This window comes from Coregonus lavaretus, assembly GCF_964263955.1.
Source record: "Coregonus lavaretus genome assembly, contig: SUPER_35_unloc_2, whole genome shotgun sequence".
In the NCBI taxonomy this organism is placed as follows: Eukaryota; Metazoa; Chordata; class Actinopteri; order Salmoniformes; family Salmonidae; genus Coregonus; species Coregonus lavaretus.
Genome location: NW_028167180.1, coordinates 4,194,512 through 4,264,924, shown reverse-complemented (window position 1 = coordinate 4,264,924; position 70,413 = coordinate 4,194,512). Strand labels below are relative to the sequence as shown.

The following is a 70,413-nucleotide window of genomic DNA, read 5'->3' as shown; positions in this document are numbered from 1 at the left end:
TACAATAAGTATGAACACAGAGAGGGAATGGAAAGTAAAAGGAGAGAGGGAGAGAGAGAGATGAAAGAGAGAGGGAGAAAAGTGTAGAAAAAAGTGGGTTGAGAGAATTAATTCTGTAATTTAATATCTGTGACCAATCTCTTCATATCATAAACACATTGAATTTAATGAATATTGGGACTCTGTACCGCTTTGAAATCATCCATGAGCTCCTTCCCTCTTATCATGTCTTCTTTCTGACAACATTTAGGACCATCAGATCCACAAAGTCCTCTGCTTCCACCTAGAGAACAAAGGAGTGATTACAACTGTCACAGGGATGACTAAAAGCTAATAAGAATACTGGATCTTTTCTGGTCTATGTTCGTTTGTATGTTTGTATGTCAACACCATTTAACCAAGAGTTGAAGACATTTCAACTTGATCAAATATTTGTATGGAGAATAAATAGTTAAAATAGAGTTTGCGGCGTATGCCAATGCCAAGATTTATCAGATGTGTTGTTTTTTCTAGATGTTTTAAATTAATTTTACACTATCAATGTTTGACAACACGAAGCTAAATCCTCGGTCTCTTAGAAACCGTAGACCTGTTGTATTTTTACGGGGGGAGTTGTTTGAATGTTAAATAACGAGGCAGAGGCATTGATGCGAGTAACCAGTCTTGTTCAGTATATTGCAATACATCCGGGTATCTCAAGTACACCGGTAAAACACTGGAGTTGCAGTAATGAACATTTACCAACAGATGGCATCAATGTGCCATCTTCCACCCATAACATCTTCCCTTTTATAAAATAGGACAGGAGCTGTCAATTCACTAACAAAACAAACCTAGTAGTAATTTCCAACATGAACAGTTAAGTATTTTTTATTTTTTTTATTTTTTTATTAACCACTTAACACATTTTGATAGTCTCTTCACTTTTATCTCTGTCTGTCAACAATCCCTAATGGGAAACCTACAAATTAAGTATTTTTGGTGGCTGGGACAGACGCCCGCAGCGTGAAAAGACAGGGGGCTTGTCTGCGTGGACTGCGGGCTCCCGCACAGGTGTGTCACCTGACTGTCTAAGGGGAGTATTGATGGGCGAGGGAGTGGCCGACCTGTGATCCCCTGGCTCTGCGCCCAGTGCCTCAGGCCCCATGTGACTTGCTGGGGTTCCGTCTTTTGTCATGCGACCCCTATGACCATCCGAGTTCTGAGTAGATGCTGGCTCAGCAATCCGAAGGTCAACCCTGTTACGACGGTACAGTGATCCATTCACTTCGACCAAGTAGGAGCGTGGTGCCACTTTCTGTACACCGGATCCGAGTCTCCAGAGGCCCGTCCGGTCCCCTGGTAGTGGCTTCATTCGCACCGTTTCACCCACCCTGAGCTCAGGTAAGTCTTTTGCTGATTTGTCGTAGATTAACTTGGAGACCTGTCTTCTGTGACGTAGCTTCACCAGCACGTCTGTCACCACACATGGCTCCAGGAGAGTGCTTGCTACTGGCAGAGCTGCTTTTAAACGCCGTGCCATGAGGCGCTGGGCCGGGCTGCTATCCATGCCTTCTGTCGGGGTATTGCGCCATTGCAGGATTGCTTTCCAGGCATCTTTGCCCTCTCGCAGAGCTTTTTTGCAGAGGTTCTTTGCAATTTTGACTGCCGACTCAGCCTTCCCATTAGCTTTTGGGTGTCGTGGTGATGAAGTGACGTGCTCGAATTCCCATTCTGCAGCAAATTTTCAGAACTCACATCCGGAGAATTGGGGTCCATTATCTGAAATTACCCTATCTGGCTGGCCATAGCGGGCAAACTGAGCCTTGCAGCGTTTGATCGTTGTCTCTGCTGAGAGGTCGGGGAGGAGGTCAATCTCCCAGAAGTCTGAGTAATGATCAACTACCAGCAGAAAGTTTTTGCCACTGTGCTGGAAGAGATCTAGACTTACTATCTGCCAGGGGCGCATTGGTAGCTCGTGGGACATCATCGTCTCTCTCTGTTGCTCAATGGCATATTCATTGCAGATTGTGCATTTACTGACATAGTCTTTGATTTCACTCTGCATTCCTGGCCAATACAGTGTGTCACGTGCTTGTCTGTAACAGGCCTCACCTCCTATGTGACTTGAGTGCACGCGCGCCAACATCTCAGGGCGCAGAGACCGGGGAATAACGACTCTCTGACCCTTGAATATTACTCCGTTTTGAACACTGAGCTCTTCTTTGACTGGCCAATATTCTCTGGTGGCTAAAGCAGTTTCTTCCTTGCAGTCGGGCCAGCCCATCAGAATCACAGACCTCAATGCCTGGAGTTGCTCGTCCCTGTCTGTGTGCTGTCTGATTTGTATAAGGCGCTGGTCCGTAACATTGAGGTAGTCAGCCTGGTTGATGTGTTCAACATCCACTTGCTCTGTTTGTAAGCTGCACACTGCGTGTTGTTCATGCATGGAGCGTGTGTGAGTGCCTGATGCAGTAGCCCTGCTAAGCGTGTCACTCACATACATCTCTGGCCCTGGCTTATACACCACCTTGAGGTTGTAGTTTTGTAGGGCCAGTAGCATGCTCTGCAGTCGTTTCGGGGCATTCGGGAGAGGCTTGCTGAATATAGCAATAAGGGGCTTGTGATCTGTCTCTGCGGTAATATTGCCACGCCCGTACAGGTAGTGGTGGAAGCGTTGGCATGCAAATACAATGCTGAGGCACTCCTTCTTTATCTGGGCATAGTTCTGCTCTGTTTGAGTGAGTGCCCTAGAGGCGAATGCCACAGGCTGGCCCTCTTGCATGAGGCAACAGCCCAGTCCATACTGGCTTGAGTCACTCTGAATCATGACAGGTTTTGACACATCGTAGTATCACAGTACAGGTGTCTGGGTGACCAGTTGTTTTATTTCCCTCACCGCTGTGTCATGTTTTGGGAGCCAATGCCAGATGGTGTCCTTGTCCATGAGCCTCCTTAGTGGTTCACACACTTCAGAGAGCCGCGGTAGGAACTTGGCCAGGTAGGTGACGAATCCGACGAAGCGCTGCACTGCCTTCACGTCAGATGGGTGGGGCATATCCAAGACAGCCTTCACTTTTTCTGGATCCGCCTTCAATCCGGTGGAGGACAAGATGTGCCCATGAAAGCGAACCTCTGGCACTTTAAACTGAAGCTTTTTTATGCTTAGCCTTAGCTTGACCTGTCTGCATCTGACCATCAGGGCCAGCAGCTTGGCGTCATGGTCACATTCTGCCTCCTCATCACTGTCCCCACAGCCCACTACGAGGATGTCATCTGCTATGGGTTCCACGCCGCTGAGTCCCATCAACAGCTCTTGCTGTTTCCGCTGATACACCTCTGGAGCCACGGAGACACCAAACGGGAGCTTCAACCACCTCTTCCTGCCCCAGGGTGTCCAAAAGGTGGTCATGTAGCTGCTGGGCTCGTCAAGCTTGCACTGCAGGAAGGCATCACTGGCGTCCACGAGCGTGAAGACTCTGGCCTTTGGGAGCTTGTAAAGAACATCCTCCAACGTGGGCATAATGTAATGTGAACGTCTCAGAGCCCGGTTGAGGTGTTTAGGATCTATGCATATCCGTAGCTTGTCTGGTTTCTTGACGATAACCATATTACTTATCCAGTCTGTAGGCTCGGTGACGGATATGATGTGGCCATCTGCTTCGTATTTGTCAAGCTGAGCCTTTGTAGCTGCTTTCATGGCCACTGGTACATTGCGAGGTGCACACTGGACAGGCTGGATTGCTGCATCTAACTCAAAGTGGACTTCGCCGGGAACTGACTCGACCGGTGCGTTGAAGACATCATGGTACTTGCTTAGGAGAGTCTCCTTGCTCAGGGGCCCAGCCTGGACTTTGTCTATAATGTTAAGATCAGCTGGGATGGTGAAGTTAATAAGCCCAAGGCGCTCGCATGTAGAACCTGACAGTAATGGCTGTTGACTAGCCTCAACTATTTCAAACTCAAGAGTATGTTTCTGGCCACGTAAAACACACTCTGTCACAAACAGGCCTAAAGAGGTCATGAACTGGCCTGAATACAGTTTCAGCTTGGTGCTACTCTGTGTGAGTTTGTCTCTGGGCGCGAGCCTCCTTTTATCTTTAAGGCTCATAACGTTACATGTGGCCCCTGAATCTAGCTGGCATTGCTGTGGTTTATTATTAAGTAGCAGAGTGACAAACCATTTTTTTTCCTTTTGCCCTTACTGCCCCTATGCACTCGCTAGCATATACATCCTCTGTGCTGTTGTTCCCTTCATCTGTGTTTATTTCAATGGAGTGCACTTTACCCTCCTTTCTCTTGCTTTTCATGCAGGCCCTTGCGAAGTGATTAGCTGTACCACAGGATTTGCATATTTTTCCATAGGCTGGGCAGTGTTCTTTTCCTCGTCCATGAGAAATGCCACAATATTGGCATGCATTGGGGTTGTCTACTGCAGAGTTGGCTGTAGTATTAGCATTAGCTGTGGCAAAAGGGAATTTCTTTATTGGCTGCCTGAATGTAGCATTGACATTGTCCATATGTTGCCTTTCTAGCTCCATGGACCTTATCTGTATATCCGTAAGCTCTGCTGCACGGCATGTCTCCACTGCCAAGACTAGTGTCAGGTCACGTTCTCTCAGCAAACGTCTGCGGGTGCCCTCATCAGTTATGCCAAGCACTATCTTGTCTCTGATCAGTTCATCTCTTAAAGCACCATAGTCACATGTAGCTGCCTTTTCCCTTAGCTTAGTGACAAAGCTGTCAATGGACTCCCCGTCCTCCTGTTTGCAACAACCGAAAACATAACGCTCGTAGATAACGTTCTTTGCTGGCTTAAAGTAAAGTTCGAGAGCATCAAGAATAGCTGTAGCGTTACCTTGCTGAGCTGCTGTTAGGTTCAGGTTGTGTTTGTATACGTGTTGGCATTCTGCTCCCATTATAGTCCTCAAAGTGGCAGCCACTACCTCATCGTCCTTTTCCCGAAGTCCCGTTGCTAGTGCATAGTCCTCCCATTCACCTCTAAACGTATCCCAGTTTGTGCTCCAATCTCCGCTGAGCTTCATAACGGCGGGAGGGGAAATGTTCGCTGCCATGTCTAAACGGTGCTAACAACACTGAAGCTAACTAGCAAACTCAATCTAGCTAAGGACAATTCCGGAGAAGTTTTACTCAACTAAGCTTTTTAAAACCAGAACAGGTGACTCTAATTTGCGGAAAGCATGGTTAGTTATCCGACTCTGACACCATGTTTGAATGTTAAATAACGAGGCAGAGGCCTTGATGCGAGTAACCAGTCTTGTTCAGTATATTGCAATACATCCGGGTATCTCAAGTACACCGGTAAAACACTGGAGTTGCAGTAATGAACATTTACCAACAGATGGCATCAATGTGCCATCTTCCACCCATAACAGGAGTGTTCAGCTGCAGGGTGTGGTAGGACCGTGAGATGATGGAAGCAGATGTGTCGTTTGAAGCTGAAAGCACGTCGAGGACAGTTAGCGAGAAAGATGAGTGGACAACAGTGAAGTCCAAGAATGAAACAAAATGGGTTACAATTGTTGTGGGAAATGAGTCTGATGAATAGTTCCTTGTTGGAGGATGTTTTTTGGATGAAGATGTTTATTTGGGAAACCCTTTTGAAGTCATGAGGATGGTGAAGAAGGCTTTGGGAAAAGTGGATGCAGTCAAAGTAACCAGGAGTGGTATGGTGTTGATATCATAGTAACCAGGAGTGGTATGGTGTTGATATCATAGTAACCAGGAGTGGTATGGTGTTGATATCGTGTCTATCTAAACAGCAAAAGGAGTGTGCATTGTGGCTCGAGAAATGATTGACACATGAGGTGAAAAGCTTTGATTTTCAGAGCATGTCACTGGTAAAATGTGCTATTTCCGGCGTCCCGTTGGACATTGATAAACAATATCTTGGGCTAAAAAATCCAGGAGTAGTTAATGCACGTCGCTTGGCCCGTATGAAGAATGGGGGAAATGAGCAAAGTTTATCTGTACTATTGATGTTTGAGAATTTACTACCCTATGTAAAGTTGTGATGTATAAGATACGCCGTAAGAGCGTTTGATGAGTATTTACCACCCTATGTGAAGTTTGGATATATATAAGATACGCCTTAAGAGCGTTCGTGCAAAACCATTTGCAATGCAAGAAGTGTATAAAGTGTGGCCATGTTTCAAATGTTTACAGATGGAAGGAATATGTTATTGAAGAGTCTGAATGTAAAATGTTGAAACTGTGGTGGGGATCAAATTTCCGAATTCCCTGAGTGGCCTGTTAGGGTGAAAGAGGTTGAGCTATCAAGCACATCTCCTATGTGGAGGCGGTGAAGAACGTTGAAGGGGAAAGAGGCCACAGTTCTGAAGAAGATATGGCGGTGGATCCACCACAACCAGTTGCACATGTTATACATCAACCAAGTGATCTGGACAGGGACGGCTTGTTCAATAGGGCGATATGGGCGACGCACTGCCAAACGGGAAAAGGAAGGGATTTTTTTTCTAATCAATTATATCACGGCAACAGCAGTTATCAGTGTTCACGTCTGATCTGCCAGCCACTAAATGTCAAATCAGGCTAAAGTCGTGCTTCAAATGGCCCCGCCCGTTTTTTGGGCGATTTCAGTCAGGTTGAAAATCGCCCAGAAGTCTCTCATAGCCTGTCATGTAAAATCTATTTTTTTCACATTTCAAAGCTTTCAATACATTCTCTATGGGTGTCTGTGTGCATGCACTTACGCGCTTTCGTCATACGTGACGTAACGTTGAACGTAACTAAGACAATGGCGGCTAGCAGCGTCTATGTTGCGACCTGCAGTGTGGCGTTATTTTATGTTTTTAATTTGTAGACTTAGTTTACAAACATTCTGCAAACATTCTGCTTTGGACTGATCTTCGGTTTTGGACTGATCTTGTTGATCGTGTACATACCCGCTACGAACGGACTAAATAATGAAAACGCTGCTGGCAGCGGAATCCAATACAGCTGGGAGACAGGCTTCACCCTGGTCAGAGCGGACCGCGATCCTGGTAAGAGAGCGACTGTACCCCGACATTGAACTGCTTTCTGTGTCATTGCGATTTGCGACCTTACTATCTGCCCCGTGAGTTCCCCCAATTGTTTGTTACCGTTGTGTACTGTTGATAATGTTGGTGTAATCATAAGGAGAGGAAGTACAATACCAACGACGCTAAACGGAGAGGAATATGTTTAAGCAAAAAGGCAGTTTATTAAACACAGAGATAGCTGGTATCTGCTCAAGCTACATGCATGGACCCATTCAATTGCCTCTTATGGAGAACAGTTGAGAAGGGATCAAAAACAGAGTTTTTAGCATTACTTTATACAATGCAACATAAAGAAAAGGGGTCCTTCTTCTAGTCCCTTGATTGGTTCCCGAGGCGTAGGAGGCGGGTCTGCTCTGTCCATAGCAGAAGCCCCATTGGTGCACGGCAGGGCTGCCCTTGGCACCCGACCAGTAGAGGGGAGTTGAGAATGAGTGTGCGTCCACATTGAGATTTCTGTTTGTGTCCAGAGAACTCCTGAGGAGTATCTGTTGTTTATGGCCGGAGGTGGGGGTGTTGTCTATTATCACATTCCTAGGCCATTTGGTGATAAGATAAGGTTTTCTCTGTCCTTTTGTTCTCTGACCTTTTGCTCTCTGACCTGGCACAGCATTTATTGAAAACAGGCTCCAAATGGGTCTTACAGAACATTTTTAGTCAGACCAATCTATAACAAATTATTTTTACTATGACAATAATCACAAGTTTACTGGAGAACTGAGACCAAGTAGAGACTTTGGACAGGGTGGATATGGTATAATAAAGGCAGTTTATTCAGAGGTAAAGATATCTGGAATCGCGTGCACGGACTCGTTCGTCAAACTCTTAGGGAGAAGAGAGCCCCGAAAACATTGTGTGCAGACATTTTATACAATAAATGATGTAGGTTGAATTGAATCTAGTAGTTCTGATCTTCTGATTGGTCCTGATGAGTTGGGCGAGGTCCCCTCCACTGTTGCATTGGCTCTGAGTCGGGTTCTCTGTCTTCAAATGTTCAGCCTAAAGAGAGGGGATTTTTGTGTGTGTGTGTGTGTGTGTGTTTAACAGTGATGATGTGTGTGTGTGTGTGTGTGTTATCAGTGATGATGTGTGTGTGTGTGTGTGTGTGTGTGTGTCCTCAGAGCAAGAACTCGTGAGTTGGAAGAACTGAACACAAAATGGGTCATGCACAAGATTTTAGTCAGACCAAGCTATAACATTATATATTTACTACGACAGTACATTCAACCAAAAGCTAATATAACAAAGGCATCAGAGATTATTTATAATCTGTCACAGAAACTGGAATCCATCTCCCCGGATCAGTCAATAAATGCTTCTGGTATTGACTTATATGCTGCCCCTGTCTTCATGTTGTTGCTGGACATATCTTTTTTAAAATGTGTGTAGGTCACCTAAATCATCAGAAAAATTGCCCCTCCTGAGAATTTTTTCAGGAGCCGCCACTGGATCTGGATACACTTATTGTGAAGAAGGTGCATTTTGTAGTATTTATAGCCACAGTTATTCATTGTACTGCACAAGTGTCCAAGAAGCTGGACAGCATTATCTGCATCCGATACGTTTTTGGGCCTTCAAGACTTAACAGCAGAAGCACTGCAAGGATCCTTATTATCTACCTGTACAGTAGGTGGCGGAATGCAGATACAATTGTTGCGAATGCCATAATACCAAAGAAGAAGAGGAAAGTCAATTCGACAACTCTTTTACGTGGCTTCACCCGAGGCTTCATGACAGCAGGGGAAATGGTAGGTTCATATTTTTATTAAATAAGTCAGGTGTAAGATTCTTTAGGAGTGCATTGTTATTTATCCCAACGAAACGTGAACATAATAATGCCCGATTTTTAACTTCTCTTTCTAATAAATGGCAGGTAAAAATATCAAATACCCAACTAGGCCCTCTACCGCAGAGTGCGCACAAGGAAGTCTACGAAAGGTGTTGTCTTTTACACAGCGATCTGACGCTGACATGTAATCTATTAAGGTGATATATTGATCCTAAAATAATACATGCTGATGTTGAAAGAAACAATAGGCAATCGTGCGTATAAAGTGTATTTCTTTCAAACTTTGATAGGTGGTCATGTCGTTGAGTGCCCTGTAGGCCTAATTGACTTGCGGTACATTTTTACTGTGTCCGTGTCCGAATACCCATACTTGCGTTTAATTAGTAGGCATTTTAGGTATGCGAAAATAGCGCGTTTTTTATATTATGTGAAATTTCGAAAATAATGTAACATTTCGAAAATTGAGTGCTTTAAATGCTAGGATTTTATACTCATTTTGGCTTTGGTAGAATTCGCTCCACACTTAAGATAATCGTCTTTACAGACTCAGGTGTTTGACAGATGGTTATCAGCTGAGGGGATGCAGTGTACTTAGTGCATTAATTTTTACTAAACAGTACGTTCTAAATAGTACGTATTACGATTAGTACACTATGTAGTTTTAGTAAGTAGTGGACAATGCACATTTCAGACATGGCCTATGACTTCCAGGTAAAAATGACAAATACCCAACTAGGCCCACTACGGCGGAGTGCGCACAAGGAAGTTTACGAAAGGTGTTGTCTTTTACACAGCGATCTGACGCTGAGATGTAATCTATTAAGCCGATATATTGATATATTTATCCTAAAATAATACATGCTTATGTCGAAAGAAACAATAGACAATCGTGTCTATACAGTGTATTTATTTCAAACGTTGATAGGTGGTCATGTCAATGAGTGCCCTGTTGGCCTAATTGACTTGCGGTACATTTTTACAGTGGTTGTGTCCGAATACCCATACTTATGTTTAATTAGTAGGCATTTTAGGTATGCATTTCGAAAATGGAGTGTTTTTAGTAAGTAGTGGGCAATACAGATTTCAGACATGGCCTATGACTTCCCGTCGCAGGTGCACCCAGTCAACACAGACAACATGGACGCGTAAAAACGCAGCCACTTTCGGTTTAAGTTGGAACCATTGAGCTAGATAGAGGGCTCACTCTTGTATCTATTCTATTTAGCATCTCTGACAGCATGGGCAGCGCCGATGAGGCTATCTCCATTTTAAAGGAGTACATTTTCTTCTTCAGCCAGTGATGTTGGAAGTCCCACCCAGTTGACTACATTAATATGATGGCATCCCTCAATGGTGCTGCCCATTCTAATGTGGCCTTTTGGCCGCTAGAGGCCTCTATCATTCTCTATGGTTGGGGCGTTTGGGCTAGAAGGGATACCATTAGTCAGAAATGACCAGGTTTGACTTTTCGTAGCAGGTTGGTTAGGATAAATTATGCAGAAAGTTAGGATAATTAAGGTTAGAAAAAGGGTTAGGGTTAACTTAAATGCAAAAGGAAATCAACTTTTGACGTCAATTAGACATAAACTGTATCCCGTCTAGCATTGACCAGGTTAGGTCAAATTGGCGTCCAGCCTAGGCCTGCGTCATTTCTACAATGCGGTGCGTTTTCTGTCTCCAGGAAATATCAATTCTTATTTAGTTTAACATGTGGATTCCAAAAGGCTTTAAATATAAGGTCCGGAGTCCTTAAAAACACCAAAATATGGATCTTGAAAGGGAATTGTATGTATTTTGAACACTTTTCTTCAGTGGATGATGGTGTTTTATTATTCTATTTAAGATGTTCTGTGTCCATGATATCACTTTCCACCCTGTTAGTTTGTTGTAAATCTCCATCTAAGAAAACAACCCTTTCCTACAATGACCCCACATTCAGGTATTGTCATCATTTCTTTGGTGGGAAAACAATGTTCTAAAGCTACATGAAAATTAACCACATTTCAAAATGTTAAAATATGTTTGATAGAGAAGTTAAAATCATGTTCAAGGGTCCAGCATTATTCTAGCTCAAACTTGTTCACTCACAAAACTATGGCTAATTTAGCCAACAAATGTTCACCCAGTTAGTTTCCACCCTGTTAGGATTATGCACCTAACAAGTTGGAAAATGCAGCAAAAAAATTAAGTGCCTGAGTTTGACCAATATATTTTTCTGAAAGTCAGACATGTCCTTTTTCTAATAGAATACTACACTCAATTATAATTTTTTTCTTCAATAGTTATGAGGTCCAAAATGCACCACATTGTAGGAATGACACGGCTAATACAATTTCCTAAAAGATGACTGACATGATAAAAGACAACGAAATAACCTAATTACATATGGACTATAATATTTATATCAAGTGGGCTAAACTTGCATATTTATTTCAACTTTGGCTACCAATATATATATACCAACAATATATATATTTTTTTAATGCAATGAAACGTGCAATTGTGCATGTTTTCTTCACCATGGCAAAACATTCAGGAGAACTTCAGTGCCCGTATAAATTGGAACGCTGTGAAGGAATATGTATGAAAATGTATGCACTCACTAACTGTAAGTCGCTCTGGATAAGAGCGTCTGCTAAATGACTACAATTTTAATGTAAAATGGATATACAGGTATCTGCCTAAATAAAGTATCTTAACAGGGAGTTGGGCCCCCACCAGCTGCCAGAACAGCTTCAATGTACCTTGACATAGATTCTACAACTGTCTGGAACTCTATTGGAGTTCTTCCACAAGAAATTCCATAATTTGGTGTTTTGTTGATTGTAGTCAAACGCTGCCTCAGGCTCCAGAGTCTCCTATAAGTGTTCCATTGGTTTGAGATCTGGCGACAGACACACACCCTTTAAAGGCCCTGTGCTCCGTTGAGACCCCTCTTTCAAAGTCACTGAGATCTCTTCTAGCCATGGTAGCCAAAATAATGGGCACCTGGGCATTTTAATACATGACCCTAAGCATGATGGGATGTTTTAATCACTTAATTAACTCAGGAACCACACCTGTGTGGAAGCACCTGCTTTCAATATACTTTGTTCCATCATTTACTCAAGTGTTTCCTTTATGTTGGCAGTTACCTGTATGTCAAAAGCAGTTGATGTATCTTGATTTTAAAATATCTGTTGTACATTTAGCAAAGTAACAACTTCTGTGTTTTTTAAAGAAATTACTGATTTCATATTTTGTTTTCACGCATTAAGAGATGTGATGGTGACCAGCACACAATGCTGGCCTCAGATGATGATGATGGTAGGTATGGAAACACATAATAAACTGACCCAAGCTATATTATTTAATTTAAATCTCAATTTAAGAGGATATTTAGTAAGATATACATTGTTGTCCCTTAACTGCTGGGATGAATAATACACATTTGTTTGTCATTTTACTGTCAATAAAGTTTGTTTCTCTCTCATTATTCCTTCACCAGTGCTGCCCCCTCCTGGTGACATCCAGGTCCTGTTGCTGACGTCAGACTCAGTGTCTCTGAGCTGGGGTTCTCCTCAGGGGCTGACAGGACCACAGACATTCAGAGTGACCTGGGGGTGTGACGGTGAAACAAGCTCAACAAGAGTGAAAGGTGGGCATCATCTTGAAATAAGCAGTCTCAAACCTGGTAAAAAGTACCAGTTCAACGTGGCTACAGAGGGAGAAGATGGAAGCCAAAGCAGATGTGTCTCAGCATCCCTATCCACAGGTACAGTAGGCTAATTTGTGTGTTTTATTCAGACTACATCATTCATTCATTCCTAGAGACATTTTTGGATTCTCTGTCAAAAACAGCTCATCCTCTATTCTAAACAAATCTTGATTTTTGTTCCAGTGGTCCCACCCAGAGATTTAAAGATAGACCATTTGGAAGAGACCTCCTTCACTCTCCACTGGTCCAAGGCTGAAGGGGTGGAGAATGTCCCACAGCACTTCTTCATATCCAACTGCATCCCAGGAAGAGACCCCCTCGCAGCCATTACTGACGACTGCCACAAAACCTTCTCAAACCTGCAACCTGGCACCGAGTACACTGTTAGTGTTTCAACTGTGCTGACCAATGGGGAACAGAGTGAACCTGTCTCTACAACCATCTGCACTAGTAAGAGATCTTCCCCCAATTACAGCTCATCATCTCTTTACCAGAAACTACAGTGATTTTGTTGCATTACAAATAGCATTTTTGTTTTGTTGTTAGTGTTCTGTTGTGTTTTTCCCCATATCAAAAGCCCTGGATTTATTGTACTTTTCCACCCATAAGGCTATAAACATTTTATTAAATGTTTAAGTGATACCATTTCTTTTAAATGAGGTGAGCTCAAATTTAACAAATGGTTACATGACCTTCCAACATCTTAATATCAGAACCATGGACAGTGTCGTGACTTGACTTTAACATTAATCTGAGGACTGTTATTTATCTAATCAACTATGATTAATTGTTACCCGATTAAATTAATAATGTAACAATTAACTCATAGGGATCTGGGGCACCACGAGAGCGGTTCTTTAAAGAGTCACCATCTCCCAAATTAAACTCTAAAAGGTCTTTACCTATCACATCTATAAACAGTCAACGTATTAATCATAACCTCGTATCATATCATCATTCTGAACGTTGTAACCTCCTTTCATCTGCAAAAACCTGAGCCTTATGATTCAGTACTACAGAAATGTGTTTATTTATTTAGTAGCTAATTAAATGGGAACACAGGATAAACACACCCACTGTACTGGTTATTGACTGGAAACTTAATACGATGAAAACAGGTCCCTAGCGGAATGACAACAACATTGATGCTTGTTAAAGAAGAGAGGGAGAGAAACACTTAACACTGCCACATTTGGAAACTACTCTCCTCTACTGTAACCATATACTTTGCACACGAACCGCCGCCCTCTTTGAAATGCCTGGTTCGCCATGTATCTCTCTCGGTGGACAGGGCCGCATTGGAAAGGTAGTTGGGCCTTTTCGCGGCACGCTTTTAAGGCTCTGATTCTCCGAAGGGGTTCCAACAAGTCTTCTGTTTTTCTCCTCTGTAGTTGTCCGGTATCCGGTGACTTGTCATGTAGTCCTGAACAGAACTACAGAATTGATTTTCCTTCCATACGCTCTTGAAGTTGCTTCTTTGAAGATAGGCTAGCCAGCCGTATCGATGGTTCCCCAGTGGGGTGATGAGAGTAGCGTAATACGGTGGTTTGAGCAGGGTAGCAGATGGTCCCCTGTGATTTTACCCAGGCACAGCTACATATTATTCTGAACAAAAATATAAATGCAACAATTTAAACAATTTTACTGAGTTAAAGTTCTTATAAGGAAATCTGTCAATTGAAATAAATTCATTAGGCCCTAATCTATGGATTTCACTAGACTGGGCAGGGGCGCAGCCATGGAGGGGCCTGAGAGGCCATAGGCCCACCCACTTGGGAGCCAGGCCCAGCCAATCAGAATGAGTTTTTCCCCACAAAGGGCTTTATGACAGACAGAAATACTCCTCAGTTTCATCAGCTGTCCGGGTGGCTGGTCTCAGACGATCCCGCTGGTGAAGAAGCCGGATGTGGAGGTCCTGGGCTGGCATGGTTACACACGGTCTGTGGTTGTGAGGCCGGTTGGAAGTACTGCCAAATTCTCTAAAACAATGTTGGAGGCGGCTTATGGTAGAAATATGAACATTCAATTGAATGTTTCTTACTGGCTGTAAAATGGTTGATTGCCATAATTTCTTCGAGTCATTGCTGAATTATTTAATTATTTAAACATTAAACCTTGTAAACAATTCATGGTAATTCATGGTAACCTCGTAAACAATTAATTTAAACCAGGCGTTTATTTGAAACAGGCGTTTATAGACTGAAATGTGTTTTATTGTTCGGCTATTAAGAAGAACAGGAGGCAATTTGAGACTCAGCATTTCATAGAAGTTTTATGGTATGTTAATTCACGGTCAATTACCGTGAGACCGGCAGTCTATTGCTTGACAATAACCAGCTGACAAAATGTCATGACCTCCACAACCCTAGCTAGAACATCTTAAAATACTACGGCAATCTTAGTGCAACACTGAGCCTAATCAAGAGATTTTTGCCTTTTGGGGAGGCTGAAAGAAGCAACATTCAGCCAATATCTGAGAGGAAGTTATGTATCTCTTTATCAAAAGCTTGAGGACTTTTTTTTTTTTTACAACTTTTACATTTTTCTGATTTATAAAATTGAGAAATGTTAAGTGGGACATTTGTTGAATATTTTATTACATTTGAGTGTACAAACATTTTGAACAGCCTCAATTCATTGGGTCAGACTCTACAAGGTGTCGAAAGCGTTCCACAGGGATGCTGGCCCATGTTGACTCCAATTCTTCCCACAGTTGTGTCAAGTTGGCTGGATGTCCATTGGGTGGTAGACCATTCTTGATACACACGTGAAACTGTTGAGTGTGAAAAAAACAGCACCGTCATAGTTCTTGACCAAAATTTATGCTCCTGGCACATACCATACTCAGTTCAAAGGCACTTAAATATTTTGTCTTGCCCATTCACCCTCCGAATGGCACATGTATAAAATCCATGTCTCAGTTGTCTCAAGGCTTAAAAATCCTTCTTTAACCTGTCTCCTCCCCTTCATCTACACTGATTGAAGTGGATTTAACAAGTGACATCAATAAGGGATCATAGCTTTCATCTGGATTTACCTGTTCAGTCTTTCATGGAAAGTGCAGGTATCCTTAATGTTTTGTAAACTCAATGTATATCTGGAGTTAAACTGTAGCCCTGACAATAATGTATTTATCTTCCCTTAGTACTTCCTGCTCCAGACCAGCTGACTGTTGACTCAGTGGACACCACATCAGCTGCTGTTAGCTGGAGCCAGCCACCAGGATTGGACCAAACCCAACATCATTACCAGATCTCCTACCACTGTCCAGGGACAGAACCACACATCATTACCACATCTTCACACAGCATCACTCTCTCTGACCTGAAACCTGGTACTCAGTACTCTGTCACTGTCTGCACTATGCTGGAAGATGGAAAGCAAAGTCAACTGGTGTTAACAACCCTCACCACAGGTAATGAAGTACCCTACTAAAGTATTATTTCTGGTTATCAAAATGACTATTTGTGAATTCCCCAGATCTCGAAATGCAGTTTGGTAGTGAAATCAATAAAAATTGTTTATACAGTCCATTCTGAAAGTATTCCGACCCCTTAACTTTTTCCACATTTTGTTACATTACAGCCTTAATAAAACATTTATAAAATACATTTTGTTTGTCATCAATCTACACACAGTACCCCATAATGACAAATCAAAAACTGGTTATTAGAATTTGTTGCAAATTTATTACAAATTAAAAAAGTATTCAGACCTTTACCATTGCTATGAGACTTGATTGTGTCGAGGCACAGTTCTGGCAAAGGGTACCAAAACATGTCTGCTGCATTGAAGGTCCCCAAGAACACAGTGGCTTCCATCATTCTTAAATGGAAGAAGTTTGGAACCACCAAGACTCTTCCTAGAGCTGGCCGCCTGGCCAAAACTGAGCAATCAGGGGAGAAGGGCCTTAGTCAGGTAGTTGACAGAGCTCCAGAGTTCCTCTGTGGAGATGGGAGAACCTTCCAGAAAGACCACCATCTCTGCAGCACTCCACCAATCAGGCATTTATGGTAGGGTGGCCAGACGGAAGCCACTCCTCAGTAAAAGGCACATGAAAGGAAGATTATATGATCTGATGAAACCAAGATTTAACTATTTGACCTGAAATCGAATCATCACGTCTGGAGGAAACCTGGCACCATCCCTACGGTGAAGCATGGTGGTGGCAGCATCATGCTGTGGGGATGGTTTTCAGCGGCAGGGACTGGGAGACTAGTCAGGATCAAGGGAGAGATTAATGGAGCAAAGTACAGAAAGATCCTTGATGAAAACCTGCTCAGGACCTCAGACTGGAGAATAGCAGGAGTGGCTTCGGGAAAAGTCTCTGAATGTCCTTGAGTGGCCCAGCCTGAGCCCGGACTTAAACCCTATCGAACATCTCTGGAGAGGCCTAAAAATAGCTGTGCAGTGACGATCCCCATCCAACCTGACAGAGCTTGAGAGTATCTAAAATGAATGGGAGAAACTCTCCAAATACAGGTGTGCCAAGCTTGTAGCATCATACCCAAGAAGACTCGAGGCTGTAATCGCTGCCAAAGGTGCTTCAACAAAGTACTGAGTAAAGGGTCTGAATACTTATGTAAATGTGATATTTCGTTTTTTTTATTTTATAAATTTGCAAAAAATTGTAAAAACCTGGTTTTGCTTTGTCATTATGGGGAATTGTGTGTAGATTGACAAGGGGAAAAAACACAATTTAATTCATTTTAGAATAAGGCTGTAACGTAACAGAATATGGAAAAAGTCAAGGGGTCTGAATACTTTGCGAATGCACTAATATCTGAGTTCATGCTTTCTTCCATTCCTGTGAGTCAAGGAGTTGATCTGCCTCTGGTTGCTTTAACTTTATAAGTAGTACAGTGTTAAACACTTGTTATTGTGGAGATGATTTACAGTGCCTTGCAACAGTATTCATCCCCCTTGGCGTTTTTCCTATTTTGTTGCATTACAACCTGTAATTTAAATTGATTTGGATTTCATGTAATGGACATGCACAAAATAGTCCAAATTGGTGAAGTGGAATGAAAAAAATGACTTGTTTAAAAACATTATTTAAAACAATAACGGGAAAGTCGTGCGTGCATATGTATTCACCACCTTTTGCTATGAAGCCCCTAAATAAGATCTGGTGCAACCAATTACCTTCAGAAGTCACATAATTAGTTGGATTGCACACAGGTGGATTTTATTTAAGTGTCACGTGATCTGTCACATGATCTATATATATATATATATATATATTAACAACAGCCCTGACAATTTATTTTCCCTCAGTACCTCCAGCTCCGGACCAGCTAACTGTTGACACCACGTCAGGTACTGTTAGCTGGAACCAGCCACCAGGATTGGACCAAACCCAACATCATTACCAGATCTCCTACCACTGTCCAGGGACAAAACCCAACTACACTACCACATCTTCACACAGCCTCACTCTCTCTGACCTGCAATGTGGGACTCAGTACTCTGTCACTGTCTGCACTGTGCTGGAAACTGGAAAGAAAAGTCAACTGGTGTCAACAACCCTCACCAAAGGTAACGAAGTACCCAACTTAATTATTATATCTAGTGTCAAAGTTGATTAAACATTAACTAGTTATCAAAATGACTCTAAACTAATCATAATGGATGTGTCAGCATTGGATGTAAAGGTACAGTATCTTCCCTGATGAGAAATATATGATGGTGAATTCCCCAGATCTCATAATGCAGTTTGGTGCCTAAATCATTAACAGTTTTTATAGTATCTGAATTCTTGCTCGCTTCCCATTAGTGTGTGTCAATATATCAAGTAGTTGATCTGCCTCTGGTTGCTTTAACTTTATCAGTACTACAGTGTAAAACACTTCTTATTGTGGAGAGTATTTATAATCACAGCATTCTTTATATTGAAAGAAATTGGTGTGGCGGCGACAATGTAGCAGCACCGTTAATAAATGAATACAGCAGAAACCTCTAATTTTTGTTACTTTACAAATCTAACCTGTTGTGTGACTTCTATTGTTTTTTTATCGTATTTCTTCCCATATCAAAAGGAATTGCACGCCGGCCATTTCTACTTTTCCTCCTGTAATATATTTCTGGAGTTAAACTATAGCACTGACAATAATCTATTTCCCCTTAGTACCCCCTGCTCCAGACAAGCTGACTGTTGACTCAGTGGACACCACATCAGCTACTGTTAGCTGGAGCCAGCCACCAGGATTGGACCAAACCCAACATCGTTACCAGATCTTCTACCACTGTCAAGGGACACAACCCCACTACACCACCACATCTTCACACAGCATCACTCTCTCTGACCTGCAATATGGTACTCAGTACTCTGTCACTGTCTGCACTGTGCTGGAAAATGGAAAGAAAAGTCAACTGGTGTCAACAACCCTCACCACAGGTAAGGAAGTACCCAACTTAAGTATTATATCTAGTGTCAAAGTTTATTTTTATCTAGTTATCAAAATGACTGAACTAATCATAATGGATTTGTCAGCATCGTATGTAAAGGTACAGTATATTTTCTACTTTGACTAATATTCTACTTTTCCTCCTGTTCAAGATGATAGAAATCCTCATCATTTGAGCGTAATTATTTCTCTATAGCCTTTACTTTCTCACTCTGAACGCAAATGGGATGGGTGCGGCTTCTTGACAATGATCGCAAAGGCTCCAATGCACAGCGCCCCTGGAGCAATTAGGATTAAGTGCCTTGCTAAAGGGCACTGCAACATATTTTTCACCTTGTCCGCTCCGGCATTCAAACCAGCAACCTTTCGGTTACAGGCCCAACACTGTAACCTAAAGGCTACCTGTCTCTACCTTACCCCTACCTACAGTGTCCTCTGTTAATATTGAGGCTACCTGCCTCTACCTTACCCCTACCTACAGTGTCCTCTGTTAATATTGAGGCTACCTGCCTCTACCTTACCCCTACCTACAGTGTCCTCTGTTAATATTGAGGCTACCTGCCTCTACCTTACCCCTATCTACAGTGTCCTCCGTTAATATTGAGGCTACCTGCCTCTACCTTACCCCTGCCTACAGTGGCCTCTGTTAATATTGAGGTTACCTGCCTCTACCTTACCCCTATCTACAGTGTCCTCCGTTAATATTGAGGCTACCTGGCTCTACCTTACCCCCATCTACAGTGTCCTCCGTTAATATTGAGTCTACCTGCCTCTACCTTACCCCTATCTACAGTGTCCTCCGTTAATATTGAGGCTACCTGCCTCTACCTTACCCCTACCTACAGCGCCCTCCGTTAATATTGAGGCTACCTGGCTCTACCTTACCCCTACCTACAGTGTCCTCCGTTAATATTGAGGCTACCTGCCTCTACCATACCCCTATCTACAGTGTCCTCTGTTAATATTGAGTCTACCTGCCTCTACCTTACCCCTATCTACAGTGTCCTCCGTTAATATTGAGGCTACCTGCCTCTACCTTACCCCTACCTACAGTGTCCTCCGTTAATATTGAGGCTACCTGCCTCTACCTTACCCCTACCTACAGTGTCCTCCGTTAATATGGAGGCTAGCTGTCTCTACCTTACCCCTATCTACAGTGTCCTCCGTTAATATTGAGGCTACCTGCCTCTACCTTACCCCTACCTACAGTGTCCTCCGTTAATATTGAGGCCCTTCTGCCTTTACCTTACCCCTATCTACAGTGTCCTCCGTTAATATTGAGGACACCTGCCTCTACCTTACCCCCTATCTACAGTGTCCTCCGTTAATATTGAGACTACCTGCCTCTACCTTACCCCTATCTACAGTGTCCTCTGTTAATATTGAGGCCACCTGCCTCTACCTTACCCCTATCTACAGTGCCCTCTGTTAATATTGAGTCTACCTGCCTCTACCTTACCCCTATCTACAGTGTCCTCTGTTAATATTGAGGCTACCTGCCTCTACCTTACCCCTATCTACAGTGTCCTCCGTTAATATTGAGACTACCTGCCTCTACCTTACCCCTATCTACAGTGTCCTCTGTTAATATTGAGGCCACCTGCCTCTACCTTACCCCTATCTACAGTGTCCTCGGTAGTTATTGGGACAGTGCAGCATTTCCTCTTATGGCTCTATATTCCAAAAGTTTGGATTTGAAATCATGACTGAGATTAAAGTGCAGACAGTCAGCTTTAATTTGATGGTATTTTCATCCATATCGGGTGAACCATAATGTGAAATAACAATGTGTGATAAAGTAGTTAAAAGTTTAGTATTCTCAGAATATCAGGCGCGGGCTGAAAATCGACATCTTCACATTGCATTTTTTTTTAGGGGGCAGGAGAATTAACGAGGATACATTAAGCGCTTTAATCAGAATTGTTACATTGCAAACAGTAACAATTATTTTTCATGCCACGAAAGGTAGCGGATCCGGCCAAATAGGTTCTGTAACGCATCAGTCCAAAATGGAGAGGTGCAGGACCCTGTTCCCGCAGGATCTGGCTCAAATAAAGCACTGATGATACAAGTAAAACACATTAACACATTACCAAAGATTTTACTTTAATAATTTGTGACTCAGTACATTTTCAGTGGTGGGAGAGACCCTTTGGAGTTGCTGCAGTGTGTGTTCTACTGGCTGTGATCATAGGCCTGTGGGTTTCCTGTAAGTGTTTTTTTTTTTTTTTAACTAAAACATTTGTAGTCAATGTTGTGACAGTTACACATTTTGATTGACTTTTCCCTTTTACAGATGCCACTGCAAAGCGAGACCAGCTAAATACCAGGACCACAGAGAGAGACCAGTTACAGAATATTCTAAATACCAGGACCACAGAGAGAGACCAGTTACAGAATATTCTAAATACCAGGACCACAGAGAGAGACCAGTTAAAAACCAGGCTTAGGTTCTATGGTGAGTGCAGTCTTTTATAGTATCATTTTATTTCATACTTAGAAGAGATGTAATTTATTTGTAGACTTTGAAATGCCTGCTGTTCTATTTCGTTTATTTCAGAGAAACCCTGTTTGAATGAATGGTGGAAGTTTGGCACCAGCTGTTATTATGTCTCCTCCACGAGGGACTCTGCCAGGGACGGTCAGCAGCAGTGCAGAGCAATGGGTGGAGAGTTGGTTGTTATAAACAGCAGAGAAGAACAGGTAATAGAGAATACATTAGTAATGCTATAATACTACTGTTTCTTTATTATTATTATAATTATTAATCATTATCTACATCTCTGATTAGTATTCAATATGTGTAAATCATTGTATCACCAATGTTCATGTCACTGTCAATTTATAGAATATACTTCCTGTCAGCAAAGCAAGTTTGCATGAGAGTATAACTATACCTATACTATAGTATAGCAGCTGAGGCTGCAACCTGATCTCATAGTTTCACTTCGACATTCGACGTAATCTGAATGAAAGTCTATTTTTGACGCATTCATTCCATGTGGTTACAGGGTTAATTCTGTGAGGTTACAGGGTTAAAACAGAAACAACTCAAAGGGTTATGGTTAGGGGTTAAGGTTAGGGCAATTGGTTGGGGAAGGCTTCAAACAAAAATGATTAAAAACAACGCTCTGTTTCCATCAAGTACTCTCCCTCTTGCCTGAGCATTGTGAACTGCCGTGGCGCAGTCGTCAGTGCAGATTGGTCTGTGTGGTGTGAGCACGCTTCCCCTCCAAGCGTCCTGAGTTTGCACCAGCGCTCTGCAACGTATTTTTTTTTTTTTTTGTGAGCGCTGAAGAAGGCATATATCAAAGTTCTCAGGACCTTTTCAAACATCCTAAATCCCCTTGTATTTCTATTGACCAGGCTCAGTACATTATACTACTACTACTACTACTACTACTACTACTACTATTAGACTACTACTACTATTATTTATAAACATGTAAAAGTGTTTCTCTGTTGTGGAGATTAAATAATGGTCATTGTTTTTCTTCCAAAATGATATTATAGATATTTATCCATGGATTAAAGAAGAATGTCTGGATTGGTGCATATACAAATGACGGAATCTGGGAGTGGCTTGTCAACACAGCATTTAAACCTACGTAAGTGAACAGGTTCTGGAGGAGTTATTTTCTGTTGTAATAAATTACTTTTTACAGTCTGATAATCTTGTCCTCAGCCAGATGTCTCTCTCACTCTCTGTCGAATGGTAGCAATTGAGCCTGGAGACTAGGTTAACCGTCTGATTCTCTATTTTCTATTGGATGATATTAAACTCTGATTCTCTGTGTTGTTTATAGTTATTGGATGGAAGGGGAACCAAGTAACTTGAATGACAAGGTTACTTGTATTGAGATCTCACAGACGGCATCAGACCCATTGAAGAGTTGGAAGGTTGTAAAATGTACTTCAAATTACTGGGTGTGTGAAAAACCGTTCACACCGTAGTCTAATTATAATAACTAATGTAAGCCCCTATCTTATGGAGTTGCACTGGTTTTCCCTTTGTTAGGCTTAATGTGTTTCTGTGTATCTACATTGAAAGATGTATTTGATGTCTTTAAAGAGACCAGGGCTATGTGGAGTTTGTCCACCGTTCATCAGGACAAGGGGAGTGGAACTGTGGTCTAGTAGGCTCTAACTGTGGTCTAGTAGGCTCTAACTGTGGTTGACTTTTTTTTAAACTATATTTACAATTTTTACCATTTAATGTGTGCATATAACAATTGAATAAGATTCTGTTTTCATTTAAGATTTTACAGTTATCAATCCATTTCAAATGCAGCAGTGTTCTGTTTCCTTCCATTCCATATGTACCATGTGTTCATTCTACTGATGAAATACATCTATATGCTGTGATCTAGGTATGTCATTTACTTGTCAGGTATACTGTAATACTAAGTGTTGTAATGTATGAATAGTAACTCCAATGTTTTCCTTCTAAATGGTGTCAGTTATTAGTTGACGTAGTACAGTAAAAACACTTTAGTTAATAGATAGAAAACAGTCGTTATCAGTAAAGTTATAGCAATACCAGAATTGACCACTAGATGGGTTGTGTCATCCATGGACATCTGACCAGAGCCCGTATTCACAAAGCATCCCAGAGTAAGAGTGCTGATCTAGGATCAGTTTTGTCTTTGACCTCTCTCTGGTAATGTGAGTTTTTATTTTTATTTTACTTAGCTTACCCAGTACAAAGGAACCGATGGGATAGTCCCAAAAGAGCAAACTCTGGCCAACTAGCAACACAATACTCCTGTTGGATGAAATATTCACATTTAGAACTTCTGTGCAGTATTCTGGAACTTGAACTTAAAACCTAAACATGTGCATCTTCTAAGGCTTCAACCTTAGCTATACCCACTGGATACCATTATGGACCTATAGCGTTCACATAATAATGGAGTCAGATTGATAAATGTAGGTTATTATTAGATTCAACATTATTTCTACACCTTAACAGTTGTCTTGAACATACTGACGTCTGAGATTTCTGAGTTCCCAGGGGTTTTGAATGCAGCATTAGGGGATCTGTTCTCCACCACCCACAACCTTCCTGGGTACATCATTAGGGGATCTGTTCAGATATTATACTGTATGAGATCAGATCAGGTATGATAATTTATTAGATATGATATGATAATTTGTGAGCTCAGATATGATATGGTAATTTATTAGCTCAGATATGATATGGTAATGTATTAGATCAGATTTGAAATGGTAATTTCTGTTTGGTTAAATTTGGAGAAACCTTCTTCAACACAAATGAAATATCCAGTAACAATTTCTATGACGCATACACATATAATGCCCTGTAAAACATTTATAACGCCTTAATATTCACTATAAGATATTAGAATTGCTCATAAGTAAATGTGTAACATACAACAATAAATGTAAATAAATATGGTAACAGGGATCCCTTTTAACAAACATTACACTTTTTGCCTCTGTCTCAAAATCCGCATCAGCCAATTAAAATCGCGAATGTAGTTGTACACTGTCAAACACAACATACAGTGCCTGCAGAAAGTATTCACACCAATAGATGTTTCCACATTTTGTTGTGTCACAGCCTAAATTTAAAATGGATTAAATTCATATTTTGGGTCACTGGCCTACACAAAATACCCCACTATGTCAAAGTCGAATTATGTTTTCAGGAATGTTTAAAAATTAATTAAATGAAAAGCTGAAACGTCTTGATTCAATAAGTATTCAACCCCTTTGTTATGGCAAGCCTAAATATATTCAGGAGTAAAAATGTGCTTAACAAGTCACATAATAATTTGCATGGACTAACTCTGTATGCAATAGTAGTGTTAACATGACTAATAGTGTTTTGAATGACTACCTCATCTCTGTACCCCACACATACAATTATCTGTAAGGTCCCTCAGTCGAACAATGAATTTAAAACACTGATGTAAGCACAAAGAAAAGGGAGGTTTTCCTATTCCTCACAAAGAAGGACACCTATTGGTAGATGGGTTAAAAAAAAAGAAGCAGATATTGAATATCCCTTTGAGCATGGTGAAGTTATTAATTACACTTTAGATGGCGTATCAATACACCCAGTCACTACAAAGATACAGGCTTCCTTCCTAACTCAGTTGCCGCATTCAGAGGGGTTGGGTTAAATGCGGAAGACACATTTCAGTTGAATGCGTTCAGTTGTACAACTGACTAGGTATCCCTTTCTGTTTGCAATAAGGCACTAAAGTAAAACTGCTAAAAATGTGGCTAAGAAATTTACATTTACATTTTACATTTTAGTCATTTAGCAGACGCTCTTATCCAGAGCGACTTACAGGAGCAATTAGGGTTAAGTGCCTTGCTCAAGGGCACATTAACGTCATTTAGCAGACGCTCTTAGCCAGAGCGACTCACAAATTGGTGCGTTCACCCTATAGCCAGTGGGATAACCACTTTACAATTTGGGGGGGGTTAGAAGGATTACTTTATCCTATCCCAGGTATTCCTTAAAGAGGTGGGGTTTCAAATATCTCCGGAAGGTGGTGAGTGACTCCGCTGTCCTGGCGTCGTGAGGGAGCTTGTTCCACCATTGGGGTGCCAGAGCAGCGAACAGTTTTGACTGGGCTGAGCGGGAGCTATGCTTCCGCAGAGGAAGGGGAGCCAGCAGGCCAGAGGTGGATGAACGCAATGCCCTCGTTTGGGTGTAGGGACTGATCAGAGCCTGAAGGTACAGAGGTGCCGTTCCCCTCACTGCTCCATAGGCAAGCACCATGGTCTTGTAGCGGATGCGAGCTTCAACTAGAAGCCAGTGGAGTGTGCGGAGGAGGGGGGTGACGTGAGAGAACTTGGGAAGGTTGAACACCAGACGGGCTGCGGCATTCTGGATGAGTTGTAGGGGTTTAATGGCACAGGCAGGGAGGCCAGCCAACAGCGAGTTGCAGTAGTCCAGACGGGAGATGACAAGTGCCTGGATTAGGACCTGTGCCGCTTCCTGTGTAAGGCAGGGTCGTACTCTCCGAATGTTGTAGAGCATGAACCTGCAGGAGCGGGTCACCGCCTTGATGTTGGCGGAGAACGACAGGGTGTTGTCCAGGGTCACGCCTAGGCTCTTCGCACTCTGGGAGGAGGACACAGCGGAGTTGTCAACCGTGATGGCGAGATCATGGAACGGGCAGTCCTTCCCCGGGAGGAAGAGCAGCACCGTCTTGCCAGGGTTCAGCTTGAGGTGGTGATCCGTCATCCATACTGATATGTCTGCCAGACATGCAGAGATGCGATTCGCCACCTGGTTATCAGAAGGGGGAAAGGAGAAGATTAGTTGTGTGTCGTCAGCGTAGCAATGATATGAAAGGCCATGTGAGGATATGACAGAGCCAAGTGACTTGGTGTATAGGGAGAAAAGGAGAGGGCCTAGAACTGAGCCCTGGGGGACACCAGTGGTGAGAGCACGTGGTGCGGAGACAGCTTCTCGCCACGCCACTTGGTAGGAGCGACCGGTCAGGTAGGACGCAATCCAGGAGTGAGCCGCGCCGGAGATGCCCAGCTCGGAGAGGGTGGAGAGGAGGATCTGATGGTTCACAGTATCAAAGGCAGCAGACAGGTCTAGAAGGACAAGAGCAGAGGAGAGAGAGTTAGCTTTAGCAGTGCGGAGAGTCTCCGTGACACAGAGAAGAGCAGTCTCAGTTGAATGACCAGTCCTGAAACCTGATTGGTTTGGATCAAGAAGGTCATTCTGAGAGAGATAGCAAGAGAGTTGGCTAAAGACGGCACGCTCAATAGTTTTGGAAAGAAAAGAAAGAAGGGATACTGGTCTGTAGTTGTTGACATCAGTGGGGTCGAGTGTTGGTTTTTTGAGAAGGGGAGCAACTCTCGCTCTCTTGAAGACGGAAGGGACATGGCCAGCGGTCAAGGATGAGTTGATCAGCGAGGTGAGGTAGGGGAGAAGGTCACCGGAGATGGTCTGGAGAAGGGAGGAGGGGATGGGGTCAAGCGGGCAGGTTGTTGGGCGGCCTGCAGTCACAAGTCGCAGGATTTTATCTGGAGAGAGAGGGGAGAAAGAAGTCAAAGCATAGGGTAGGGCAGTGTGAGCAGGACCAGCAGTGTCATTAGACTTAACAAACGAGGATCGGATGTCGTCAACCTTCTTTTCAAAGTGGTTGACGAAGTCATCCACAGAGAGATAGGAGGGGGGGGGGGGGAGGAGGATTCAGGAGGGAGGAAAATGTGGCAAAGAGCTTCCTAGGGTTAGAGGCAGATGCTTGGAATTTAGAGTGGTAGAAGGTGGCCTTAGCAGCAGAAACAGATGAAGAAAATGTAGAGAGGAGGGAGTGAAAAGATGCCAGGTCGGCAGGGAGTTTAGTTTTCTTCCATTTCCGCTCCGCTGCCCGGAGCTCTGTTCTGTGAGCTCGCAATGAGTCATCAAGCCACGGAGCTGGAGGGGAGGACCGAGCCGGCCGGGAGGATAGGGGACACAGAGAGTCAAAGGATGCAGAAAGGGAGGAGAGGAGGGTTGAGGAGGCAGAATCAGGAGATTGGAGGGAGAAGGATTGAGCAGAGGGAAGAGATGATAGGATGGAAGAGGAGAGAGTAGTGGGAGAGAGAGAGCGAAGGTTGCGGCGGCGCATTACCATCTGTGTAGGGGCAGAGTGAGTAGTGTGGGAGGAGAGCGAGAGAGAAAAGGAAACAAAGTAGTGGTCGGAGACATGGAGGGGAGTTGCAGTGAGATTAGTAGAGGAGCAGCATCTAGTGAAGATGAGGTCAAGCGTATTGCCTGCCTTGTGAGTAGGGGGGGATGGTGAGAGGGTGAGGTCAAAAGTGGAGAGGAGTGGAAAGAAGGAGGCAGAGAGAAATGAGTCAAATGTGGACATAGGGAGGTTGAAATCCCCCAAAACTGTGAGGGGTGAGCCATCCTCAGGGAAGGAACTTATCAAGGCGTCAAGCTCATTGATGAACTCTCCAAGGGAACCTGGAGGGCGATAGATGACAAGGATATTAAGCTTAAATGGGCTAGTGACTGTGACAGCATGGAATTCAAATGAAGAGATAGACAGATGGGTTAGGGGAAAAATTTAGAATGTCCACTTGGGAGAGATGAGGATTCCTGTACCACCACCCCTCTGACCAGATGCTCTCGGGGTATGCGAGAACACATGGTCAGACGAGGAGAGAGCAGTAGGAGTAGCAGTGTTTTCAGTAGTGATCCATGTTTCCGTCAGCGCCAGGAAGTCGAGGGACTGGAGGTTGGCATAGGCTGGGATGAAGTCAGCTTTGTTGGCAGCAGAACGGCAGTTCCAGAGGCTGCCTGCGACCTGGAACTCCATGTGGGTGGTGCGTGCAGGGACCACCAGGTTAGAGAGGCAGCAGCCACGCGGTGTGGTGCGTTTGTGTAGCCTGTGCAGAGAGGAGAGAACAGGGATAGGCAGAGGCATAGTTGACAGGCTGTAGCAAATGGCTACAAAAATGCAGAGGAGATCGGAATGAAATGAGCTAAGCATCTGGGAGCGGAGAGAGCAGGGCCTCCCTCACCAAAAACTTCTACCTCAGAAACTAAAATTGTTTCACTGAACCACCCGAACAAAAACTCTCCCAACTTCCACCTTTAGAAATCAGAATTGTTGTGAACCACAGCGGTTCAATGTTTAAAGGAATAGACTCAACCCACTTTATTCAACTATGACACCATAGCTAACTAGCAAGCTAGCATCCAATAACAATAACACACCGTATAGCACCAACACTTGGTCACAACAAACCACCAATAGTGTGATAACACACTAAACAGATCATTCGTGTCTGTGTCAAGTTCCTTTCATGACGCAGCAATGATTAGACGTTGGCTAGCTAGGACAAGTATATTGTATTTAGCTACTACCGTACAGTTCGCTGGTCGTGTTGGGTAGCCAGCAATGGCCACTGTGTTGACTTTGTTTGAAGAACGGCTAGCTAGCTAGCTTCGTGCTACACCCGGCACACAATGGCTATTGTGTTGACTCTGACTCTGTTCGAAAAAACGGCTAGGTAGCTCGCTTCGTGCTACAGCCGGCACTGCCAAGACACAGTAACTACCCACAACAACCCATGATGCCTAGCATGGCGCCGTAGCTAACTTGCAAGCTAGCATCCACTAACACACAATTTAGCATCAATACTTGGTTACAACAAACTGCCAAGAGTGTGTTAGCACACTAAACAGATAATTCAAGTCCGTGTCTAGTTCCTTTCATAACGCATAACGCAGCAAAAATTAAACGTTGGCTAGGACTACATTAACATTGGAAACAGCTCTCCAGCGTTGCTAATCGATACCAGTAGCTACCCGCTAGCTAGCTAGCCTCGTGCTTCGATACTAACCTACAATTACCTACGGAAACCTACAATAACAACAATACTAACCTATAATAAATACAATACCTAACTACAGCTAACTACCTACCTACGATCTAATACATGGTTAAGCTTTACTCAACACCATATGAGAAGCTTACCTCCTGCTTACCTCCAGCTAGAGAGAAACACGACCTCTCCCGACAACCTCTCCTGTGAAATGTATGTCCTAAATACAAGGGATTATGTTTGTGGCAAATCCAACACAACACATAACTGTATACCACTCTTCATATTTTCAAGCATGGTGGTAGCTGCATCATGTTATGGGTATCCTTGTCATTGGCAAAGAAGTACAGAGATTTTTAGGATAAAAAGAAATGGAATACAGCTTTATCACAGGCAAAATCCTAGACAAAACCTGGCTGTCTGCTATCCAACAGACACTAGTTGTCACGATCGCTGACAGATGCGGACCAAGGCACAGCGTGATAGGCGTACATACTTTATTGTGTACACACCAAGAACCAAACAACAAACGAAACATGAAGTCCTAGGTTAACACAAACCTTCCAGAACAAGATCCCACAATGACTAGTGAAAACAGGCTGCCTAAGTATGGTTCCCAATCAGAGACAACGAGCTACAGCTGCCTCTGATTGGGAACCATCCTGGCCAACATAGATCTAAACGATCTAGAATGAAAACATGGAACAACTAAACATAGGAAAATCCACACCCTGGCTCAACATTTAAGAGTCCCCAGAGCCAGGGCGTGACACTAGTAGACAAATGCCCCTTTCAGCAGGACAATAACCTAAAACCCAAGGTCAAATACACTGTAATTGTTTACCAAGATGCCACTGAATGTTCCCGAGTGGCCTAGTTACAGTTTAGGATTAAATTGGCTTGTAAATCTATGGCAAGACTCGAAAATGGCTGCCCAGCAATTATCAACAACCAACTTGACAGCACTTGAATACTTTTTTTTTTTTTACAAATAATGTGCAAATATTGTACAATGCAGGTGTGCAAAGCTCTTGGTGACTTACCCAGAAATACTCACAGTTGTAATCGCTGCTAAAGGTGACTCTAACATGTATTGACTCAGGGGTGTTAATACTTATGTAAATGAGATATTTCTGTGTTTCATTTTCAATACATTTGCAAACATTTCTAAAAACATTTTTTCACTTTGTCATTATGGGGTTTTGTGTGTAGATGGGTGAGAAACCCCCCCAATTGAATCAATTTTGAATTCAGGCTATAATACAACAACACGTGGAATAAGTCAAGGGGTATGAATACTTTCTGCAGTATTATAGCACTGCAATCACTGACCTGTTTGAATATACTGATTATTGCTGCAAGGACTCATTCACATAAACACAATGACACAACTATACAGTATGGGAGAGAAAAGTGTATTGCATCTTTGTCAAAGAACATGTAAAGAATGACTTCTGATTTATTTTTAAAATCTCAGCATTCTTTTATTATAGAAACATGCAACATATCTCGAGTCATCTGCTAAACATTACACAAACAAAGATGTACACGATTTATCATTAAGTACTTTTTAAAATAACAATTGTTTATAGGAAAATAAATGAACACATAAAAAAGAAATACAACTCATTGAATGAACAGTATTTCTAATTGTGGTGATTGTTCCCAAATAAACTACAATAAGTATATACACAGAGGGGAATGGAAAGAAAAGGGATGGAGGGAGGGAGAGAGAGATGAAAGAGAGAGGGAGAAAAGTGTAGAAAAAAGCGGGTTGAGAGAATTAATTCTGTAATTTAATATCTGTGACCAATCTCTTCATATCATAAACACATTGAAGTTAATGAATATTGGGACTCTGTACCGCTTTGAAATCATCCATGAGCTCCTTCCCTCTTATCATGTCTTCTTTCTGACAACATTTAGGACCATCAGATCCACAAAGTCCTCTGCTTCCACCTAGAGAACAAAGGAGTGATTACAACTGTCACAGGGACGACAAAAAGCTAATAAGAATACTGGATGTTTTCTGGTCTATGTTCGTTTGTATGTTTGTATGTCAACACCATTTAACCGAGAGTTGAAGACATTTCAGCTGCAGGGTGTGGTACGACGGTGAGATGGCGGAAGCAGAAGTGTCGTTTGAAGCTGAAAGCATGTCGAGGACAGTTAGCGAGAAAGATGAGTGGACAACAGTGAAGTCCAAGAATGGAACAAAAATTGTTAAAATTGTTGTGGAAAATCAGTCTGATGAATCGTTCCTTGTTGGAGTACGTTTTTTGGATGAAGATGTTTATTTGGGAAACCCTTTTGAAGTCATGAGGATGGTGAAGAAGGCTTTGGGAAAAGTGGATGCAGTCAAAGTAACCCGGAGTGGTATGGTGTTGATATCATAGTAACCCGGAGTGGTATGGTGTTGATATCATAGTAACCAGGAGTGGTATGGTGTTGATATCATAGTAACCCGGAGTGGTATGGTGTTGATATCATAGTAACCAGGAGTGGTATGGTGTTGATATCATAGTAACCCGGAGTGGTATGGTGTTGATATCATAGTAACCAGGAGTGGTATGGTGTTGATATCATAGTAACCCGGAGTGGTATGGTGTTGATATCATAGTAACCAGGAGTGGTATGGTGTTGATATCATAGTAACCCGGAGTGGTATGGTGTTGATATCATAGTAACCAGGAGTGGTATGGTGTTGATATCATAGTAACCAGGAGTGGTATGGTGTTGATATCATAGTAACCAGGAGTGGTATGGTGTAGATATCATAGTAACCAGGAGTGGTATGGTGTTGATATCATAGTAACCCGGAGTGGTATGGTGTTGATATCATAGTAACCCGGAGTGGTATGGTGTTGATATCATAGTAACCAGGAGTGGTATGGTGTTGATATCATAGTAACCAGGAGTGGTATGGTGTAGATATCATAGTAACCAGGAGTGGTATGGTGTTGATATCATAGTAACCAGGAGTGGTATGGTGTTGATATCATAGTAACCAGGAGTGGTATGGTGTTGATATCATAGTAACCCGGAGTGGTATGGTGTTGATATCATAGTAACCAGGAGTGGTATGGTGTTGATATCGTGTCTATCTAAACAGCAAAAGGAGTGTGCATTGTGGCTCGAGAAATTATTGACACATGAGGTGAACAGCTTTGATTTTCGGAGCAGGGCACTGGTAAAATGTTCTATTTCCGGCGTCCCGTTGGACATTGATAATCAATATCTTAGGCTAAAAAATCCAGGAGTAGTTAATGCACGTTGCTTGGCCCGTATGGAGAATGGGAAAAATGAGCAAAGTTTATCTGTATTATTGATGTTTGATGAATATTTACCACCCTATGTAAAGTAGTGATGTATAAGATATGCCTTAAGAGCGTTCGTGCAAAACAATGCAAGAAGTGTAAAAAGTGTGGCCATGTGTCCAGTGTTTACAGACGGAAGGAATATGTTATTGAAGAGTCTGAATGTAAAATGTTGCAACTGTGGTGGGGATCATATTTCCGAATTCCCTGTGTGCCCTGTTAGGGTGAAAGAGGTTGAGCTATCAAGCAAATATCCTATGTGGAGGCGGTGAAGAACGTTGAAGGGGAAAGAGGCCACAGTTCTGAAGAAAGATATGGCGGTGGATGCACCACAACCAGTTGCACATGTTATACATCAACCAAGTGATCTGGATACACTTATTGTGAAGAAGGTGTATTTTGTAGTATTTATAGCCACAGTTATTAATTGTACTGCACAAGTGTCCAAGAAGCTGGACAGCATTATATCTGCATCCGATACGTTTTTGGGCCTCCAAGACTTAACAGCAGAAGCACTGCAAGGAGCCTTATTATCCACATGTACAGTAGGTGGCGGAATGCAGATACAATTGTTGCGAATGCCATTATACCAAAGAAGAAGAGGAAAGTCAATTCAACAACTCTTTTACGTGGCTTTACCCGAGTCTTCATGACAGCAGGAGAAATGGTAGGTTCATATTTGTATTAAATAAGTCAGGTGTAAGATTCTTTAGGAGTCAATTCTTATTTATCCCAACAAAACGTGATCATAATAAGGCCCGGTTTTTAACTTCTCTTTCTAATAAATGGCAGGTAAAAATATCAAATACCCAACTAGGCCCTCTACGGCGGAGTGCGCACAAGGAAGTCTACGAAAGGTGTTGTCTTTTACACAGCGATCTGACGCTGACATGTAATCTATTAAGATGATATATTGATATATTTATCCTAAAATAATACATGCTGATGTTGAAAGAAACAATAGGCAATCGTGCGTATACAGTGTATTTCTTTCAAACTTTGATAGGTGGTCATGTCGATGAGTGCTCTGTAGGCCTAATTGACTTGCGGTACATTTTTACAGTGGTTGTGTCCGAATACTTGCGTTTAATTTTAGGTATGCGAAAATAGTCCGTTTTTTATATTATGTGAAATTTCCAAAATAATGTAACATTTCGAAAATTGAGTGCTTTAACTACTAGGAATTTGTACTCATTTCGGCTTTGGTAGAATTCGCTCCACACTTAAGGAAGATAATCGTCTTTACAGATTCCGTTGTTTTACAGATGGTTATTAGCTGAGGGGATGCAGTGTACTTAGTGCATTCATTTTTACAAAACAGTAGTTTCTAAATAGTATGTATTACGATTAGTACACTATGTAGTTTTAGTAAGTAGTGGGCAATACAGATTTCAGACATGGCCTATGACTTCCAGTCGCAGCTGCACCCAGTCAACCCAGACAAAATGGATGTGTAAAAACGCGACCACTTTCGGTTTCAGTTGGGACCATAGAGCTAGATCGAGGGCTCACCCTTGTATCTATTCTATTTAGCATCTCTGACATCATGGGCAGCGCCGATGAGGCTATCTCCATTTTAAAGGAGTACATTTTCTTCTTCAGCCAGTGATGTTGGAAGTCCCACCCAGTTGACTACATTAATATGATGGCATCCCTCAATGGCGCTGCCCATTCTAACGTGGCCTTTTGGCCGCTAGAGGCCTCTATCATTCTCTATGGTTGGGGTGTTTGTGCTAGAAGGGATACCATTTGTCAGAAATGACCAGGTTTGGCTTTTCGTAGCAGGTTGGTTAGGATAAATTATGCAGAAAGTTGGGATAATTAAGGTTGAGGTTAGGAAACGGGTTAGGGTTAACTTAAATGCAAAAGAAAATCATATTTTGACGTCAATTAGACATAAACTGTATCAGGTTAGGTCGAATTGGTGTCCAGCCTAGGCCTGGATCATTTCTACAATGCGGTGCGTTTTCTGTCTCCAGGAAATATCAATTCTTATTTAGTTTAACATGTGGATTCCAAAAGGCTTTAAATATAAGGTCCGCCGTCCTTAAAAACACAAAAATATGGATCTTGAAAGGGAAGTGTATGTATTTTGAACACTTTTCTTCAGTGGATGTTGGTGTTTTTGCCATGTCCACGGGTGTTATTCATCAACTTCCACAAGAAATATAAGCCATAAAATATTTAATCTTTCTTCAATATTTTATAGTCCAAGTTAAATTCTCTCATCAATAATGTTTTGTATTAATGATTATTGTATTTAAGATGTTATGTGTGTCCCTGATATCACTTTCCACCCTGTTAGTTTGTAGATCTCCATTTAAGAAAACCACCCTTTCCTACAATGACCCCACATTCAGGAATTATCATAATTTCTTTGGTGGGAAAACAATGGTCTAAAGCTACATGAAAATTAACCACATTTCAAAATGTTAAAATATGTTTGATAGAGAAGTTAAAATCATGTTCAAGGGTCCAACATTATTCTAGCTCAAACTTGATCACTCACAAAACTATGGCTAATTTAGCCAACAAATGTCCACCCAGTTAGTTTCCACCCTGTTAGGATTATGCACCTAACATGTTGGAAAATGCACCAAAAAAATTAAGTGCCTGAGTTTGACCAATATATTTTTCTGAAAGTCAGACATGTCCTTTTTCTGATAGAATACTACACTCAATTATTATTTTTTTCTCCAAAAGTTATGAGGTCCAAAATGTACCACATTGTAGGAATGACACGGCTAATACAATTTCCTAAAAGATGGCCGACATGACAAAAGACAGCGAAATAACCTAATTACATATTGACTATAATTATTTATATGAAGTGGGCTAAACTTGCACATTTATTTCAACTTTGACTACCGTTACAAGATGGCCTAGGTTGCCATTACAAGATGGCCTAGGTTGCCATTACAAGATGGCCTAGGTTGCCATTACAAGATGGCCTAGGTTGCCATTACAAGTTGGCCTAGGTTCCCATTACAAGTTGGCCTAGGTTCCCATTCCAAGTTGGCCTAGGTTGCCATTACAAGTTGGCCTAGGTTGCCATTACAAGATGGCCTTGGTTCCCATTCCAAGTTGGCCTAGGTTGCCATTACAAGATGGCCTAGGTTGCCATTACAAGTTGGCCTATGTTGCCATTACAAGATGGCCTTGGTTCCCATTCCAAGTTGGCCTAGGTTGCTGTTACAAGTTGGCCTAGGTTGCCATTACAAGATGGCCTAGGTTGCCATTACAAGATGGCCTAGGTTGCCTTTACAAGATGGCCTAGGTTACCATTACAAGATGGCCTAGGTTACCATTACAAGATGGCCTAGGTTACCATTACAAGATGGCCTAGGTTGCCATTACAAGATGGCCTAGGTTGCCATTACAAGATGGCCTAGGTTGCCATTACAAGATGGCTTAGGTTGCCATTACAAGATGGCCTAGGTTACCATTACAAGATGGCCTAGGTTGCCATTACAAGTTGGCCTAGGTTGCCATTACAAGACGGGTAGCTACTGGGTTTCATCTTGTTTCATTACTCAGGGTTGTACAGTACAGTTCTGAGGACGCTGAAAAGTTGATCAGCTACAGTATCAGCAGAATTATTGTTGCAATGTGTGACGGCACCGTCAGTGTTTTATCCGAACATGTCTTTTTCTTTTAATGCAATGAAATGTGCAATTGTGCTTGTTTCTTTCACCGTGGCAAAACGTTCAGGAGAACTTCAGTGCCTGTATAAGTCAGAACGCTGTGAAGGAATATACAGGTATCTGCCTAAATAAAGTATCTTAATAGGGAGATGGGCCCCCACCAGCTGCCAGAACAGCTTCAATGTACCTTGACATAGATTCTACAACTGTCTGGAACTCTATTGGAGTTCTTCCACAATAAATTCTATAATTTGGTGTTTTGTTGATTGTAGACCTCCCAGTGATCTAAGGCACTGCATCGCAGTGCTAGCTGTGCCACTAGAGATCCTGGTTCGAATCCAGGCTCTGTCGTAGCCGGCCGCGACCGGGAGATCCATGGGGCGGCGCACAATTGGCCCAGCGTCGTCCAGGGTAGGGGAGGGAATGGCCGGCAGGGATGTAGCTCAGTTGGTAGAGCATGGCATTTGCAACACCAGGGTTGTGGGTTCGATTCCCACGGGGGGCCAGTATGAAAAATAAAAAAATAATGTATGCACTCACTAACTGTAAGTCGCTCTGGATAAGAGCGTCTGCTAAATGACAAAAAAAAAAAAAAAAGTAAAAATAGTCAAACGCTGCCTCAGGCGCGGCTCCAGAGTCTCCTATAAGTGTTCCATTGGTTTGAGATCTGGCGACAGACACACACCCTTTAAAGGCCCTATGCTCCGTTGAGACCCCTCTTTCAAAGTCACTGAGATCTCTTTTAGCCATGGTAGCCAAAATAATGGGCACCTGGGCATTTTAATACATGACCCTAAGCATGATGGGATGTTTTAATCACTTAATTAACTCAGGAACCACACCTGTGTGGAAGCACCTGGTTTCAATATACTTTGTTCCATCATTTTCTCAAGTGTTTCCTTTATGTTGGCAGTTACCTGCATGTCAAAAGCAGTTGATGTATTTTGATTTTAAAATATCTGTTGTACATTTACCAAAGTAACAAGTTCTGTGTTTTTAAAGAAATGACTGATTCATATTTTGTTCTCACGCTTTAAGAGTTGTGTTGGCGACCATCACACAATGCTGGCCTCAGATGATGATGGTAGGTATATGTGGAAACACGTAATAAACTGACCCAAACAATATTATTTAATTTAAATCTCAATTTAAGAGGATACATTTAGTAAGATATCAATTGTTGTCCCTTAACTGCTGGGATGAATAATACACATTTGTTTATGTAATTTTATTGTCAATAAAGTTTGTTTCTCTCTCATTATTCCTTCACCAGTGCTGCCCCCTCCTGGTGACATCCAGGTCCTGTTGCTGACGTCAGACTCAGTGTCTCTGAGCTGGAGTTCTCCTCAGGGGCTGACAGGACAGACATTCAGAGTGACCTGGGGGTGTAACGGTGAAACAAGCTCAACAAGAGTGAAATGTGGGCATCATCTTGAAATAAGCAGTCTCCAACCTGGTAAAAAGTACCAGTTCAACGTGGCTACAGAGGGAGAAGATGGAAGCCAAAGCAGATGTGTCTCAGCATCCCTATCCACAGGTACAGTAGGCTAACTTGTGTTTTTATTCAGACTACATCATTCATTCATTCCTAGAGACATTTTTGGACTCTCTGTCAAAAACAGCACATCCTCTATTCTAAACAAATCTTGATTTTTGTTCCAGTGGTCCCACCCAGAGATTTCAAGATAGACCATTTGGAAGAGACCTCCTTCACTCTCCACTGGTCCAAGGCTGAAGGGATGGAGAAAGTCCCACAGCACTTCTTCATATCCAACTGCATTCCAGGAACAGACCCCCTCGCAGCCATTACTGACGACTGCCGCAAAACCTTCTCAAACCTGCAACCCGGCACAGAGTACACTGTTAGTGTTGCAACTGTGCTGAGCAATGGGGAACAGAGTGAACCTGTCTCTACAACAATCTGCACTAGTAAGAGATCTTCCCCCAATTACAGCTCATCATCTCTTTACCAGAAATTAGAGCGATTTTGTTGCATTACAAATAACATTTTTGTTTTGTTAGTGTTCTGTTATGTTTTTTGTTTGTTTAATTGTTTTCCCCATATCAAAAGCCCTGGATTTATTGTACTTTTCCACCCGTAAGGCTATAAACATTTTATTAAATGTTTAAGTGATACCATTTTTTGAAAATGAGGTGAGCTCAAATTTAAGGTAGAACTAGGGCTTGCATGTACAGTAACAAACAGTTACATGACCTTTCAACATCTTCATATCAGAACCATGGACAGTGTCGTGACTTGACTTTAACATTAACCTGAGGACTGTTATTTATCTAATCAACTATGATTAATTGTTACCCGATTAAATTAATAATGTAACAATTAACTCATAGGGATCTGGGGCACCACGAGAGCGGTTCTTTAAAGAGTCACCATCTCCCAAATTAAACTCTAAAAGGTCTTTACCTATCACATCTATAAACAGTCAACGTATTAATCATAACCTCGTATCATATCATTATTCTGAACAGTCATAACCTCCTTTCATCTGCAAAAACCCGAGCCTTACTTATGATTCAGTACTACAGAAATTAGTTTAATTATTTATTTAGTAGCTAATTAAATGGGAACACAGGATAAACACACCCACTATACCGGTTATTGACTGGAAACTTAATGTGATGAAAACAGGTCCCTAGTGGAATGACAACAACATTGATGCTTGTTAAAGAAGAGAGGGAGAGAATCACTTAACATTGCCACATTCGGAAACTACTCTCTTCTACTGTAACCATATACTTTGCACACGAACCGCCGCCCTCTTTGAAATGCCTGGTTCGCCATGTATCTCTCTCGGTGGACAGCGCCGCCTTGGAAAGGTTGTTGGGCCTTTTTCGCGGCACGCTTGTAAGTCTCTGATTGTCCGAAAGGGTTCCAACAAGTCTTCTGTTTTTCTCCTCTGTAGTTGTCCGGTATCCGGTGACTTGTCATGTAGTCCTGAACAGAACTACAGAATTGATTTTCCTTCCATACGCTCTTGAAGTTGCTTCTTTGAAGATAGGCTAGCCAGCCGTATCGATGGTTCCCCAGTGGTGTGATGAGAGTAGCGTAATACGGTGGTTTGAGCAGGTTAGCAGATGGTCCTACTTAAATTCGCTTTCGAAGAGACCTTAATTAGGGCAGCTAATCAGCTGTTCCAGTGACTGTCCGGGAGGTGAGTATATTTTCTTCACCTCGTGTTGAGATTCCAAGTTCCAACCATTTGAAACATGTAGTGGCTGCTTCACGTTTTTCTGGTCTAGTATGTTCATTTATTTCCCCTCCATTTATACACTCTGCTCGAAAGGGGCGGTTCCGTCAGGCTGACACGCTCTCTGACCTCACTTCGGGAAGGTGACTAGTAACTGTGCAAAGTTATGAAAAACAATTATCTCTCAGAGCTTCTGAAATCACATCCCTCTTAACAGTATAAAAAAAAAATTTATGCACTCACTTAACTGTAAGTCGCTCTAGATAAGAGCGTCTGCTAAATGACTAAATAAACACATACTTTCATGTTTCATATTACATGCACAACGCATATGATGGACACTTCGTACATGTAGTGGGTATACTTTCCAAGTTACAGTATTTCCTTTTATAAAATGTTTAATGACAACACAAAATAACAAACATAATGACTTCAGGGCGGGGAGTCGGGGCACGCGTAGACAAGATGGCGTATTGAATAGAAATCGGTACAAAACACCTCAAGATAAAAACATAATATTCAAAATCAGTAAGTTAGACTAAATATTAGCATTTCATATATTCGCAGTTAATATAATTCAATCTGGATAATAACAGAAATAAGATCATAAGGCTAGAGAAATATATCGACAAATATTACTACAACAAGCAACACCCAAACATGACTGAAGACAAGCGTGGAGAGCCGATCCCCAAAAGGAAAAGCGACTCATCGACAGATACAGATGATATATGCTTTTCACCACTGTGTATGGTAAGTGTGGAAAGCGACCTGTTGAAGTCGATAAATGACAAATTGGGCATATAAGAATTGGTCAGTAAAGACGTAAAAGAGTTGAAAGCGAGTCTTCAAATGAGTGACGAAAAAGCTTTGGTAATGGAGAAAGAAACCAAAGAAATAAAAGTGACAGTCTCTAAAATGGAAACGGACGTTAGGGAATTAAAAAAGGAGAACAATCTTCTGAGAGAAGCCTTACTAGACATCCAAACTAGATCGATGAGGGAAAATCTAGTACTTACGGGTATTCAGGAAAAGGAGGGAGAAATAACAGAGAATATTATGAAAGACTTCCTGCATACAGCGCTACAAATCCCACTCGAGGCTGTCGATAAAATCCAACTCGAACGTGTACATCGTTTCGGAAAAAGAGGACAGAAATATGAGCGCCCAATCGTTGCCAAATTTGCTTTTTTTAAGGACAAAGCTATGGTGAAAAGCCTGGGAAAAAGACTTGCTGGCACGAAAATAGGCATGAATGATCAGTTCCCGAAGGAGATTGTAGAAAGGCGCAAAGTTCTGTATCCAATCTTCAAGGAAAACAGATTAAAAGGGAAACGTGTTGCACTAGTGGTGGATAAATTATATATTGACAACCAAATGTTCAGAGACACAAAGACTACTCCATGGCTATTCTAAAAGTTGTAATAGAGGAGTCAAATATTGGAGCACCTGATACTAGCAATGATAGGGATTGTAATATTAAATAACATTTATAGTAAGTATAGTATTTTATAAATGGATAAAACGATATAACAAGCAGAATAATACATCTTTATATACAAATAATTAGAACATGGATTTTTTGGCGGGAGGTTGTTGTTTTGGCGGATGGTTGTTGTGGTTGGTCCTGTGTTCTCTCTGGCGTCCTTTCCCCCTTGCAGCAGATGTGGATGCGGGTGCGTTTGCACGCTCTGCCCATTTCTTCCGCAGTCAACCATGTGGTGTGCATTTTTGTGTTTGAAAAGGTGCGGCGTTAAGTGAGTGAGAGGGGAAATGGTTGCATATCCCAGAGCCGACCGGGGGTCTATGAACAGGGGTAGTGAGAGAGAGAGCTTTCAATTTTGTGTAGATGAGGGATATACATTTTTAAATATAGTATACATCTAATCTAATTATTCATTGTCCTATCATGATGGAAAGATCCCTAACCCTATAACCTGGACACCCACCTGAGCGACCCATACACCAAAGAGAAGTTCCCATCTATTTTATGGACCTGCTGTGAATATGCAGCCTAAACAGAGAAATAAATGCGGTCAGAGACCTACTTGAGCAGCACCGCCCCCTCAAGATTCTGAGCCTGCCTGGCAGGGTTGGTCCTACAAAGCCAGAGCCCCCTGATGGGAGAGCATAATATACAAGGAAATTCTCAAAGCTGCTAATGAGAACCTTGACGACCTTTTACCTAGCCGGTGGGGATTCCGGTGGGGTACGCCCACCCAGGTAGTGGCAGTGCTGGCAACACTGGCTGCAGTAACCCATGGGGAGGGGGTCACACTCGGACAATCAGAGAGGGGGTTTATCATTGTGGCCCAGGTGGCACAAAATAATCAAAGGTCTGACCGCATGGAGATGCTTGGGAAAATGGTTACAACAGGGGATCAGAGTGTTTGTGTCTCCGGTGAAGAGGGTGGATCTGATCTCCATCACCTAGGACTTGACATAGATTAAGTAGATTAATCAAATCTCACATTGTTATCAATTTCTGCTCAATCTGCATGCTTTCTCAATCAGCTTTAACTGTATGTGCACTCGTAGATCAAGTTATTTCTCGAGTTGGGCTCTGGGATATAACAGCCGTTGAGTATCGGATTTTATGGTGGATTGTGGAGGAGGGGGGTTGAGTGTGTTGGAGTATGTGAGTATGTGCGTGTGTGCTTGTCTGGCATCTGTTGTGGGGGGGGTGGGGATGTTGGGGGGGGGGGGGGGTATGGGATGGACCGCGGGAATTATTTGCTAGGATAATAATTGCTTGTCAATTAATTAAATGTAATACAATGGCAATCCTGGTTATATGTTAGAATCCTATGCGTGAACTGCCGACATTATTACGCATATTAATTGATAATGATGGAAAATAGGATATGCATAATTTAAAAAAAAAAAAATAAGTTATATAGATATATATATATATATATATAGAGGTGAAAGCATTGGAAATGCTTTTGGCGGTTAACCTGCTTCTGTTTTGTGGGTGGCACTGTGTGCTGTTTTCGATGGATGGGTCCTGGCCTCTCGGGGCCTTAGGGATACGGAGGGACGTGGGTGGGATGCTGATCACTGGGATGACGGCTCAACTTGGGATGGGGAGGGGCTTTAGCGGGGGAATTAGTGGAGAACAATTGAAGGGTTACTCCGTAGCAATGCAAATATCACGGTACAGCTATATGGACACTCAATCATTACGCTATTTTTTATTGGTAAATTTACAAACATATATAATGATAAATAGACTTGAAACTTGTATCTCATTATGGTGTATGGTGAAATAAGTATAGCCAGTTATAATTGTAATGGCTTAGCTGATAATAACAAAAGAAGAACAATATTTACATGGCTCAAAGAGAAGGAATATAATATCTATTGTATACAGGAAACTCATTCAACAATTCGAGAGTAGCGTGGAAGTAGCGTGGAAAAAAGAATGGGGGAGGGAAATATACTTCTCCCATGGGCAAAGAAATTCAAAAGGGGTGATGATATTAATTAATAGTAATTTCGATCCGAATGTGCAAATTGTCCAAATAGATACGCAAGGTAGATGGATTATTTTAAATATGGTATTGGACCATAAACAGATATGGCTCATTAACCTTTACGGACCAAATAATGATGATCCACAATTCTTTGACAATATATATAATAAATTATCAAGCCTGCAAGCAACTCAAGACAATATTATTATGGTGGGGGATTATAATACTGTTTTAAATAGCTCAATGGACCGAAAAGGAAATCACACCACAAACAATCACCCACATGCTCTTAAGGAAATTGTGAATGTCATGGATACATTAGAACTAGTAGATATATGGAGGCTTAAATATGCTGATCTAGTGAGATATACATGGCGGAGACTGAATCAAGCTAGTCGTCTTGACTTCTTTCTTATCTCATTCTCGTTGGCACCAAAAGTAAAAAAAGTGTTGATAGGGGACAGAATGCGGTCGGACCATCATATAATAGGCATATACATTACTCTGACTGAATTTCCACGTGGGCGAGGATATTGGAAATTTAATCAAAGCCTATTAGATGATAATTTATTTATAATTAGAACAAAGGAATTTATAACTGACTTTTTCCAACATAACATAGGTACAGCGAATCCCCTTATTGTATGGGACACCTTTAAATGTGCCTTTAGAGGCCATGCAATTCAGTACTCATCTCGAAAACAAAAGCAATTTAGGTCAAAAGAGTTTATACTAAGAAAGGAAATAGAAAGTCTAACAGAACAGATAGATGGCAATAAAAACTGTAACATAGAGGCTCAGAATAAATTAGAGGAAAAACAAAAAGAAATGGAAAAACTTATTCAAGAAAGATCAAGTGTAATATATTATAAAAATAAAGCAAACTGGATGGAATATGGGGAAAAATGCACAAAATTCTTTTTTAATCTTCAACATAGGAATGCTACCAAAAAGAACTTAATGAAACTGGTTACAATTGACGGAGTCACCCATAATTCACCTAATGATATTTTGAAGGAAGAAACAAAGTATTTTAAGCATATGTTTTCTTTTCAGTCGCCTCCATCTCCTCTAACTGAAGCTAATTGTAGAGATTTTTTTTCTATTGATAATGTCAAATTAACAGCCACACAGAAAGACTCATGTGAAGGTGAAATTACAGAGGAGGAACCTCTGGATGCAATTAAAGACTTTAAGTCCGGGAAAACTCCAGGGTTGGATGGCATTCCAATCGAGGTATACCAAACCTTTTTTGATATACTAAGAGGACCGTTATTAGCATGTTTTAACCACTCCTATGTAAATGGTAGATTATCTGACACTCAAGAAGAAGGTCTGATCTCATTATTACTGAAACAGGATACAAGTGGAAAATATAAAGATCCAGTCCATTTACAAAATTGGAGGCCCCTTACACTTCAGTGTTGTGATGCAAAAATCCTAGCAAAATGTATAGCGCATAGATAAAGGTATTGTCGGATATTATTCATTCTAATCAGACAGGTTTTTTACATGGAAGATACATTGGAGATAATATAAGGCAAGTATTGGAAACAATAGAACACTATGGAAAATATGGGAAACCAGGCCTGCTATTCATAGCAGACTTCGAAAAGGCATTTGATAAAGTTCGACTGGAATTTATATATAAATGCCTGGAGCATTTCAATTTTGGAGAATCTCTTATAAAATGGGTCAAAATCATGTATAGTAACCCTAGGTGTAAAATAGTAAATAATGGCTATTTCTCAGAAAGTTTTAAACTGTCAAGAGGAGTGAAACAAGGTTGTCCACTATCGGCATATCTATTTATTGTGGCCATCGAGATGTTAGCTATTAAAATCAGATCCAATAATAATATCAGAGGATTAGAAATACAGGGCTTAAAAACAAAGGTGTCATTGTACGCAGATGATTCATGTATTCTTTTAGATCCACAACTAGAATCCCTCCACAGCCTCATAGAGGATCTAGATACATTTTCTAACCTCTCTGGATTAAAACCAAATTATGACAAATGTACTATATTACGTATTGGATCACTAAAAAATACAATTTTTACATTACCATGTAGTTTACCAATAAAATGGTCTGATGGTGATGTGGATATACTCGGAATACATATCCCAAAGGAAATAAATGATCTCACTTCAATAAATTTTAATAGAAAGTTAGCAAAAATAGATAAGATCTTACTACCATGGAAAGGAAAATACCTGTCAATTTGTGGAAAAATCACCCTGATTAACTCTTTAGTATTATCCCAGTTTACCTATTTGCTTATGGTCTTGCCTACGCCTAGCAAACAGTTTTTTAAATTATATGAGAAAAAAATATTCAATTTTATTTGGAACGGCAAGCCAGACAAAATTAAAAGAGCATATTTATATAATGAATATGAATTCGGAGGACAGAAATTATTAAATATTAAAGCATTAGACCTATCACTAAAATCTTCAGTCATCCAAAAGTTATACTTAAATCCGAACTGGTTCTCAAGCAAATTAGTAAGATTGTCTCACCCACTGTTCAAGAAAGGCCTTTTTCCCTTTATTCAGATTACAACCTCTCACTTTCAGTTATTTGAAAAGGAAATAATCTCCCAAATGTCACTATTTCTAAAACAAGCCATAGAAAGTTGGTTGCAATTTCAATTTAATCCTCCAGAAACGACAGAACAAATAATGCAACAAATATTGTGGTTAAATTCAAATATACTAATTGACAAAAAACCTTTATTTTCTGACAGAATGTTTAAAAAAGGTATAATCTTCGTAAATGATATCATCGGTAGGACTGGTGGAGTTATGTCGCACATGCAGCTAACAAAAACATATGGAAATGTCTGCTCTATCCAAAATTACAACCAAATAATTGCAGCCTTACCGCAAAAGTGGAAGAGGAAAGTTGAAGGGGGAGAAAGTAAAGAACTTGTCTGTCGGCCTTGCATTAAAGAACATAATTGGTTAAGGAAAACTGTGATAAATAAAAAAGTATATCAGTTTCACTTAAGGACCAAAGGATTGACAGCCGTCCCATATAGATTGCAAAATAGTTGGGAAGAGATCTTTGACGTACCGATCCCATGGCATAGTGTTTATGAACTGACACGCAAAACGACACCGGATTAAAAAATTAGAATCTTTCAATTTAAATTATTATATAAAATTCTTGCTACCAATAGAATGTTATTTATATGGGGGATACAATCTTCCCAGCTCTGCAGATTTTGCTGTGAAGAGATAGAATCATTAGATCATTTGTTTTGGTTCTGTCCATTTGTAGCTTGTTTTTGGACACAGGTCCAGGAATGGCTAAAGGATTGCAATATTTACCTGGAACTAACCTTGCAGATAGCATTACTGGGTGATCTGAAAAGTCATAGTCAATCAATCAATAATATAATAATACTTTTAGCAAAAATGTTTATTTTTAATTCACAATCTGTAGAAGCAATGAGAATAGAAAGGTTCAGAACTTTTGTAAAACATCACAGTACGGTTGAAATATATATGGCAAATAGAAATCCTATATGGATGGTGTTAAGAGATAGATGGGAGGTATTGAATAGAGTTGAAGGATGGGACTAATAACAAATAACAACAAATAATAACAAAGATAGCTAATAATGTAAGCATACTGTGTCCATAATAAGTATATAGGTTGTATGTTGGGAGCTTTTGGGAAAGAGCACAGTTAGAAAGATATGGCATTTAGAAGCAAACCGGATGGACATCATGAAAATGATCGGAGAGGTTGAGAGTAGAAGAGGTTCAGGAGCAAAAAAATAAATATATATATATATATATATATATATATATATATATATATATATATATATATATATAATTATTGTAAAATTAACTCTGTCCATAAGGTGTAGATAGTAAGTATAGACCGGAAGTAGAGGCCTGGGCGTTGTTGTTCACTAATTTACTCCAAGTAGGGAAAGGATGGTGGGGTTGAAAAGTAATAAAGGGGAATATATATATAAAAAATAAAAAAAACATGGGGGATTGGAAGTGATGCAGACAATTACATTGATAGAAGATACAATATATCTGCAATATTAAGCTGATCCATCCCCCAAGAAAAAAAAAAACAAACAAACAAAAAAAAAAACATAATGACTTCAGTGTCCAATAGATCGCATCTGACCATTCCCCACATTCTACATTCAAAATATTGTTCCAGTATTCGCTTTTGAAAGTGTTAAAGTTTCAGCTGGAAAAGGTCTGTTGAAACAGACATTCCTTTGGTGGATGTTGAGAGGGAGAGCCTGAATGTTCTCCTTTGATTTACAACAGGGCGTGAGCTGTTAACCCCTCCTAGTTCTTTCCTTCCCCCTCTACTGAGGAGTCTGATTGAAGTTATTCATTGCAAACCTGATCTGACCTATTTGGATTCTCATGGACAGTCATTTCAACAGCCACATCATATTTAGCTTACGTTAATTGGACAAAATCATTTTTTTTGGTATCTTTTAGTTGTCACTGTATTCGACTAAGCAGAGGTGATTTGATGATGTTGAAGTTGAAATGGTGCTGGAATAGTGGATGCAGCTCCTGTTTTCTTTGCGACTTGCGGTAACTCTCCGTGGTTCTAAATCAATCGTTGTTTAGTGGTCCTAAAATGTTAAACATTAACTTGCTTGACCATGCTGTAGGTCATGTTACTGTACATGCAATATGCTTTGTGGACTTCACTGGACAGAGGTTGCTCAGCTACGTATTATACTCAACAAAAATATAAATGCAACAATTTAAACAATTTTACTGAGTTAAAGTTCTTACAAGAAAATCTGTAAATTGAAATAAATTCATTAGGCCCTAATCTATGGATTAGGCCCTCCCACTTGGGAGACATGCCCACCCACTGGGGAGCCAGGCCCAGCCAATCAGAATGAGTTTTTCCCCACAAAGGGCTTTATTACAGACCGGGTGGCTGGTCTCAGACGATCCCGCAGGTGAAGAAGCCGGATGTGGAGGTCCTGGGCTGGCGTGGTTGTGAGGCCAGTTGGAAGTACTGCCAAATTCTCTGAAACAATGTTGGAGACGGCTTATGGTAGAAATATGAACATTCAATTCTCAGGCAACATCTCCGGTGGACAGTCCTGCAGTCAGCATGCCAATTGCACAATCCCTCAATACTTGAGACATCTGTGGCATTGTGTTGTGACAAAACTGCACATTTTATAGTGCCCTTTTATTGTTTCCAGCACCTGTGTAATGATCATGCTGTTTAATCAGCTTCTTGACATGCCACACCTGTCAGGTGGATGGATTATCTTGGCAAAGGAGAAATGCTCACTAACAGGGATGTAAACAAATTTGAGAGAAATAAGCTGTTTGTGCGTATGGAACATTTCTGGGATCTTTTATTTCAGCTCCTGAAACATGGACCAACACTTTACATTTTACGTTTATATTTTTGTTCAGTATAGTAAAGACAAGATTAAATTGAGACTAGTCTGATGGGTAAAAATGTGATTACTTGATGAGAGAACAGTGTGTGCAGCCTGAAGCTTTTTTTGCTTGCACTCTGTCCCTATAGTCCCATCATGCAGCCCATATGTTTTAGTTTGTAAGACATTCTAAGGTTTCTGTAATTCACAACTAAAGTTGCCAAATAACTTTAAATCTAGCATATAGGATCTGTTTCAAATGATCACTTTTACACTCAGCATAGCCACTTCATATGCGCATGGGCTCTGGATTGGGAGAAATATCCTTTCTATTTTATTCACATAAATTCAATTATATTCTTCTTACTATAACATAATTGCACGGGACTTGAGCATATCTTGTCTGCTAAATGAACAAGCCTACAACCTATGGCATGGTGCATAGCCAGATAATATACAGTAGGCCAACTCTTCTGTTCTTCCGAAATACATTTTCTTCATATCATGTTTCTTTAGTCCTGCCTAAAATAAATCATTGATTTATTGTGGTGGTGTATATTAAATCATTTAGACTTCTTAAAATTGTTGATGTTTCAAAGGCACACATCATAGCCCAGGTGTTTATTTGCATGAATCACTGGACACAACAGGCGATTTTTAGAGACATGCTTCTATTTCCTTAATGCACACAGCTTTTGCTCATTTGCATAGTCAATTTTTGAATTCCACAGGGATGCTGGCCAATGTTGACTCCAATGCTTCCCACAGTTGTGTCAAGTTGGCTGGATGTCCTTTGGGTGGTGGACCATTCTTGATACATACGTGAAACTGTTGAGTGTGAAAAAAACAGCACCGTCGCAGTTCTTGACCCAAACTTATGCTCCTGGCACACACCATACTCCGTTCAAAGGCACTTAAATATTTTGTCTTGTCCATTCACCCTCTGAATGGCACATGTATAAAATCCATGTCTCAATTGTCTCAAGGCTTAAAAATCTTTCTTTAACCTGTCTCCTCCCCTTCATCTACACTGATTGAAGAGGATTTAACAAGTGACATCAATAAGGGAGCATAGCTTTCAACTGGATTCACCTGGTCAGTCTTTCATGGAAAGTGCAGATATCCTTAATGTTTTGTAAACTCAGTGTATATCTGGAGTTAAACTGTAGCCCTGACAATAATGTATTTATTTCCCCTTAGTACTTCCTGCTCCAGAGCAGCTGAATGTTGACTCAGTGGACACCACATCAGCTGCTGTTAGCTGGAGCCAGCCACCAGGATTGGACCAAACCCAACATCATTACCAGATCTCCTACCGCTGTCCAGGGACAGAACCCCACATCACTACCACATCTTCACACAGCATCACTCTCTCTGACCTGCAATGTGGGACTCAGTACTCTGTCACTGTCTGCACTGTGCTGGAAAATGGAAAGAAAAGTCAACTGGTGTCAACAACCCTCACCAAAGGTAACGAAGTACCCAACTAAAGTATTATATCTAGTGTCAAAGTTAATTAAACTTTAACTAGTTATCAAAATAACTATGATCTAATCATAATGGATGTGTCAGCATGGGATGTAAAGGTACAGTATCTTCCCTGATGAGAAATATATGATGGTGAATTCCCTGGATCTCATGGTGCAGTTTGGTGCTGAAATCATTAATGCTTCCCATTAGTGAGAGTCAATATATCAAGTAGTTGCTCTGCCTCTGCTTGCTTTAACTTGATCAGTACTACAGTGTGAAACACTTGTTATTGTGGAGAGGATTTTTAATCACATTTTAATTTCTATTTATATATTTTTTGGAGTGGCGGCAACAATTTAGCAGCACAGCACCATTGCTAAATGAATACAGCAGAATCCCTTTATTTTTGTTATTTTACGAATTCATCTTTTGTTGTGTGACTTCTGTTTTTAGCTTATTTCTTCCCAAACCTAAAATAATTGCAAGGCTGGCTTTTCTACTTTGACTACTATTTTACTTTTCTTAGTGCAGTTTATTTCTGGAGTTAAACTGTAACACTGACAATAATGTGTTTTCACTTAGTACTTCCTGCTCCTGACCAGCTGACTGTTGACTCAGTGGACACCACATCAGCTGCTGTTAGCTGGAGCCAGCCACCAGGACTGGACCAAACCGAACATCATTACCAGATCTCCTACCACTGTCCAGGGACAGAACCACACATCACTACCACATCTTCACACAGCATCACTCTCTCTGACCTGAAACCTGGTACTGAATACTCTGTCACTGTCTGCACTGTGTTGGAAAATGGAAAGCAAAGTCAGCTGGTGTCAACAACCCTCACCACAGGTAAGGAAGTACCCTACTAAAGTATTATGTCTGGTGTCAAAGTTTATTTAGTTTTATCTAGTTATCAAAATGACTGAACTAATCATAATGGATTTGTCAGCATGGGATGTAAAGGTACAGTATATTTTCTACTTTGACTAATATTCTACTTTTCCTCCTGTTAAAGATGATAGAAATCCTCATCATTTGAGCGTAATTATTTCTCTATAGCCTTTACTTTCTCACTCTGAACGCGAATGGGTGTGACTTCTTGACAACGATCACAATGGCTCCAATGCACAGCGCCCCTGGAGAAATTAGGATTAAATGCCTTGCTCAAGGGCACAGCAACATATTTTTCACCTTGTCTGCTCCGGCATTCGAACCAGCAACCTTTCGGTTACAGGCCCAACACTGTAACCTCAAGGCTACCTGCCTCTACCTTACCCCTATCTACAGTTTCCTCCGTTAATATTGAGTCTACCTGCCTCTACCTTAGCCCTATCTACAGTGTCCTCCGTTAATATTGAGGCTACCTTCCTCTACCTTACCCATACCTACAGTGTCCTCCGTTAATATTGAGGCTACCTTCCTCTACCTTACCCCTACCTACAGTGTCCTCCGTTAATATTGAGGCTACCTTCCTCTACCTTACCCCTACCTACAGTGTCCTCCGTTAATATTGAGACTACCTGCCTCTACCTTACCCCTATCTACAGTTTCCTCCGTTAATATTGAGTCTACCTGCCTCTACCTTACCCCTATCTACAGTGTCCTCCGTTAATATTGAGGCTACCTTCCTCTACCTTACCCATACCTACAGTGTCCTCCGTTAATATTGAGGCTACCTTCCTCTACCTTACCCCTACCTACAGTGTCCTCCGTTAATATTGAGGCTACCTTCCTCTACCTTACCCCTATCTACAGTGTCCTCCGTTAATATTGAGGCTATCTGCCTCTATCTTACCCCTACCTAGTGTCCTCGACAGTGCAGCATTTCTTCTTATGGCTCTATACTCCAAAAGTTTGGATTTGAAATCATGACTGAGGTTAAAGTGCAGACCGTCAGTTTTAATTTGATGGTATTTTCATCCATATCAGGTGAACCATTTAGAAATAACATCATGTGTAATACAGTAGTTAAGAGTTGAGTATTCTCAGAATATCAGGCGCGGGCTGATAAATCTACGTTTTCACATTGCATTTTCTTTTAGGGGGCAGGAGAATTAACGAGGATACTTTGAGCGCTTTAATCATAATTTTTACATTGCAAACATTAACAATCATTTTTTCATGCTACGAAAGGTAGCGGATCCGGCCAAATAGGTTCTGTAACGCATCAGTCCAAAATGGAGAGGTGTCGGATCCTGTTCCCGCAGGATCCAGCTCAAATAAAGCACTGATGATACAAGTAAAACACATTAACACATTACCAAAGTAACATTACAAACACATTACTTCAATAATTTGTGATTCAGTATATTTTCAGTGGTGGAAGAGACCCTCCAGAGTTGCTGCAGTGTGTGTTCTACTGGCTGTGATCATAGGCCTGTGGGATTCCTGTAAGTTTTTTATATATTTTTTTTACTAAAACATTTGTAGTCAATGTTGTGACAGTTACACATTTTGATTGACTTTTCCCTTTTACAGATGCCACTGTAGAGCGAGACCAGCTACAGAATATTCTAAATACCAGGACCACCGAGAGAGACCAGCTACAGAATAGTCTAAATACCAGGACCACAGAGAGAGACCAGCTACATAATATTCTAAATACCAGGACCACAGAGAGAGACCAGCTACAGAATAGTCTAAATACCAGGACCACCGAGAGAGACCAGCTACAGAATAGTCTAAATACCAGGACCACAGAGAGAGACCAGCTACAGAATAGTCTGAACACTAGAACTATGGAGCGTGACCAGCTACAGAAGGAGATAGAAAGGCTGAATTGGAAGATCAAAGGTAAGGACAGCCCTGTTTTAAATACAGAGAAATAAACACATACAGTTGAAGTCGGAAGTTTACATACACCTTAGACAAATACATTTAAACTCAGTTTTTCACGATTCCTGACATTTAATCCTAGTAAAAATTCCCTGTCTTAGGTCAGTTAGGATCACCATTTTATTTTAAGAAATAATAATAGTAGAGTGATTTATTTCAGCTTTTATTTCTTTCATCACATTCCCAGTGGGTCAGAAGTTTACATACACTCAATTAGTATTTGGTAGCATTGCCTTTAAATTGTATAACTTGGGTCAAACGTTTCGGGTAGCCTTTCACAAGCTTCCCACAATAAGTTGGCTGAATTTTTGCCCATTCCTCCTGACAGAGCTGGTGTAACTGAGTCAGGTTTGTAGGCCTCCTTGCTCGCACACGCTTTTTCAGTTCTGCCCACAGATTTTCTATAGGATTGAGGTCAGGGTTTTGTGATGGTCACTCCAATACCTTGACTTTGTTGTCCTTAAGCCATTTTGCCACAACTTTGGAAGTATGCTTGGGGTTATTGTCCATTTGGAAGACCCATTTGCGACCAAGCTTTAACTTCCTGACTGATGTCTTGAGATGCTGCTATATCCACATAATGTTCCTTCCTCATGATGCCATCTATTTTGTGATGTGCACCAGTCCCTCCTGCAGCAAAGCACCGCCACAGTATGATGCTGCCACTCCTGTGCTTCACGGTTAGGATGGTGTTCTTCGACTTGCAAGCGACCCCCTTTTCCTGCAAAAATAACGATGGTCATTATGGCCAAACAGTTCTATTTTTGTTTCATCAGACCAGAGGACATTTCTCCAAAAAGTACGATCTTTGTCCCCATGTGCAGTTGCAAACCGTTGTCTGGCTTTTTTATGGCGGTTTTCGAGCAGTGGCTTCTTCCTTGCTGAGCGGCCTTTCAGGTTATGTCGATATAGGACTCGTTTTACTGTGGATATATATACTTTTGTACCTGTTTCCTCCAGCATCTTCACAAGGTCCTTTGCTGTTGTTCTGGGATTGATTTGCACTTTTCGCATCAAAGTACGTTAATCTCTAGGAGACAGAACGCGTCTCCTTCCTGAGCGGTATGACGGCTGCGTGGTCCCATGGTATTTATACTTGCGTACTATTGTTTGTACAGATGAACATGGTACCTTCAGGCATTTGGAAATTGCTCCCAAGGATGAACCAGACTTGTGGAGGTCTACAAAAAAAATTCTGAGGTCTTGGCTGGTTTCTTTTGATTTTCCCATGATGTCAAGCAAAGAGGCACTGAGTTTGAAGGTAGGCCTTGCAATACATCCACAGGTACACCTCCAATTGACTCAAATGATGTCAATTAGCCTATCAGAAGCTTCTAAAGCCATGACATCATTTTCTGGAATTTTCCAAGCTGTTTAAAGGCACAGTCAACTTAGTGTATGTAAACTTCTGACCCACTGGAATTGTGATACTGTGAATTGTAAGTGAAATAATCTGTCTATAAACAATTGTTGAAAAAATTACTTGTATCATGCACAAAGTAGATGTCCTAACCGACTTGCCAAAACTATAGTTATTTAACAAGAAATGTGTGGAGTGGTTGAAGAACGAGTTTTAATGACTCCAACCTAAGTGTATGTAAAGTTCCGACTTCAACTGTACATTGCCTTCGGAAAGTATTCAGACCCCTTTTTCCACATTTTGTTACGTTACAGCCTTATTCTAAAATGGATTAAATAAAGAAAAAATCCTCAGCAATCTACACACAATACCCCTTGACAAAGCGAAAACAGGTTTTTAGAATTGTTTTGCCAATTTATTAAAAATAAAAAAACAGAAATACCATATTTACATAAGAATTCAGCCCCTTTGCTATGAGACTCGAAATGTATCCTTGAAATGTTTTCACAACTTGGTTGGAGTCCACCTGTGGTAAATTATACTCATTGGACATGATTTGGAAAGGCACACACCTGTCTATATAAGGTCCCACAGTTGACAGTACATGTCAGATCAAAAACCAAGCCATGAGGTCGAAGAAATTGTCTGCAGAGCTCCGAGACAGGATTGTGTCGATGCACAGATCTGGGGAAGGGTATCAAAAAATGTCTGCAGCATTGAATGTCCCCAAGAACACAGTGGCCTCCATCATTCTTAAATGGAAGATGTTTGGAACCACCAAGACTCTTCCTAGATCTGGCCACCCGGCCAAACTGAGCAATCGGGAGAGAAGGGCCTTGGTCAGGGAAGTGACCAAGAACCTGATGGTCACTCTGACAGAGCTCTATAGGTCCTCTGTGGAGATGGGAGAACCTTCCAGAAGGACAACCATCTGTGAGGCACTCCACCAATCAGGCCTTTATAGTAGACGGAAGCCATTCCTCAGTAAAAGGCACATGAAGACAAGATTACCTGGTCTGATGAAACCAAGATTGAGCTCTTTGGCCTGAATGCCAAGTGTCACATCTGGAGGAAACCTGGCACCATCCCTACGGTGAAGCATGGTGGTGGCAGCATCATGCTGTGGGGTTGTTTTTCAGCGGCATGGACTGGGAGACTAGTCAGGATCAAGGCAAAGATGAACGGAGTAAAGTGCTTATATCCTTGATGAAAACCTGCTCCAGAGTGCTCACAACCTCAGACTGGGGCGAGGTTCACCTTCCAACAGGACAACCACCCTAAGCACACAGCCAAGACAATGCAGGAGTGGCTTCGGGACAAGTCTCTGAATGTCCTTGAGTGGCCCAGCCAGAGCCCGGACTTGAACCCGATCTGGAGAGACCTGAAAATAGATGTGCAGCGACGCTCCCCATCCAACTTGACAGAGCTTGAGAGGATCTGCAGAGAAGAATGGGAGAAACTACCCAAATACAGGTGTGCCAAGCTTGTAGCATCATACCCAAGAAGACTCAAGGCTGTAATCGCTGCCAAAGGTGCTTCAACAAAATACTGAGTAAAGGGTGTGAATACTTATGTAAATGTGATATTTCTGTTTTTTATTTTAAATAAATTAGCAAAAATGTCAAAAAAAAAAAAAAAAAATCTTCCCTTTTGTCATTTATGGGGTATTGTGTGTAGATTGATGAGGTAAAAAAAAACAATTTAACACATTTTAGAATAAGGCTGTAACGTAACAAAATGTGGAGAAAGTGCGAAGGTATATGCACAACTACACAGAAACAAGACATACAGTGCTGCTTGAAAGTATGTGAACCCCTTGTGCAATTACAGATTTTTCTGTTTTTACTATGAAATATTCATTTAATCAGAACCAGTCTTTTTTTATCTGACATAACAGGTTTATATTTCCCAATACCATATGTTGGTGTAGAGGAAATCATGCCTGTAGTAGAAAAACACAATTTAAAAGGAATTAGTGCAGGTGCAAAAATAAGTGAACCCCAAGTTGCATTGATTAAATCAAGTAGGTAAGTAGAATAAGGTGGGTAAATAATTAGCAACCAAATGAACCAATCAAAGGAGAGATCATTAGGAAAGAGTTTGGGCGGGTTTCTGATAAATAGAAACCTGGTCAGTTTGGTGTTACTCATCCAGGTGAATGCAAAGCACTCCATGCCGAGAGGAAAGGAGATCACAGAGGACATCAGGACGAGGGTAGTGAGAGCACATTAGTCTGGGGAAGGCTATAAAATCATCTCAAAAAGATTTGAGCTCCATCAGTCCACTGAGGCAAATCATTTACAAATGGAGAGCATTTAACATGACAGCAACTCGGCCTAGGAGTGGATGGACTTATCCCCAAGGTCCACAAGAACAATCATAAATCAGGTAAAAGCCAACCCAAACATCTTAGAGATTTGCATACCTCCCTTGCTGCTTCTCAGATAACTGTGCATGCTTCAACATTAAGATTACTGAATCGAAATGCCATTCATGGGAGGGTTGCTAGGAAGAAGCCTCTGCTGTCAACAAAGAACCAAACTGCCCATCTTAACTTTGCCATGGACCACTTGGACAAACCTGAAGGTTTCTGGAAGTCCATTATCTGGACCGACAAGTCCAGAATTGACCTTTTTGGTCACAATCAACACCCCGCGATGTTTGGTGAAAACCCAACACCTCCTACCACTAAAATAACCTTAACCCAACGGTCAAGCATGGTGGTGGGAATGTCATGATCTGGGGCTGATTTTCCTCCTCTGGACCTGGATGACTCCACATCATTAAGGGAACCATGAATTCTGAGGTATACCAGGAGATTCTTGAACAGAAGGTCAGGCCATCAGTCAAGGATCTAAAGCTGGGCCGAAAATGGATCTTCCAACAAGACAACGACCCAAAGCATGAAAGCAAATCTACCAAACAATGGCTCAAGAGAAAGAAGATTTGTGTTTTGGATTGGCCAAGTCAAAGTCCTGACCTAAATGACTAAAATGTAAATCCAATCGAGATGCTGAGTAAGGAGGAGTGCGCAAAAATCCCTCAAATGAGATGTCAGAGACTAATTACTGGCTATAGGAGACGTTTAGTCCAAGTTATCGCTGCTAAAGGAGGTGCCACAAGCTATTGACTGAAGGGGTTCACATATTTTTGCACACAACAAATCTGAGTTTCTGTTACAGTGCGGGAAAAAAGTATTTGATCCCCTGCTGATTTTGTGTGTTTGCCCACTGACAAAGACATGATCAGTCTCTGGATAAGAGCGTCTGCTAAATGACGTAAATGTAATGTAAATGTAAATGTAAATCAGTCTATAAGTTTAATGGTAGGTTTATTTGAACAGTGAGAGACAGAATAACAACAAAATCCAGAAAAACGCATGTCAAAAATGTTATAAATTGATTTGCATTTTAATGAGGGAAATAAGTATTTGATCCCTCTGCAAAACATGACTTAGTACTTGGTGGCAAAACCCTTGTTGGCAATCACAGAGGTCAGACGCTTCTTGTAGTTGGCCACCAGGTTTGCACACATCTCAGGAGGGATTTTGTCCCACTCCTCTTTGCAGATCTTCTCCAAGTCATTAAGGTTTCGAGGCTGATGTTTGGCAACTCGAACCTTCAGCTCCCTCCACATATATTCTATGGGATTAAGGTCTGGAGACTGGCTAGGCCACTCCAGGACCTTAATGTGCTTCTTCTTGAGCCACTCCTTTGTTGCCTTGGCCGTGTGTTTTGGGTCATTGTCATGCTGGAATACCCATCCACGACCCATTTTCAATGCCCTGGCTGAGGGAAGGAGGTTCTCACCCAAGATTTGACGGTACATGGCCCAGTCCATCGTCCCTTTGATGCAGTGAAGTTGTCCTGTCCCCTTAGCAGAAAAACACCCCCAAAGCATAATGTTTCCACCTCCCATGTTTGACGGTTGGGATGGTATTCTTGGGGTCATAGGCAGCATTCTGGCGAGTTGAGTTGATGCCAAAGAGCTCCATTTTGGTTTCATCTGACCACAACACTTTCACCCAGTTCTCCTCTGAATCATTCAGATGTTCATTGGCAAACTTCAGACGGGCCTGTATATGTGCTTTCTTGAGCAGGGGGACCTTGCGGGCGCTGCAGGATTTCAGTCCTTCACGGCGTAGTGTGTTACCAATTGTTTTCTTGGTGACTATGGTCCCAGCTGCCTTGAGATCATTGACAAGATCCTCCCGTGTAGTTCTGGGCTGATTCCTCACCGTTCTCATGATCATTGCAACTCCACGAGGTGAGATCTTGCATGGAGCCCCAGACCAAGGGAGATTGACAGTTCTTTTGTGTTTCTTCCATTTGCGAATAATCGCACCAACTGTTGTCACCTTCTCACCAAGCTGCTTGGCGATGGTTTTGTAGCCCATTCCAGCCTTGTGTAGGTCTACAATCTTGTCCCTGACATCCTTGGAGAGCTCTTTGGTCTTGGCCATGGTGGAGAGTTTGGAATCTGATTGATTGATCGCTTCTGTGGACAGGTGTCTTTTATACAGATAACAAGCTGAGATTAGGAGCACTCCCTTTAAGAGTGTGCTCCTAATCTCAGCTCGTTACCTGTATAAAAGACACCTGGGAGCCAGAAATCATTCTGATTGAGAGGGGGTCAAATACTTATTTCCCTCCATTAAAATGCAAATCAATTTATAACATTTTTGACATGCGTTTTTCTGGATTTTTTTGTTGTTATTCTGTCTCTCACTGTTCAAAATCAGCAGGGGATCAAATACTTTTTTCCCTTACTGTAAATAAACCACTTTTGTAAAAAAAAAAAATGTCTTTATTTCTGATTTGGGCTTTAGATAAGGATTTATGTTTATTTTTAGCAAAATAATGGCCAGCCCCGTAGGGTTCACATACTTTCAAGCAGCACTGTATATGTCTTAAGAAAAACTATGACAATTAACATAAACTAAATAATATTTTGGGGGGCATCTGAAGTGTAATGTAACTAATTGACCTCGTTTTATGATAAGTAATTCTAGAAGAGATTAGAGGTCAGATATATTGGAAGTTTTTACTTGTACAACAAGCTGCCTCACGCTACAGAAACAGGAGCAGGAGCCTAGATCCTATGAGCTGTTCCGGACTCTCTCAAGCCAAGGCTCGTGCAAAGCTACTCACTTATTGAATGTGTGATTTAAATAGTAGTTGCAAAAGTTACATTTAATGTGAAAATGTCACACGTACACTGAAGAAAAAAATATATAAACGCAACATGTAAAGTGTTGGTCCCATGTTTCATGAGCTGAAATAAAAGATCCCAGAAATGTTCTGTATGTACAAATTTGTTTACATCCCTATTAGTGAGCATTTCTCTTTTGTCAAGATAACCCATCCACCTGACAGGTGTGGCATATCAAGATACTGATTAAACAGCATGATAATTACACAGGTGCACCTTGTGTTGGGGACAATAAAAGGCCACTCTATAATGTGCAGTTTTGTCCACTACACAATGCCATAAATGTCACATTACATTTACGTAATTTAGCAGACGCTCTTATCCAGAGCGACTTACAAATTGCTGCATTCACCTTATAGCCAGTGGGATAACCACTTTACAATATATACAGTGGGGGAAAAAATTATTTAGTCAGCCACCAATTGTGCAAGTTCTCCCACTTAAAAAGATGAGAGAGGCCTGTAATTTTCATCATAGGTACACGTCAACTATGACAGACAAATTGAGAAAAAAATTCCAGAAAATCACATTGTAGGATTTTTTATGAATTTATTTGCAAATTATGGTGGAAAATAAGTATTTGGTCACCTACAAACAAGCAAGATTTCTGGCTCTCACAGACCTGTAACTTCTTCTTTAAGAGGATTCTCTGTCCTCCACTCGTTACCTGTATTAATGGCACCTGTTTGAAATTGTTATCATTATAAAAGACACCTGTCCACAACCTCAAACAGTCAAACTCCAAAATCCACTATGGCCAAGACCAAAGAGCTGTCAAAGGACACCAGAAACAAAATTGTAGACCTGCACCAGGCTGGGAAGACTGAATCTGCAATAGGTAAGCAGCTTGGTTTGAAGAAATCAACTGTGGGAGCAATTATTAGGAAATGGAAGACATACAAGACCACTGATAATCTCCCTCGATCTGGGGCTCCACGCAAGATCTCACCCCGTGGGGTCAAAATGGTCACAAGAACGGTGAGCAAAAATCCCAGAACCACACGGGGGGACCTAGTGAATGACCTGCAGAGAGCTGGGACCAAAGTAACAAAGCCTACCATCAGTAACACACTACGCCGCCAGGGACTCAAATCCTGCAGTGCCAGACGTGTCCCCCTGCTTAAGCCAGTACATGTCCAGGCCCGTCTGAAGTTTGCTAGAGTGCATTTGGATGATCCAGAAGAGGATTGGGAGAATGTCATATGGTCAGATGAAACCAAAATATAACCTTTTGGTAAAAACTCAACTCGTCATGTTTGGAGGACAAAGAATGCTGAGTTGCATCCAAAGAACACCATACCTACTGTGAAGTATGGGGGTGGAAACATCATGCTTTGGGGCTGTTTTTCTGCAAAGGGACCAGGACGACTGATCCGTGTAATGGAAAGAATGAATGGGGCCATGTATCGTGAGATTTTGAGTGAAAACCTCCTTCCATCAGCAAGGGCATTGAAGATGAAACGTGGCTGGGTCTTTCAGCATGACAATGATCCCAAACACACCGCCCGGGCAACGAAGGAGTGGCTTCGTAAGAAGCATTTCAAGGTCCTGGAGTGGCCTAGCCAGTCTCCAGATCTCAACCCCATAGAAAATCTTTGGAGGGAGTTGAAAGTCCGTGTTGCCCAGCGACAGCCCCAAAACATCACTGCTCTAGAGGAGATCTGCATGGAGGAATGGGCCAAAATAACAGCAACAGTGTGTGAAAACCTTGTGAAGACTTACAGAAAATGTTTGACCTGTGTCATTGCCAACAAAGGGTATATAACAAAGTATTGAGAAACTTTTGTTATTGACCAAATACTTATTTTCCACCATAATTTGCAAATAAATTCATAAAAGATCCTACGTGATTTTCTGGATTTTTTTTTCTCATTTTGTCTGTCATAGTTGACCTGTACCTATGATGGAAAATTACAGGGCTCTCTCATCTTTTTAAGTGGGAGAACTTGCACAATTGGTGGCTGACTAAATACTTTATCCCCCCACTGTATATATATATATATATTTGTTTCTTTTTTTGGGGGTGGGGTAAGGGGGGTTAGAAGGATTACTTTATCCTATCCCATGTATTCCTTGAAGAGGTGGGGTTTCAAGTGGCTGTGGAAGGTGGTGAGTGACTCCGCTGTCCTGGCGTCGTGAGGGAGCTTGTTCCACCATTGGGGTGCCAGAGCAGCGAACAGTTTTGACTGGGCTGAGCGGGAACTGTGCTTCCGCAGAGGTAGTGGGGCCAGCAGGCCAGAGGTGGATGAACGCAATGCCCTCATTTGGGTGTAGGGACTGATCAGAGCCTGAAGGTACGGAGGTGCCGTTCCCCTCACGGCTCCATAGGCAAGCACCATGGTCTTGTAACAGATGCGAGCTTCAACTGGAAGCCAGTGGAGTGTGCGGAGGAGCGGGGTGACGTGAGAGAACTTGGGAAGGTTGAACACCAGACGGGCTGCGGCATTCTGGATGAGTTGTAGGGGTTTAATGGCACAGGCAGGGAGCCCAGCCAACAGTGAGTTGCAGTAATCCAGACTGGAGATGACAAGTGCCTGGATTAGGACCTGTGCCGCTTCCTGTGTAAGGCAGGGTCGTACTCTCCGAATGTTGTAGAGCATGAACCTACAGGATCGGGTCACCGCCTTGATGTTAGCAGAGAACGACAGGGTGTTGTCCAGGGTCACGCCAAGGCTCTTCGCACTCTGGGAGGAGGACACAACGGAGTTGTCAACCGTGATGGTGAGATCATGGAACGGGCAGTCCTTCCCCGGGAGGAAGAGCAGCTCCGTCTTGCCGAGGTGCAGCTTGAGGTGGTGATCCGTCATCCACACTGATACAGTGGGGAAAAAAAGTATTTAGTCAGCCACCAATTGTGCAAGTTCTCCCACTTAAAAAGATGAGAGAGGCCTGTAATTTTCATCATAGGTACACGTCAACTATGACAGACAAATTGAGAAAAAAAATTCCAGAAAATCCCATTGTAGGATTTTTAATGAATTTATTTGCAAATTATGGTGGAAAATAAGTATTTGGTCACCTACAAACAAGCAAGATTTCTGGCTCTCACAGACCTGTAACTTCTTCTTTAAGAGGCTCCTCTGTCCTCCACTCGTTACCTGTATTAATGGCACCTGTTTGAACTTGTTATCAGTATAAAAGACACCTGTCCACAACCTCAAACAGTCACACTCCAAACTCCACAATGGCCAAGACCAAAGAGCTGTCAAAGGACACCAAAAACAAAATTGTAGACCTGCACCAGGCTGGGAAGACTGAATCTGCAATAGGTAAGCAGCTTGGTTTGAAGAAATCAACTGTGGGAGCAATTATTAGGAAATGGAAGACATACAAGACCACTGATAATCTCCCTCGATCTGGGGCTCCACGCAAGATCTCACCCCATGGGGTCAAAATGATCACAAGAACGGTGAGCAAAAATCCCAGAACCACACGGGGGGACCTAGTGAATGACCTGCAGAGAGCTGGGACCAAAGTAACAAAGCCTACCATCAGTAACACACTACGCCGCCAGGGACTCAAATCCTGCAGTGCGAGACGTGTCCCCCTGCTTAAGCCAGTACATGTCCAGGCCCGTCTGAAGTGCATTTGGATGATCCAGAAGAGGATTGGGAGAATGTCATATGGTCAGATGAAACCAAAATATAACTTTTTGGTAAAAACTCAACTCGTCATGTTTGGAGGACAAAGAATGCTGAGTTGCATCCAAAGAACACCATACCTACTGTGAAGCATGGGGTTGGAAACATCATGCTTTGGGGCTGTTTTTCTGCAAAGGGACCAGGACGACTGATCCGTGTAAAGGAAAGAGTGAATGGGGCCATGTATTGTGAGATTTTGAGTGAAACCCTCCTTCCATCAGCAAGGGCATTGAAGATGAAACGTGGCTGGGTCTTTCAGCATGACAATGATCCCAAACACACCGCCCGGGCAACGAAGGAGTGGCTTCGTAAGAAGCATTTAAAGGTCCTGGAGTGGCCTAGCCAGTCTCCAGATCTCAACCCCATAGAAAATCTTTGGAGGGAGTTGAAAGTCTGTGTTGCCCAGCGACAGCCCCAAAACATCACTGCTCTAGAGGAGATCTGCATGGAGGAATGGGCCAAAATACCAGCAACAATGTGTGAAAACCTTGTGAAGACTTACAGAAAACGTTTGACCTGTGTCATTGCCAACAAAGGGTATATAACAAAGTATTGAGAAACTTTTGTTATTGACCAAATACTTATTTTCCACCATCATATGCCAATAAATTCATAAAAAATCCTACAATGTGATTTTCTGGATTTTTTTTTCTCATTTTGTCTGTCAAAGTTGACGTGTACCTATGATAAAAATTACAGGCCTCTCTCATATTTTTAAGTGGGAGAACTTGCACAATTGGTGGCTGACTAAATACTTTTTTTCCCCACTGTATGTCTGCCAGACATGCAGAGATGCGATTCGCCACCTGGTTATCAGAAGGGGGAAAGAAGATTAGTTGTGTATCGTCTGCGTAGCAATGATAGGAAAGGCCATGTGAGGATATGACAGAGCCAAGTGACTTGGTGTATAGCGAGAATAGGAGAGGGCCTGGAACTGAGCCCTGGGGGGCACCAGTGGTGAGAGCACGTGGTGCGGAGACAGATTCTCGCCACGCCACTTGGTAGGAGCGACCGGTCAGGTAGGACGCAATCCAAGAGTGAGCCGCGCCGGAGATGCTCAGCTCGGAGAGGGTGGAGAGGAGGATCTGATGGTTCACAGTATCAAAGGCAGCAGACAGGTCTAGAAGGACAAGAGCAGAGAAGAGATAGTTAGCTTTAGCAGTGCGGAGAGCCTCCGTGACACAGAGAAGAGCAGTCTCAGTTGAATGACCAGTCTTGAAACCTGACTGGTTTGGATCAAGAAGGTCATTCTGAGAGAGATAGCAAGAGAGTTGGCTAAAGACGGCACGCTCAAGAGTTTTGGAGAGAAAAGAAAGAAGGGATACTGGTCTGTAGTTGTTGACATCAGAGGGATCGAGTGTTGGTTTTTTGAGAAGGGGTGCAACTCTCGCTCTCTTGAAGACGGAAGGGACATAGCCAGCGGTCAAGGATGAGTAGATGAGCGAGGTGAGGTAAGGGAGAAGGTCTGGAGAAGAGAGGAGGGGATAGGGTCAAGCGGGCAGGTTGTTGGGCGGCCGGACTTCACAAGTCGCAAGATTTTATCTGGAGAGAGAGGGGAGAAAGATGTCAAAGCATAGGGTAGGGCAGTGTGAGCAGGACCAGCAGTATCATTTGACTTAACAAACGATGATCGGAAGTCGTCAAGCTTCTTTTCAAAATGGTTGACGAAGTCATCCACAGAGAGGGAGGAGGGGGGGAGGGGGAGTAGGATTCAGCAGGTAGGAGAAGGTGGCAAAGAGCTTTCTAGGGTTAGAGGCAGATGCTTGGAATTTAGAGTGGTAGAAAGTGGCTTTAGCAGCAGAAACAGATGAAGAAAATGTAGAGAGGAGGGAGTGAAAAGATGCCAGGTCCGCAGGGAGTCTAGTTTTCCTCCATTTCCGCTCGGCTGCCCGGAGCCCTGTTCTGTGAGCTTGCAATGAGTCATCAAGCCACGGAGCAGGAGGGGAGGACCGAGCCGGCCGGGAGGATAGGGGACATAGAGTGTCAAAGGATGCAGAAAGGGAGGAGAGGAGGGTTGAGGAGGCAGAATCAGGAGATTGGAGGGAGAAGGATTGAGCAGAGGGAAGAGATGATAGGATGGAAGAGGAGAGAGTAGTGGGAGAGAGAGAGCGAAGGTTGCGACGGCGCATTACCATCTGAGTAGGGGCAGAGTGAGTAGTGTTGGAGGAGAGCGAGAGAGAAAAGGATACAAAGTAGTGGTCAGAGACATGGAGGGGAGTTGCAGTGAGATTAGTAGAAGAACAGCATCTAGTAAAGATGAGGTCAAGCGTATTGCCTGCCTTGTGAGTAGGGGGGGAACGGTGAGAGGGTGAGGTCAAAAGAGGAGAGGACTGGAAAGAAGGAGGCAGAGAGAAATGAGTCAAAGGTAGATGTAGGGAGGTTGAAGTCACCCAGAACTGTGAGGGGTGAGCCATCCCCTGGAAAGGAACTTATCAAGGCGTCAAGCTCATTGATGAACTCTCCAAGGGAACCTGGAGGGCGATAAATGACAAGGATGTTAAGCTTGAATGGGCTAGTGACTGTGACAGCATGGAATTCAAATGAGGAGATAGACAGATGGGTCAGGGGAAAAAGAGAATGTCCACTTGGGAGATGAGGATTCCTGTGCCACCACCCCGCTGACCAGATGCTCTCGGGGTATGCGAGAACACATGGTCAGACGAGGAGAGAGCAGTAGGAGTAGCAGTGTTTTCAGTGGTAATCCATGTTTCCGTCAGCGCCAAGAAGTCAAGGGACTGGAGGGTAGCATAGGCTGAGATGAACTCTGCCTTGTTGGCAGCAGAACGGCAGTTCCAGAGGCTGCCTGAGACCTGGAACTCCACGTGGGTGGTGCGTGCAGGGACCACCAGGTTAGAGAGGCAGCAGCCACGTGGTGTGAGGCGTTTTGTATAGCCTGTGCGGAGAGGAGAGAACAGGGATAGACAGACACATAGTTGACAGGCTACAGAAAATTTCTACAATAATGCAAAGGAGATCGGAATGAAATGAACTAAACATCTGGGAAAGGAGAGAGCGGGGCCTCCCTCACTTACGTTTCACTGGAACACCCAAATATAACTCTCCCAACTTCCACCTCAAACTATAATTGTTGTAAACTACAGCGGTTCAATGTTTTCTAGGAATAGACTAACTTAGTTTATTCAGCTAGCTAACTTGGTACAGTATTCTTCTGTGAAAATCGTCCAGGGCACCTAGTCATATGACGCCACAGCCAACTAGCATGCCAGACTCCAACAACACGGTTTAGCACCAATACTCGGCCACAACAAACCATCAGTGTGTCAACACGCCAAGCAGATCATTCGTGTCCGTGTCTAACGTTGTGAGTTAGTCCCGACAGCTTGAGCGAGTCCGTTGTCAACTTATTCAGCCAGTTAGTTAGCTAGAATAGTTAGCATACTAGCTAGCCATTACTTTCAGACCGAAGAAACCCCTCCTCCCACGGCACGAACACACAGAGAGAGCCAAGCTAACGTTAACTAGTCACCCATGTCCTGAATTCCCTTGAACGACTCTGTCTACCAGTATGTAAAAACAAAACACAAATGTAGGTTATAACTTACCCCTAGCAGCTACTGTTAGCTAGCCAAGTGCAAAGCTAGCCACTGAATTGACTCAGCCAGTTCGCGTCTGTTCGCTAGGTCGTTCCAGCTATTGTTTAGTAGCTATCCAGGTAGCAACAAGCTAGCTAAATTTCAAGCACAGTAGCCACTAACGCTTCAGACAATGAGGTTAGAAAAACAGCTGAATGGTAGGCATTATTGTATGTAATTATTGTAGGCAGCTAGCTGGCGTAATTACAGGTACTCTCAGGCGTGAAACAACTATCCACAGTTGCTAATAGTTACCAGTAGCTACCCGCTAGCTAGTCCAGGTAGTGGGTTAGCTAGATTCGTGCTTCACCGGGCTCAGCCGAATACAATACTAACCTACAATAATTACATACAACAACCCACGATAACTACCTACAATACCTAACTACAATCTAAATACATAGTTTAAGCTTTACTCGACAAAGCCCAAACTATGTATAAGCCATATAAGCTAAGCTTACCGCCCGCCAGAGAGAGAGACAACCTCACCCGACAACGACGACTCTTCACATGTTTTGAGGGAGCATGCAGTTGGCATGGTGACTGCAAGAATGTCAACCAGAGCTGTTGCCAGATAATTGAATGTTCATTTCTCTACCAATGTCGTTTTAGTGAATTTGGCAGTACGTCCAAACGGCCTCACAACCACAGACCACGTGTAACCACGCCAGCTCAGGACCTCAACATCTGGCTTCTTCACCTGCCACCCAGACAGCTGATGAAACTGTGGGTTTGCACAACCAAATAATTTCTGCGCAAACTGTCAGAAATCGTCTCAGGCAAGCTCATCTGCATGTAGCAAGGATCTGTACACAATTCCTGGAATCTGAAAATGTCCCCGTTCTTCCAAGGCCTGAATACTCACCAGACATGTCTCCCATTGAGCATGTTTGGGATGCTCTGGATCGACGTGTGCAACGGCGTGTTCCAGTTACCGCCAATATCCAGCAACTTTGCATAGCCATTGATGTGTAGTGGGGCAATATTGACTGATTGCCTTATAAACTGTAACTAAGTAGAATCTTTGAAATTGTTGCATGTTGCGTTTATATTTTTGTTCAGTGTAAAAGCTATAGGCAAACAGGCAATTCACAGAAACAATTGCTCTGTGAAATCCCCAGAACATTTGAATTATTACCTAAAGCTGCAAGGTGACATCTCAATCAGCTCATTGGAAGAGTTTATTAGAATATTTTATTTAAATAGTTTTACTTTTCTATGTCATGTTCTTTTTTTATTTTTCATACATTCTTTTTTGTAACATTCGAGTGTCAAAGATAGTAAAAATTTCAAACTTCTAGGGTCCTGTCCTGAAGGATGGAGAAGGTTTGGCAGCAGCTGTTACTATCTGTCTACTGAGAGGAAATCCTGGACTGAGAGTAGACAGGACTGTTTGGAGAGAGGAGCAGACCTGGTGATCATTAACAGTGAAGAGGAACAGGTGAGAGACAGAGAGAACTACTGTATTTATTTGTCCATCATGTATTATTAACAATGTGTTTTCTGTGCCACCACAACAGGCATTCATCAATGGGTTTGAATCAGTCAGTTATGTCTGGATTGGTCTGACTCACTCTGTTACTGAGGGGACCTGGAAATGGGTGGACGGCACCCCACTGACCACCCCAAGGTAAGAGACTACTGCTCTATAATAACACTGACCACCCCAAGGTAAGAGACTACTGCTCTATAATAACACTGACCACCCCAAGGTAAGAGACTACTGCTCTATAATAACACTGACCACCCCAAGGTAAGAGACTACTGCTCTAATAACACTGACCACCCCAAGGTAAGAGACTACTGCTCTAATAACACTGACCACCCCAAGGTAAGAGACTACTGCTCTAATAACACTGACCACCCCAAGGTAAGAGACTACTGCTCTAATAACAATGACCACCCCAAGGTAAGCGACTACTGCTCTATAATAACACTGACCACCCCAAGGTAAGAGACTACTGCTCTATAATAACACTGACCACCCCAAGGTAAGAGACTACTGCTCTATAATAACACTGACCACCCCAAGGTAAGAGACTACTGCTCTATAATAACACTGACCAACCCAAGGTAAGAGACTACTGCTATAATAACACTGACCACCCCAAGGTAAGAGACTACTGCTCTAATAACACTGACCACCCCAAGGTAAGAGACTACTGCTCTAATAACACTGACCACCCCAAGGTAAGAGACTACTGCTCTAATAACACTGACCACCCCAAGGTAAGAGACTACTGCTCTGATAACACTGACCACTCCAAGGTAAGAGACTACTGCTATAATAACACTGACCACCCCAAGGTAAGAGACTACTGCTCTAATAACACTGACCACCCCAAGGTAAGAGACTACTGCTCTATAATAACACTGACCACCCCAAGGTAAGAGACTACTGCTCTAATAACACTGACCACCCCAAGGTAAGAGACTACTGCTCTAATAACACTGACCACCCCAAGGTAAGAGACTACTGCTCTGATAACACTGACCACAGTGTAAGGAGTAGGACTGATTCTCTGTGTTGTTCATACTCTAGGTTCTGAGAGAGTGGCTAGTCTAACTCTGTTGTTTCTACTGCAGCTATTGGAGGAGTGGAGAGCCTGGTGGTGGTGGAGTGGAGAACTGTGTGGAAATCTATTACATGTCACCAGGCCAAAGAGTATGGAGGGATTATAAGTGTTCATTTTCACAACAATGGATCTGTGAGAAAGAGTAATTTTTTTGGGGCGGCAGGTAGCTTAGTGGGTAAGAGCGTTGTGCCAGTAACCGAAAGGTCGCTGGTTCTAATCCCCGAGCCGACTAGGTGAAAAATCTATCGATGTGCCCTTAAGCAAGGCACTTAACCCTAATTGCTCCTGTAAATCGCTCTGGATAAGAGCGTCTGCTAAATGACTAAAATGTAAATTATGTAATTTATCTGCACTGCTGATTAATCTACTTTATGTTAATGATGGTCTGAAGACTGGTGTGATTTGGTAGAATGGTACTCTGAACTACAGGTAGGAGACAAACACACATTCAGACGTGCGCACACACACACACACACACACACACACACACACTGATCTGAACCTGAGTCTCCAAGGGGAGAAAACAACCTCTTAGTTAGGAAATTCCCTTTTGGGCCGAGACACTGATTTTGAAGTTGCAGGCGGGGCTACCTCATCACGTGACCATCAGCAACCAATCATGACCGACACATGTCCGCTACACAAGCTGACACAATCATTTATGAATATGTCGAACAATGAGTTGTATAATAGGGGTATATCATTCAATAGCCGCTGTCAATCAATTACTGTTGTTTTACAATACTAAATACATTTGAAATGACTATATGTTTCAGATATACTGTATGTTTGCTTCTTTTGCTTTTATCATACTGAACATAAACAATGTCTATGTCCTGCTATTTTAATAAATCATTTAACCTAGATTAAAGACATTTCCTGTCTAGTACATTATTGTTCTGTACTCTGTTTTATCTAACATGATATCTAGAAGGACAAGACACCTCTCTGCTTCATACTTGATCTAATATTAACATAGATTTTAGAAGGACAAGACACCTCTGTTTTATACTTTATTTAATATTAACATGGAATCTAGAAGGACAAGACACCTCTCTGTTTTATACTTGATCTAATATTAACATGGAATCTAGAAGGACAAGACACCTCTCTGTTTTATACTTTATTTAATATTAACATGGAATCTAGAAGGACAAGACACTTCTCTGCCACTTATGGATAGAGTGTGAATGTTACTGTTTCCATTTTAACTCATATCTGTTTAACCTCTTTGTGGTGACATCACCAGAATGAAGGGTTGGGTCATAAACCACCATCAGTTATGAAAACAGTGTCTATGATTTTGTTACTAAACTAACTGGGACTAATCATTGACTACAGTAGGACAGGTGGCAATGACCTCCAGATATCAGAGAGACAGCCTTAGGCATGGTGTGTCTGAGATTCATGTATGATTCATGTAA

At 42.0% G+C, this 70,413-nt stretch overlaps 1 protein-coding gene and 1 long non-coding RNA gene across 4 annotated transcripts; both read left to right on the top strand.

The window, feature by feature from the left end:
* The first annotated feature begins 21,235 nt into the window (after window positions 1-21,235).
* On the top strand, window positions 21,236-22,535 carry LOC311110129. Its single transcript, XR_014610679.1, has 3 exons — window positions 21,236-21,391; window positions 21,494-21,636; window positions 22,447-22,535. It is a non-coding gene; the product is annotated as an uncharacterized lncRNA (long non-coding RNA).
* A 10,624-nt stretch (window positions 22,536-33,159) lies between these two features.
* LOC311110118 (uncharacterized protein) lies at window positions 33,160-69,876 on the top strand. Of its 3 annotated transcripts, none has more exons than XR_014610675.1 (11): window positions 33,160-33,234; window positions 37,250-37,295; window positions 37,485-37,748; window positions 37,874-38,140; window positions 49,501-49,770; window positions 50,353-50,622; window positions 52,080-52,163; window positions 52,252-52,566; window positions 67,715-67,854; window positions 67,934-68,878; window positions 69,000-69,087. XR_014610675.1 is itself a non-coding variant. In XM_084188687.1 (11 exons), exons 1-11 carry the CDS (start codon window positions 33,217-33,219, stop codon window positions 69,133-69,135), a joined length of 1,920 nt encoding a protein of 639 aa, XP_084044813.1. In that variant the 5' UTR covers window positions 33,160-33,216; the 3' UTR covers window positions 69,136-69,876. The 3 variants fall into 3 exon arrangements, 1 of the variants encoding a protein (XP_084044813.1); XR_014610676.1 differs by lacking the exon at window positions 69,000-69,087 and having other exon boundaries at window positions 67,934-68,283; window positions 68,364-68,381; XM_084188687.1 differs by having other exon boundaries at window positions 67,934-68,043; window positions 69,000-69,876.
* The last annotated feature ends 537 nt before the right edge of the window (window positions 69,877-70,413 follow it).

What these genes read in the sequence shown, in the direction of transcription:
- LOC311110118 (XM_084188687.1), top strand. An exon ending in CTCTACAACAATCTGCACTA is followed by an intron (nt 38,141 to 49,500) that starts GTAAGAGATCTT and finishes ATTTCCCCTTAG; the next exon opens with TACTTCCTGCTCCAGAGCAG. An exon ending in GTCAACAACCCTCACCAAAG is followed by an intron (nt 49,771 to 50,352) that starts GTAACGAAGTAC and finishes GTTTTCACTTAG; the next exon opens with TACTTCCTGCTCCTGACCAG.